The 56,739-nt window shown below is 45.2% G+C and overlaps 2 protein-coding genes and 3 pseudogenes across 2 annotated transcripts; all 5 read left to right on the top strand.

Moving 5' to 3' along the window:
- The first annotated feature begins 2,600 nt into the window (after positions 1-2,600).
- Positions 2,601-3,724, top strand: LOC123120860 (1-aminocyclopropane-1-carboxylate oxidase homolog 1-like; annotated as a pseudogene).
- A 5,793-nt stretch (positions 3,725-9,517) lies between these two features.
- Positions 9,518-13,200, top strand: LOC123125388 (G-type lectin S-receptor-like serine/threonine-protein kinase At1g11300). The gene is made up of 7 exons (XM_044545892.1): positions 9,518-10,838; positions 10,991-11,092; positions 11,745-11,938; positions 12,028-12,235; positions 12,314-12,551; positions 12,634-12,784; positions 12,901-13,200. Exons 1-7 carry the CDS (start codon positions 9,518-9,520, stop codon positions 13,198-13,200), a joined length of 2,514 nt encoding a protein of 837 aa, XP_044401827.1.
- Positions 13,201-18,607: 5,407 nt separating this feature from the next.
- Positions 18,608-21,919, top strand: LOC123125387 (uncharacterized; the record flags this gene model as incomplete). The annotated part of the gene is made up of 3 exons (XM_044545891.1): positions 18,608-20,311; positions 20,420-20,668; positions 20,921-21,919. Coding segments are annotated over exons 1-3 (2,952 nt in total), but the record flags the coding sequence as incomplete, so codon positions are not given.
- Positions 21,920-32,191: 10,272 nt separating this feature from the next.
- LOC123125386 (receptor-like serine/threonine-protein kinase SD1-8) lies at positions 32,192-35,801 on the top strand (annotated as a pseudogene).
- A 207-nt stretch (positions 35,802-36,008) lies between these two features.
- LOC123120858 (1-aminocyclopropane-1-carboxylate oxidase homolog 1-like) lies at positions 36,009-36,871 on the top strand (annotated as a pseudogene).
- Positions 36,872-56,739: the final 19,868 nt, after the last annotated feature.

Below are 56,739 nucleotides of genomic sequence, written 5' to 3'. Positions count from 1 at the left end.
CTTGTAGAGCCAAAACCAAGCAAAGAACTTGACCTTTGGAGGAGCCCAAGCCTTCCATAACATTTTATCCATGGGTGAGAGAACCATCCTTAAAAATTGCGCCTTGTATGCGGATGCCGCCGAGTAGATCCCACTAGCCATATGCTTCCATAGGATGTCGTCCTCGGTGAGCTCATCGAGTTGGACCTCATGCAAAAGCGCCCGAAGTGTGAAGAATTGTGTGATGTGCTCCGCGGAGACGTTGGCGGAAAGTTTGATCTTAAGATTCCATGCATTGTGTTTGAGGGCCTCTTGAACCTTCCAATTCTTTCTCGTGGACGCTTCGTGAATGAGCAGGGCAATGTCTTTCGGTTTGCGCCCAAGGAGCCAAGGTGAGTCCGAGAAGGGGGTTTTTGCACCGTTACCAACGATTATAGTGGTGGATGCATAGAAAAACTCAAGGTCCTCCTCGTCACATTGGTTTCCCATCCCCACCCACATCTTGGTGGGCGCCTTCCATTCATACCACAGACATCGCAACCGTAGGGCACGCGTAAACTTGTTGGTGTTGAGAACCCCGAGTCTCCCATATTGAAGTGGCCAGCAAACAATCTCCCAATTCACCTTACATTTTGCTCCCGTCGTCTTGTCTGAACCAAACCAAAAGAAAGCTCTCTCAGGCTTGTTGACCTTGAGAAGGATGGTTGGCGGTATGACCAACGGTGTGGCGGGGTAGACCACCAGAGAGGTGATCACAGACTTGACAAGAGTCGTTCGACCGATGGTGGTGATGTTTTTGCCCTCATAAGTTGTTAGCTTGCTCGCAACCTTGTCCACTAAAAACTGAAGATCCACCAACTTTAATTGCCAAACTGAGAGAGGGAGCCCCAAGTATCGCAGGGGGAGGAGGTCCTAGTTGCCGGGAACCTTTGGGTTAGGCGACCCAAATCAAGGTGGTTGCAACGGATGGCCACAAAAGAGCTCTTGTGCAGATTGGTGCACAGTCCCGTGACCTCACCGAAGCCCCTCAAGATGCCTGCAAGGTTATCAATGTCTCTTTTGATAGGAGCCAAGAAGACATCCGCATCATCCGCAAATAGAGAGGTCCTCATCGTGGCACCCCTTCCCCTCACTTTATGGAGGAGCCCCTTTCTCGTAGCAACCTCAAGAATTCTTTGTTGCGGATCAATGGCGATGACAAAAAGCAATGGGGATACGGGGTCCCCTTGCCGAAGGCCTTGTCCATGCTTAATTGGGTCGCCGGCAATACCATTACGGATGATCCTCATGTGTAAGTACTAGATATTTAGAGGTCATAATCCACACTTCAGTATTAAATTTGGACAGCGGATTTGATAATAATCAGTTTTTATCTTTTGGGAACATCTTTGTAACTCGGAAACTCATTGCCCCAATTTCAATTGTAACTAGAAAATTATGTTATCCGAAGTGACAACTGCTTCATGTATGTACGGTTGAAGAATCAATCTGGAATAGGAGCCAAAAACTGTAGTTGCTGCATTCTCATATATGCAACACTTATTTGCTTGATCAGTATATATAATATATATGCACTGTTGTTTTTCAGATTTCTACTGCTGCTGCCGGATGTCAATACTTGATTTCTCGGCTTTGAACTGGACATTAGAAGCATGGATGGCATCCATCAATCAAAAGTCAGATGTGCATGACGTATCACATGTACGTATTTTATTTGTTTTTAGCTTCGACATGAAAATCAATAATTATATTCATGTACTAGAACACATAAATCAAGGGCAAAAAGAAAAGGAAAAGCTAGGAAAAAAAAGGAAAATCATGCTGACGACATCATTCAGTTGAATTAGGCTTAACCAAGTCTAAGTCGACTAAACATCTGGCCACACCATTACAACAAAATACTATAAAAGCCCGATCTTCTTATGGCTTGGCTATTATTCTTCTTATTTGGCTAACTCGAACTAGTGACATTACCATTTGATCCTAATCTTTAATAGGGAAATAATTATCTATTTTCTTTAAATGATAGGGAAACAATGATGAATCAACCACATTACATAAAGAACTCAAAGTTAGGTTCTCTCTTGCATAGTAGTTGGGAAGAAATATGTCATGCAGAAAATATATGTGGATCAAGCTCCTTATCTAGATCTACACCGTCTATCTATGAAGTGTACCCTCTTAGTCCAGTTTTGACCCTAATGTATCCTTCCATTCATCTTCCTATGTAGCATCATCTACTATGCAGTTTTCATGCTATTTAATAGAACACCAGGAATAACAAAAAGCAAATGTGTACACCAACAAGTTAAGTTACAATTTGGCTAACAATGGGCTAACACACGGGCGCGGCATGATGCCGTGGCTCCGCCATGCTAGTTCTTCTTATTTGGCTAACTCGGACTAGTGAAATTACCATTAGAGCCAGGTCTTTAATAGGGAAACAATGCTGGATCAACTCCCGCCATGATTACATAAGGAACTACAAGTTAGGTCGTCTCTTGCATATATACCAGTTGGGAATACGGTGACGGAGGCGCTTGAGGGCCGCTCCATTCCTGAAGGCGTTGCTGTTGAAGAACCTCGTCTACCTGTGATGTCATGAGATGGTTGATGCGAATATGGTCATTGTTGCAGTTTGGCAAACGCGGATCTGATCGCTTTGGTTTTTTTTCTCTCTCACCTATGCACAGCTTTGGTCTTATATGACTTTGCAATTTGCTGGCGTGTTTTTTTTGTGTGTGTTAGAGTTGGTTGTGTGCATCCTAGCTATGCAGAGGCCGGGCGTGTGCTCATCGTGTTTTGTATCCTCTTGATGTGTCATTTTGAGCCAATAAAAGCCACCCTTTGTTGAAAAAAGGTAATCCGAAAAATACATGTGAACCGAGCTTTTCTCACATGATTTGCACGGCCAAGAGTTCATTTAAAGGAGCACCAATAATAATATAGTGGAGAAGTACAAATATTGATGCCTCCCACTCCGATTGCTGTGCTACCCTCAAGGCCTTTGATGACACCAAGGTCGGCGTCAAAGGCCTCGTCGCTGCGGGTGTCACCACTATCCCCTTCATCTTCCACCCCAAGGTCGTCATGTCAGAGATTCTCACGGCATTGCCGGGCTTCCACGAGGAGCCGACAAAGGCCAAGGCACCCTACTACAACTGGGGCTCTCACCGGCGCATGCGGTACTAGAGCAACTTTGACCTGTTCTGGTCGACTACGGCCAACTGCCACAACACCCTGTTCATGGCGATGGCGCCGAAGTTGTCGCCGCCTGAGGAGATCCCGCCCGCATGCAGGACCATCGCATCGGAGTATGTGAGGCTGGTGCAGTAGCTGGGCACACCCTACTTGAGCTACTGTCGGAGGCGCTGGGCCTCCGCCGCCGGCACCTGGAGGAGGACACCGCGTGCCTGGAAGGGCTCACTGGCCACTAAGCTATCACCCGTCCTGCCCAGAGCCGCACCTCACGATGGGCACCACCGCCCACTCCAACCCCTCCTTCATCACCGTGGTCCTCGAGGACGCTGTAAGCGGTCTCCGGGTGCTTGTCGAGGGACTCTAGGAAGAAGACAAGAAGAATTCGGTTGCCTTGTGGGTGGATGTGCCGGCAGTGGCGGGCACGCTGGTGGTGAACGTCGGCGACTTCCTGCAGCTCGTCTCCAATGGCAAGTTCAAGAGCATGGAGCACTGCGTGGTGGCCAAGAGCGTCGGTGTTAGTTCTAATCTTGTTACAGGTCATTAGTCGTGTCATACATGCATGTTAGTAGCTTGTTAGTTATCACACTGAGTCGCTGCGTGTACGTGTGGCATAGGTGTGTGCACGTGATTTGAGTCATTACATGTACGTAGAAGTAGTAGCCAGAGACGTGCTTCATCATGTTGCGGCAGTAAGCGCGTGCGTTTTTTTTTTGACGCGAAATTAAGGAGTTTTATTGCATGATTGAGATCCGGTTACATTCAGCTAAGAAGCTGCTAACTAAGAAGGATGGACAAGAGTCCAACCAGACATCTGAAACTGAAAGGGTAGTCGCATGCTTCGCGCAAAGATCAGCCGAAAAATTGGCTTCTCTTGCGACATGCCGTATCGAAAAGGAAACGAAGTTTGCAGCTCTTTCCTTGATTTCATCGAAGATAGGCTTCACAATCAATCTGGGACGTGATGCGAGTTCCAGAGGTTCGCTACCTCCAAGCAATCTACCTCCATTGCCACGTGCGAGAAACCCCTCGGCTGGGCAAATATCACTCCCTCTCGCAATGCTAGGGTTTCGACAATGAAAGGATCGGTAACACCTGGGATTGGCTTGCTCCATGCACCCATGAAGGAGAGATGCGAGCGGGCAACTCCTCCCGCACCTCCTACCTGGAGTTGTGTGTCAAGTGCGCCATCCGTGTTGATTTTGATCCACCCGGGTTGCGGTGGACTCCACTTCTGAATCCCCGTGCTGTGTCGCTGGATCGGAGGCAGATCAAGTATAGCTAGGTCATCTCGGGCCCATTTGATTGCCTGGGCGGGGTCATAGCCTTCCTCATCGTGCGTCCAGCGATTCCTCGAGGACCAGATTGAATGCATGATTGTAATGATCTTGCATCTGTCCGAGTCTGAGAATCTAATGTCAACCACTAAGTCTTGCTCCAAGTATCATGCTGCAGCCAGGGAAGTTTCAGACCAAGGACTTCCTTAGCTGCAGACCAGAAAGCTTGCGCGTGTGTGCAATGAACCAGAGCGTGAAAGAGGTCTTCGTCAATTGCCTTGCACAAATCGCGCAGAGAGTTGGTGCGGATAGTAAGCGCGTGCGTTGTTAGGCAATGATCAGCACGTCGTGGGATGGCACGATATTGATGGATCGTGGAGCTGTAGTCGGCCGAGCCGTCCGGCCGTTAGCTTGTTACGTATGAAAAAGAATAAGAAGAGAAGAAAGCATGAAAAGAGGTAAGCAATTGCGCCTCACAAAACTACTGGTGTCACTTTGTTCGTCTTCCTCTCTCGCTCCTTCTCGACCATGTTTGCCTGTGTAGCCTCGCGTTTGTTTCAACAGTCGGGAGGCGCGTTACAGGAGCACCACCACAGGGGAGCTGGTCCGGCGCTACAGGGCCTAGGGCCTTGACGACAGCTCTCTGGATTCTTGTGCCTATGTATGTGACTCCACCGATTTTTAGTTCCCAGCCGGCTGTGAGTAGTAGTAGTATGTAGCTAGCAGCACGTAATTGAGAGGGGCGATTTGGTGCTCGAGCTCAGCTGCACCTGATATCTCGGGCGTTGGAAAATGCGTTGGGATCTGGAGCAGCGTGTCAGACGGAACGGAGAATCGGAGATAGTTCGATGGAAAAATAAAATACGGATGCAATACGGTGTGGTACAGTGCGGGTCGTAGGGGCGGCCATGGACGGCGGGGTCTTAGTCCGTGACGGCGGAGACCTGAGCGTAGCACAGGTCGTCCCCAGCTGATATGAGCCATGGCACAGTGCGTTCCAGTCTAGGCTGTCTCATTGACGACCAAGTCGTACCAGGCTCTTTAGATCCATGCAGGCGGCGGCGATTGGACCAACCACGGCGAAACCATGGAGGCTGACGGCTTGGAATTCCTGTTGGATCCAGTCGACAGGTGCTCAAAAAAGCTTAGGTTGGTCCTCATTTGTGTTATGTTTTGGTCATGGTAAACTGATTTGAAGATGCTTTGATACTAGATTTCCACTGCGAGTTTGCGGACAATCTGGAGCATCCAGATCCGGTGCCCCTTGCCGTGCTTGCCGTGCGGAGGAGCGATTCCGGGCATGGAAAGTGGCTCGAAGTGTGCATGCGGCTATGCTCGGTAGGTCGGTGACTGCAGCCCGCAAAGAAGTGGGTGCCAGGCCAGGTGACGGAAGAACAGCTCGCCAACACAGTCCGCCCATAACCGGGAAAGTAAACCTGGAGGCTCCGGGGTGGACGAAAAGGTTAGGGCTTGTTGTTAATTATGGCTTCTTGATTTAAAGGGCTAGTTGTCACAGCGAATTAATTTGGGGTGCATGCTTATAAATTTAATTGATGTAATGCTTCAGTATCCCTTGAGTATTCTGAAGTTGATAATTCTCGGATGTGTGGTCGTTGGAAAAATGGTTTTGGATGTCAAATTAGCTTTCCTGGTTGTAATGGGCAGAGGAGAAAAATTATCTGAATTCATTTGTTTGTTTTGAACGTTTGAAATGTAGGTACAGTTTAGCCAGAAATTTGGACGTAGACTTGCATGATTTGACTAACACTGTCAAATTATTTCAGGCTACGGCTGGGCAGTGCTCCACCTGACAGAATCCCCTGCCCATTGCGAATAAGTGCGTTATCGCAATCAATCAGGAAGTTCACAGAACAGCCAAGTAAGAGTGTGATTAAGCCTGAGCTAAGATTAAGCTCTGACTCGTTATCTGAAGCCTATGAATTTTACAACCTATATTGCCGGGATGTAGGATTTGGCACTAGGTATGATAAGAGTAGAATGAACGCTGAACGGACAAAGTCAGACGAAGTCGATGCAGGAGATCGTCTGCGGCTGTTCAGTGAGTATAATTTCCCCCTTATTTAGTGCAGTTCTGAGCTATTCATGCACCCGTCATTATATGAACTGATGCATTGAAACACTTGAATATCATGGTGTAGGGTAACCTGAGGCAGAGAACAGTCGATCGTGCCACTGCGAGTGCCCATCGTTGATTAGACTGCTTCAGGCAGCAGATTATAGTTGGTACATAACAGTGCATCGTGAAAATCATAACCACTCTATGTAGTTAAAAATGGGGAAGGTACACTGGTCATCCCACAAACACATATGTGCACATGGGCATGCTTTGCCGCTACGTTCTCAGGGTATGCTGTTGGTCAAGTGTGTTTTAATTCGTAATGTCTTTAACGGAGGAACTCTGGGGATGGTCTTTGTGTTCTGAATTGGAAAGAAATATGCCTGACCCATGTCCGATGATTTCCTTCAGGTAATGGATGTCCTCGACGTGGAAGAGATACCGGCAGCACATGTTATGACAAGGTGGACTAGAGATGCCAGGGACATACTGCCAGGGCATCCCTCCCATTACCAAAAGGATCAATCAGTCGTTCACTTGCAGGGACTCGACGCGGTACAAGCAGGCAATGGAGGTTTTCAGGATGGGTTACACTAGTGCAGCGGCGTATGAGCACATGTGTAAAGGTCTGAAGGCTCTTATGGTGAGCTGCGCACCATTGGCGGAAACGAGGGATGGTTTCGGGTTCGAAGACAGACGGATGATCGTCTTCAGAGGGCGGGCTGATGGAAATGGTGATGTCGTCGTAGCTGCAGCAGCCGCTGTTGGCCGGGAAGGCAGTGCTGCCATGTCAGTGACGTCCCAACGGAGGACGATGCTGAAGATGAGCCAGTGCCACACCCTCCACGCTGGTGCATGCCGGCAGCATCATCCTCGGCGAGGCCTGTGCCCACTATATGAACATGTTGCGAGAGGGCAAGTTCCAGGATGCGCAGGCCGACCAAACCTACTACCTCCATCTCCTCGACGAGCACCGGCAGGCGGAAGGAGCAACTCGCCGCTGGCATGACCATTGCGCCGGATGTGCACATGGCAGAGTAGGCGGGACTGCTCGACTCCTACCACTCTACTTGTGACATCCGCGTGACCGCTGGCAGCACCGCAAATATCAGACGGAATTATAGGCCGCCTACAAGGAGATTGACGAAGCGTCGGACGAGTTGTTCGGCAAGAGTGACGAGGAGGAGGACATCGCCGGCTCCGCCAAGGCCGCGCCCCGCCGCCACAACCATGAAGCCGACACGTCGAAGGGTGCTGCCGGCACCGAGGAAAGAGTAGTGCATGGTAGGTTGCGGCCGCTCGGGACCTAAGAAGGCCACCGCTCTTCCCCTCCCGTTGAAGCCAAGCTTGGTGGGCTGAAAATCAACGGCCTATTAGCCACCCATGCCGCGGAGTCAGAGCTGGAGAGCACCGAGGCGGAACTGGAGAGGGCAAAGGCAAGAGCCGGAGCTTCAGTTCTCGGGGCTCACGGCCAGACATGAGGAACGGGCGGCGGCGATCATTTAGATTGTGTTTGGAGTAGGGTTTAGTATAAAATTAACCAAAATGTAATGCTTTTTGTCCGGTTTATATGAAAAATGTCCAAACTATAATGAATGTGCTCCGGTTTATATGAAAATTCGTTGTATTTGCATGAAGTTCGTCCGATTAATTTAAACTTGGTTCGAAATGTATGCGGACAACGTTGAATGGCCGCCTCCCGCATTCAAGTCTGTGGACTGGTCCGTCGATCCGCGGACGGATGCTGTAGCAAATTTGCGGACCAGTATTGAAGATGCCTTTAATAACTGCCTAATAGCTGTCACTTGTGAGATCATTGTGCTCTTGGAGAAACATAACGGCATTTATCAGTTGGTTGGAAGTCGTTATATTTCAATATTTTTATTCTCTTTCGTGGTAGGCAGTGATAGGCTGCTAGCCACGTGACTTTGCAAAACAAAGTTTCATTTATGATTATTTTTTATCTATTCATCATTAATCATAATAATATAGTAAACACTAAAAATAATAAAAATTACATCTAGATCTGTAGGGCCATATAACAACAACTATAAACACTGGAACCAAGAATATAACATAACCGTCCGGTGTAGTTTTCACTTTATGTAAACCTTTTGGTACTCAGTGACTTTGACTTATTATGTTAATAAAATGGTTGTGTGCATCGCAATATGTAGAGGCGAGGTTTATTCCCTTTTCAAAAAGTAAAAATAAAACATCACAAAACCATCATTACATTCCAATGAACTGAATCTTCATTCTCGCTCTCAGAATGGGAATTTTTGCTCACTTGAAGAAAAAGCTTTAGGACAGAATGACAGTCAGACAAAATTAGGGTGTGACATTCAACGTTTTGAGTTTCCATAAGCACGTTGACCGATGTGAAGACCGAAGAGCATGCGTTCCTCTGCAAGTTCACACAGCAATCACATGTGTGAACGAGAAATTGTCGTGCCTAGAGCAGAAATCAACTGTAGTTGTTGGCTGAGATGAAAATAAGCAGGTAAAATATAGGGTAGTAATAAAACATCTAATGGTCAAAACTCAATAGCTCAAGGATCAGACTGATTCCGTACAAGAAAAGGCTTTCTGTGAAAGGAACGCTCGGATAACAAAAGATGCATAACTGGCTCGAAATCTAGGTTTGATGCTCACCCATGTCTCACTAATCTAGAGTTTTTTTTTTTTCGGTGGGAGGTGACGTTCTTGCAGTGATGGTGGCATCCCAACTCTGACATGGACAACTGAAATGTTAACTCCAACTGACTCTTGACTCCGACACCAACACTTCTAGAATTTCAAAATCTTGCATTATTCAATTATCCGCTTCCGTGATTGAACATTCGTGGGTGCTTCCCTCGTGGAAACAGTTTCTACTTGTAGACCAAGTTTCAATGCAACTGCTTTCTCGCATTTGACAGCATCTATATATAGCCTATAGCTAGTTACAGCTTAGTAACTACTAAGATTTTGGCCTGATCGATCAATGGATTCGAAGGCTCTCCTCTGCTGCACTGTAGCTCTGATCGTTTTGTTTCTGCCGTTGAGTGCTTCCGACGACCGGCTTGTCCCTGGCAAGCCGCTGTCTCCCGGCAACATCATCGTCTCCGATGGCGGCACCTTCGCGTTGGGCTTCTTCATCCCCTCCAACTCCACTCCATCCAAGGTTTACCTTGGCATATGGTACAACGACATCCCTGAGTTCACGGTTGTGTGGGTTGCTAACCGTGAAACCCCAGGCACCAACAACACTTCCTCTGCACCGATGCTCTCCCTCACCAACACCTCAAATTTCATCATCTCCGAAGGTAATAGTGGTGGCCGTGTCCTTTGGACGACGGCCAACATGACCACTACCATTGGCTCATCTACCCCAACAGCGGTGCTTCTGAACACCGGCAACCTCGTCATCCGGTCGGCAAACGGTACCACGGTGTGGCAGAGCTTCGACCACCCCACGGACACGCTCCTCCCTGGGATGAAAATGCGGATCAAATACAGCTCGCCCGACACTCGCGATCATCTAGTATCCTGGAAGGGCCCCGGCGACCCTTCGCCGGGGCGCTTCTCCTTCGGTGGCGACCCAGACACACCCCTCCAAGTATTCCTGCGAGACGGGGAGAGCTTGGTGACTCGTAGCAACCCATGGACAGGGATCCAAGTGGTTAGCTTTAGCCAACAACAGCTAGTAGGGGCAACGAACGTCAGTGATGTTATCATCTACATGGCCATCGTCGACAACGGTGATGAGATCTATTCCACATATAGCCTCTCTGATGGCGCCCCGCCCACAAGGTCAGTGTTGAGCTATTCTGGTCAGGTTCACATTGAGATCTGGAGTAGCAGGTTGTCGGTGTGGGTTGTCGTTTCGATGTGGTCTGCTGATTGCAACCGCTATGCTTACTGTGGCCCATATGGCTACTGCGACGAGACAGTCGTGCCTATCCCAACTTGCAAGTGCCTAGATGGCTTCGAGCCAGCAAACAAGGAGGAGTGGACTAGAGGCAAGTTCTTGGCGGGGTGCCGGCGGAAGGAGCTGTTGCACGGGTGCACAAGTAGTTACGTGGCCATGTTGGGGATGAAGTCACCAGATAAATTTGCGCTCGTCAGAGGGGGCAAAAGTAAGCCTGAGGAGTGTGTGGCGGAGTGCAACCGCAACTGCTCCTGTGTGGGGTATGTGCATCGCAACGTCAGTAGTGGCAGTTTCGGAGGAGCCACGACAATGTGCTTGCTATGGGCTGGGGATTTGATTGACACTGGAAAATTACGTGAGCCCGGTGGAGAGACGCTCTATCTCCGACTTGCAGGTACAGATGCAGCAGGTGGCAAAAAACTTTCATTTTGTCTCTTTCTACTACTAGTTTTGCCATTTTTACTGCTGTTTTTATCTTTGCTAATATACTCCTAGTTGTATCAATCATTCTCCTTTTCTGTTATGGTATATGTATGTATGGCACAGGTAAAAGGCGAAAAATCAATGCAGTTAGGATTATGCTGCCAGTTCTAAGCAGTAGTGTTCTCATACTCGTATGCATCTCTCTTGCATGTTTAAAATGCAAAGGTATGTTTAGTTGAATCTACTTAAACATGTTTTATTTGACGTCCTTATGAGAATGCCAGTTTAACTTCATAGACATGGAATTCGTTGTCTACTACCACAATATGCCCTCAGTTTCAAGTATCCTCTAAGCCACTTGAATAGTGAACTAGAGCAAATAATATTTGAAGGTGTTTTTTTTTGTGCGGTTTAGCCATAATGGAATCAATGTAACGGTAACTGGCAACCTACTAACAACTACAAGATTTTCCACATGTCGATCATAGTGATTGTTGCTTCCCATGCTCAAGCAAGTTTGCTTTAGAAATACTTTGTGTCGATGGAGGAGTTCGAAAAAACCGAGTGAGGTTAGGTCACGGTGCTATGGAATAAAGGGTTGTGTGTGTGCGCACACACACATGTTTGTTTTCTTGTAGAGGGGATCCTAAGTGTGTTTTTTCAAACATTTGGACCTCATTTTCTAGGTCAAGTGATAGAGATACTTTCTGGTCTATGAATATAACATGGCGGCAACTTACCTCATGGGTAATTTATGCTAGTTCATAAAGGGAATAACAACAATATAAAAAATTCATGGGGTCACATATAACTTTTTGTTTCTTATGCCCGCGGTATGCTTATTGGAAGGGAAATGACTACTACATTGTGGGAGCAGGCAAGAACAAAAATTGGAGAAAGCACAAGAATATAATATTGGATGGTCTAAGTACGTCCGAAGAACATGGCGGAAAAGGCCCTCCTCATGATGAAGATTTTCTGTTCGTAAGATTAGAAGAAATTGTTCTTGCGACCAACAGTTTCTCTGAAGCATGTAAGATTGGACATGGAGGATTTGGCAAAGTTTACAAGGTAGCTTGTTCAATATGTAGTGCATGTTCTTCTTTCTAAATTAGAGACTGGCTTATTCATACGTGAAACTCAACTCTATGTTTCCCTAGGGGCTATTAGGTGGTCAAGAAGTCGCAATCAAGAGGCTAAGTAGAGATTCTCAACAAGGAACAACAGAATTCAGGAACGAAGTAATTCTAATTGCAAAATTGCAACATAGAAACTTGGTTCGACTTCTTGGGTGTTGTGACGAAGGAGATGAAAAGCTCTTGATATATGAGTATCTTCCTAACAAGAGCTTAGATGCTACCCTTTTTGGTACATATTCTAATAACAAGCCATAATTTCCTAAAATAACCCAAAAATTACAGTTTTGTTATATTTGTTTCTTTGTAGATGACTCAAGAAAATTGTTGTTGGATTGGGCAACACGGTTCAGTGTAATCAAAGGGGTTGCAAGGGGGCTTCTATATCTTCATGAAGACTCAAGGTTCACCATAATTCATAGGGACCTAAAAGCTGGAAATATTTTGCTAGATGCATATATGAAACCCAAGATAGCAGATTTTGGTATGGCGAGGATCATTGGTGATAACCAGCAAAACGCAAATACCCAACGTGTAGTTGGAACATAGTGAGTATTCATTGAAAAAACTCATATTAGTAACTTCTATTCATGTTAGATAAATTCAAACAATTTTAGAATGATCAAACAGTGGCTACATGGCTCCTGAGTATGCAATGGAAGGTTTCTTCTCTACCAAGTCTGATGTCTATAGCTTTGGCGTGTTACTACTGGAGGTTGTAACTGGTATAAGGAGAAACTCCAATAGTCAAACCATGGGATTCCCTAGCCTCACTGTATATGTGAGTACGCACAAGATTTCTATCAAGTTTCATTTCTAAAAATAGATCAAAGTCTGAAGTAATTTTTGGTTTAAGAGATAAAATTAGTACTGATATGATGTTCTTTTTTGTTTTAGTCATGGAATATGTGGAACGAAGAGAAGACCGAGGAATTGCCAGACTCATCTATCGAAAATACTTCACCAGAAGAAGTTTTGCTTTGTGTCCATCTTGCACTCTTGTGTGTCCAAGAGAACCCAGACGACAGGCCGCTAATGTCATCAGTTGTGTTTGTCCTAGAGAATGGAAGCACCACACTTGCAACCCCCAATCGCCCTGCCTATTTTTCACGGCGGAATGTTGAAGTGGATGAATTAAGAAATGATATCCACACTTGCGTGAATAGTTTGACTCTTAGCGAGATAGATGGCCGGTGAAATATTTTTTAATTATTTAGCTTTTTATGTACATAACATAACTCTGTGGCACACCAAATAGTGATGTCATTTTGTGACAAAGACACTATAATTATGTATCATGTGTTGTTTAGAAGTCACGATCTGAATGATATTCCGTTTCTGACTATTCGAGTATCGTGGTTGTTTAGGAAATATAGGATAGAGTAGTGTTTATATTTACAATACAATTATCAGTTCCACCAATTCTTCTCTAATACTATTACATGGTATCAGTCTTACCCCGATCCTAGCCGCCACTGCTTCCACAACGGGCCGCCCTCAGGAAGTCTCTCACTCTCTCTCTCTCTCTCTCTCTCTACCACCCGTCGACCATCACTCGCCTTTACTCTGACACCATCGGGACTACCCAGCCTCTTCTTCGACACCGCGACCTCGTGCTCCATGCGGCGGCCCGTAACAGTCGTCGTCCGCTCGGCCTCTTCACCATCTAGGTGACCTCGCGTGACGCGGCGGCCTGAAATGGTCATCGTCCGCGCGTCTGGCCGCCTCACGCCTCCGCCGTGTACATATGACCACCTCACGCGTTGCGTCAGCCACTCGAGCGTCGACACTATCCTGCTGGACACGTGTCATCCACACGTCGTTCCCCACCACCGTCGTCGCCTTGTTCTGCTCGGACTCCTCCACCACCCAGCCTCCACTATCCGTAATTCCGACCATATCACCGAGCAGCATCCATGACGTGAGACTTGGATTCATCACCCGACTGCCAACGATACGCCCCATGCAGTGTGCGCTGCCGCTGTGCCACTTATTCAGGCCGTGGCATCGAAGCAAATGGTCCACGTCGCTGCCGAGGTCAACCCCGCGGTTGCAGTGTGACGCCCCCGATTCGACCGTACACTAATCATACACGCAAATGTGTACGATCAAGATCAGGGACTCACGGGAAGATATCACAACACAACTCTAGACACAAATTAAAATAATACAAGCTCCATATTACAAGCCAGGGGCCTCGAGGGCTCGAATACATAGCTCGATACATAAGCGAGTCAGCGGAAGCAACAATATCTGGGTACAGACATAAGTTAAACAAGTTTTGCCTTAAGAAGGCTAGCATAAACATCAACGATCAAAGAGGCAAGGCCTCCTGCCTGGGACCTCCTAACTACTCCTGGTCGTCGGCGGGAGTAGGCACCCTCGGGGTAGTAGTCGTAGTCGGCAGGGGTGGCATCTGACTCCTGGGGGTCCACCATCTGGTTCCAACAACCAGAAAGAAGAAGGAAGGGGGAAAAGGGGGAGCAAAGCAACCGTGAGTACTCATCCAAAGTACTCGCAAGCATCAGATCTATACTAAGTATGCATTGGTATCAAATGGAAGGGCTGTATCTGTGGACTGAACTGCATAATGCCAGAATAGAGGGGAAGGCCTAGCCTATCGAAGACTAGCATCTTCAAGAAGCTCCAAGCATCTTGCAGCATGTAGAAGAGTAAAGAATAGCAGTTTATATTTAACAAACATGTTGTAACATTAACACCCAGAGATCCTTCCTTGACGCCCTGCGAGAAAAGCCATCCCGGGGCCACATATCCATCACATATCAAGTATCCATTTCTAGTTGTATAGGATCAGGATACAAGTCGGAACGTCCATTACCGTGGACACGGTATTCGAATATATATCTTCCCTGCAGGGGTGCACCACGTTACCCGACACGCTCGATCACTCTGGCCGGACACACCTTTCTGGGGTCAATGCCTGGCCTCGGAAGATCAACACGTCGTAGCCCTACCTAGGCTCAGCAGAGAGGTCCCCGCCGGTCTACATCCTAAGCACTCCGGGTTCTTGGGCCCATCGCCCGTTGCACTCCAGGTCGTTGCGAGCAGGGTGGATACCAGTACCGCCTCGGATGGCCAGCATGATCCGACCGTGCCGCAATGCTGAACTGGACGTCTGACAAAGCTTCGGCTGATACTACGACGTCGAGGCCCATATCTATTCTCGCGTGGTGGTTAGTGCGTAAAGGCAAAAGGCCAACTCAGAACAAATACCCAAACCTATTAGTGCATTATTAAAAGAAGTGACGGCTGTTGGGACAAGTCCGGAGCTATCACCCCCTCCCGGGTGATACCGCTAAACAGCCAGCCGCCACCGTAACAACTCCTCGGGTGCTCTCCGGGCCCGCCCGACTTTCACCAATGTCTCAAGTAAAGTCAAGGTAACTGTGTGTCCAGACATCAAGAGGAAAACCCGAGGAATCACCCCCGGTGGATTCCACTCAATGTAATCATCAAGGTGAACGTAAGAGGGACCACCCTCGAGGTTCACACTTGAGGTGTTGCACGACAGAGCCATATCGGGAATGGTGAAAGAGGAAATCACCCTCGATGACCACGACCGAATAGCTACACTACAGAATTATCATCAGGAGTGCGTTATGAGGGATCACCCTCGGCACTCGGTAGTAGCTTTGCAGAGTCGAGCAACTAAAGGGGCGTGATGTGATGTGAGGTGTCAGGCTCTGGTCGTCGATCACATTGATCGAGGCGTCGATGATGAAGCAGGGGCAACAAGGACAAGTGGGGGTCACTGATGGATCACTAACCAACCTATACTAAGCAGTTTAGGATAAGCAGGTAAGGTACAATGAGCAGGTTACAAAAACAGGCTATGCATCAGAATAGGAGCGAACAATAACAGTAGCAAACTCTTATGCAAGCATGAGAGAATGGAATGGGCGATATCGGGATGATCAAAGGGGTGGCTTGCCTGGAAGCTCCGCTGAAAGGGAAGAAGGGTCGTCGTCGACGTAGTCGATCACAGGGACATCAGCAGCGGTCTCGGGGTCTACTGAAGAAAAGAGGGGGAAGAAATAGTAAATATAATGTAAACAGATGCAACACAGATGCATGACGGAGGTAACACGCGGGACTAGGGGTGTTCTAACACGGTACTACGCGATACCGGCGAAGGGGGATAACATCCGGAAAGTTTTCCCGGAGTTAGCCATTTTCGGACAAATGAACCAGAGGGGAAAAGTTCGATGTTCGCTATGCTAGGGGCATGTGACAGATGAACGGAGAGCGTATTCCGATTCGTCTCGTCGTTCTGAGCAACTTTCATGTAGAAAACTTTTTCATCCGAGTTACGGATTATTTTCAAAGATTTAAACAATATTCTGAATTTGTTATTAATTCGAAATTACTCCCTGTGTTCCTAAATATAAGTCTTTATAGATATTTCACTATGGACTACATACGGAGCAAAATGAGTGAATCTGCACTCTAAAATGCATCTACACACATCCGTATGTGGTCCATAGTGAAATCTTTATAAAGACTTATATTTAGGAATGGAGGGAGTAAATAGCTAAAATGCTATGTCCACCCAGATCTGTGTACATAGAGGTGTACCAGAGGGTGACATGCGGGTCCAGGGGGTCCCAGTTGACCCAGTCATCAGTCAACTGTTGACTAGTCAAAACTACAGATGGGGCCCAGGTGTCATTCACACATATTCAACATTTTCTTTCCTTTAGTGGATAATTAAAATTGGGGTCCACCTGTCATAGACTATTTGATCAACTAACTAGTGTAATTAGTTAAACTAGGTAATTAGCCTAACTAAACCAGATTAAACTAATTAATTAATTAATTTTATTATTATTATTTTTAAACATATATTATTTTTAAATCTTTTTTACAGGGCGGGCCTAGTGGTCATTGGCCCATGGGGCCAGTCGGGTGTGCGGGCATAACGGGCACGGGCGCGTGCCCGAGGAGGCGGACCCGAGCGGGTCATACGGCGGGCAAGGCCGCGGCAAGGGGCGGCACCGGTGCGGCTAGCCAGAGCTGCGGCGAGGGGCGCGGGCGCGGGCGCGGCGGTACAGGGCACGGGGCTACGCGGCGAGCGCGAGCATGAGGATGTGGCGGGGTGTGTGGGCAATGGCCGGTGAGGCGGGAGCTCCGACGGGAGCTGGCGCGCGACGGCAGCCGCGAGTGGCCCAGGGGCGTGGGCGCGCGCGGGAGCGGAGCTACAGGCGCGACGGCAGGGCGGGTGCCGGTGGCTGCGGGGGTCGGGCGTAGGCGGCAGTGGTAGCAGCACTTAAGCAGCGGCCACTAGTAGAAAAAGGGTCAAATGTCAAGCACATTAGTGCTGGTTTGCTTTTGAGCCGGCACTAATGTGTGCATTAGTGCCGGTTCCAACGGCTAGCCAGCCGCTTTCATTAGTACCGGTTCGTGGCCGACCTTTAGCACCGGTTCGTGCCACGGACCGGTACTAAAGTGAGTGGTGGCAGGATGTTGTCAGTCCGGGGCCCCTCCAGCACCTTTAGTACCGGTTCATGGCACGAACCGGTGCTAAAGGTCGTCCTACATAAGCCCTTCGTCCACCCGAGCTCGCTCTGTTCTTCCCCTTTCCCCTCTCCTCTCTGTTCTTCCCCTCTTCCTCTCGAGCTCATCACACATTTTGCCCAAAATTTGTCAAGATTTGAAGGCCCCCATCCATTCAAATGATCACAAAGGTTAGCAACTTTGTCCTTTCATCTCTCATTGCTAGATTAGCTCTTGCAATGCTTTGTATAGTGATTAATTTATGAGTTTAGTAATTTGGTAGAAAATATATGTGCTAGTATTTGATTTATATGCAATTTGTGGTCAAAACTAACACTTAGTTTGCATATGTAGGTGTGGTTTACTTAGTGCCTTCTAAATCTCCGTCGTAACCACAGTCGATCGCCCGCACCGTTCCGTCGCCGGCACCACCTTGTGGTGAGCCTCTTGTTCATGAATGTTTTACATTACCAAATTGATGTTTGTGTGATTTGGATATATAGTTACTCGTATAATTATCTTACCCGTACGTTGTTTGTTATACATAGTGCCATGGTTTTGATATCCGTCCCCGTCGGCCCTCGTCCTTGTTATGATTCGGATGTGGTATATTCTCTTTTAAAACTAGTTGTTGCATTTCGTGTTTATGACAAATTATGCCCATCAAGTTGACATAGATATTTTTGTCTAGGAGGTTTGTGAACCGGAAATTCCAACCGACCCTATTGTCGAGAGGTTAAATTTAGTTGAAAGAGAAAACGAGTATTTGAAAGAAAAATTGAAAAGAATTGAGGGGGAGAAGATGGAATTGGAGTTGCATGTTGCCGATGTCGTCGATGATCACAAGATCAAGATGGAGAAAATGCGCTTGAAGATTAGAAAGATTAGAAAATATGCCATTGATAGTGAGGCTTGGTATCATTATGCTGTTGGATCAATTGTTACCTTAGTTGCGATCTTGATCGCATTTGTTGTTGCATTTAAATTCTTTAGTTAGAGAGTTATTTGTTTGTTGCATTTAAGTCTTGTATGAACTTTATGATTGTATGAACTTGTATTAATTTGGTCTATTCGGTGTTGTGTAATGAAGATGAGCCGACAATGGATGTACGATGACCGATGCTCTCCCGAGTTCATTAATGGCGTGCAAACTTTTCTGCTTGCGGCTGAGGCAAACAAGCGGGCGGATGGTTTTATGCCTTGTCCATGTTTAGTCTGTAAGAATGATCACAATTACTCTACGTCAAGAACCATTCACGTCCACCTGTTTAAGTCCGGTTTCATGCCCCACTATAATGTTTGGACCAAGCACGGAGAAAGAGGGGTTATGATGGAAGACAATGAAGAAGAAGAGGACGACGACAACTATCCTGGCCATGGGTTCCCTGAATACGATGATACAACAATGGGGGAAGAAGCTGAGCCGGCAATGCGGGAAGAAGCTGAAGAAGAGGCATCAGATGAGCCCGCTGATGATCTAGGTCGGGCCATTGCCGATGCAAAGAGAAACTGCGCAAGTGATTTGGAGAAGAAGAAGTTGCAGCGCATGTTAGAGGATCACAAGAAATTGTTGTACCCGAATTGCGAAGCTGACAAGAAAAAGTTGGGCACCACACTGGAATTGCTGCAATGGAAGGCAGAGAATGGTGTATCTGACAAGGGATTTGGAAAGTTGCTGGTAATGATAAAGAATATGCTTCCAAAGGACAACGAATTGCCCGAGAGTACGTACGAAGCAAAGAAGGCTGTCTGCCCTCTAGGGTTAGAGGTGCAGAAGATACATGCATGCCCTAATGACTGCATCCTCTACCGCGGTGAGTACGAGGATTTGAACGCTTGCCCGGTATGCGGTGCATTGCGCTATAAGATCAGGCGCGATGACCCTGGTGATGTCGAGGGCGAGCGCCCCAGGAAGAAGATTCCTGCCAAGGTGATGTGGTATGCTCCTATAATACCACGGTTGAAACGTTTGTTCCAAAACAAAGAGCATGCCAAGGCGATGCGATGGCACAGAGAAGACCGTAAGAAAGACGGAAAGTTGAGAGTACCCGCTGACGGGTCGCAGTGGAGAAAAATTGAGAGAAAGTACGGGAAGGAGTTTGCAGATGACGCAAGGAACGTATGGTTTGGTCTAAGCGCAGATGGCATTAATCCTTTTGGGGAGCAGAGCAGCAACCATAGCACCTGGCCTGTGACTCTATGTTTGTATAACCTTCCTCCTTGGTTGTGCATGAAGCGGAAGTTCATTATGATGCCAGTGCTCATCCAAGGCCCTAAGCAACCCGGCAACGACATTGATGTGTACCTAAGGCCATTAGTTGAAGAACTCTTACAGCTGTGGAATGGAACAGGTGTACGTGCGTGGGATGAGCACATGGGGGAAGAATTTGACCTAAAGGCCTTGCTGTTCGTGACCATCAATGATTGGCCTGCTCTCAGTAACCTTTCAGGACAGACAAACAAGGGATACCGCGCATGCACGCACTGTTTGGATGATACCGACAGTATATATTTGGACAATTGTAGGAAGAATGTGTACCTGGGACATCGTCGATTTCTTCCGAGCAGGCATCCCGTAAGAAAGAAAGGCAAGCATTTCAAAGGTGAGGCGGATCACCGGACGAAGCCTCGCCACCGTACTGGTGCTGATGTACATGATATGGTCAAGGATTTGAAGGTAGTCTTTGGAAAGGGTCCTGGCGGACAACCTGTTCCGAATGACGCTGACGGACGCGCACCCATGTGGAAGAAGAAATCTATATTTTGGGACCTGCCCTATTGGAAAGATCTAGAGGTCCGCTCTGCAATCGACGTGATGCACGTGACGAAGAATCTTTGCGTGACCCTGCTTGGCTTCTTGGGCGTGTATGGGAAGACAAAAGATACACCTGAGGCACGGGAGGACCAGCAACGTATGCATGGAAAAGACGGCATACATCAGGGTCATGCCAGCTACGCTCTTACCAAAGAAGAGAAGGAAATCTTCTTTGAATGCCTGCTCAGTATTAAGGTACCGTCTGGCTTCTCGTCGAATATAAAGGGAATAATAAACATGGCAGAGAAAAAGTTCCAGAACCTAAAGTCTCATGACTGCCACGTGATTATGACGCAACTGCTTCCGGTTGCATTGAGGGGGCTTCTACCGGATAACGTTCGATTAGCCATTGTGAAGCTATGTGCATTCCTCAATGCAATCTCTCAGAAGGTAATCGATCCAGAAATCATACCAAGGTTAGAGAATGATTTGGTGCAATGTCTTGTCAGTTTCGAGTTGGTGTTCCCACCATCCTTCTTCAACATCATGACGCACGTCCTAGTTCACCTATGCGAAGAGATTAGCGTTTTGGGTCCTGTATTTCTACACAATATGTTCCCCTTTGAGAGGTTCATGGGAGTCTTAAAGAAATATGTTCATAACCGTGCTAGGCCAGAAGGAAGCATCTCCAAGGGCCATGAAAATGAGGAGGTCATTGAGTTTTGTATTGACTTTATTCCTGACCTTAAGCCGATTGGTGTTCCTGAATCGCGGCATAAGGGCAGACTGGATGGAAAAGGCACGCTAGGAGGGAATCAAAAAATATGTATGGACGGACATTCTCTCACTGAAGCACACTACACAGTTATACAGAATTCCGCCTTGGTGGCTCCGTATATGGACGAACACAAGAATTTTCTACGCTCCAAACACCCGGAGCGGTCTGATGACTGGATTACACGTGAACAAACCAGGAGTTTCGCCGGCTGGTTGCAGACACGTACCATGCATGACGCCTCTATTGAAGATGACCTGTACTCGCTGTCCCAGTTACCATCTTCGAATATAATGACTTTCAAAGGGTACGAGATAAATGGTAATACATTTTACACGATCGCCCAAGATAAGAAGAGCACCAACCAAAACAGTGGTGTCCGCTTTGATGCAACAACCAAGACGGGAAAGGAAACATATTATGGTTACATAGAGGAGATATGGGAACTTGACTATGGACGTGATTTGAAGGTCCCTTTGTTTCGGTGCAAATGGGTCAATATGACACGATATGGGGTAACGGAAGACCCGCAGTATGGAATGACAACAGTGGATCTCAACAATCTTGCGTATGCAGACGAACCATTCGTCCTAGCTAATGATGTGGCACAGGTTTTCTATGTGAAGGATATGTCTACCAAGCCGAGAAAAAGAAAAGATAAGGAAGCGAATGCATCATACGATGAGCCAAAGCGCCACATAGTTCTTTCTGGGAAGAGAAACATCGTGGGAGTGGATGACAAGACAGACATGTCAGAAGATTATGAAAAGTTTGATGAAATTGCTCCATTCACAGTGAATATTGACCCGAGCATCCAGTTAAATGATGAAGATTTTCCATGGCTACGGCGCAAAGGGACATACGCGAAGAAAAAGTTTCACACCCAAAGATCTGGGATGTGATCGGCTTCACTATCATCACTTTCTTCTGTGTTTCACACCCAGGAGGGAATCTCTGTAATAGTTAGGGTAGTTATGTGTTTTGGCATTTGAAACGCGAAGAAATTTTATGTGCAAACAAATTCTTTCATGCATTTACTGATTTTTTCAGCTAAATGACCCTGAAATTGAAAAGCATTTCAAATGAACTCAGAAAAGGTTGAAAGTTGGCATGGTATCATAATTTCACCCACATAGCATGTGCAAAAAAGTAGAGAGGGTTACCGCAAAAACTGGATGCACTTCGTGTATAAAATGGACAATCTCTTTCGAAGTATCAGGGTTTCGGACGAAAACTCATCCGTTACAAAGGGATTTCATTTTTTAAATAACCTAAGCATTACCAAATTGAATATAATGATAAAACACACTAATATTAAACATAAGAAAAAAGAATCACTGAAAATCTATTTTCAAAGTTAAGTTATTCACAAACTAGTGATTCACACAAATTTCAAATAATTCAAAATGTAAACTATTCAAATTTGTAAACTACCGGCACTAACAGAAAGTTTGTAATTTTTTGTACCTAAAGCAAAAATATTCCCAAAGAAACTCTAAATACAGCAAAAAACAACTCAAAAATAAATAAACCAAAAATAAATAAAGCAAAAAAATAAGAAAATAAAAAGCCCACCTATGGGCCAGAGCGGCCTGCATACGACTAGAAACCCAACCTGTAGTTGGGCCAGGATGCAGGCCCGCAAGCCCAGTAGGCCCACAGGCAGAGTAGGAGAGGTAGGCCGAGAAGGCCTGCTATTGAGAGGAGCTCAATGCAGTGCCCGCGTCGGGGCTTATAAACTGGTCCTGGCGCTCCTCAACTAGCGAGGTGGGACTAAACTTCTGCGCCCCTCGCCTGGCAGCGCACACCCTTTAGTACCGGGTGGTGGCACCAACCGGTACTAAAGGGTGGGCCTTTAGTACCGGTTGGTGCCACCACCAGGTACTAAAGGTGGGTGCTTCCCGCCGCTTGGCCTGGCCAAAATCGACCTTTAGTACCGGTTGGTGGCTCCAACCGGTACTAAAGGACCATCCTATATAAGAAACACTTACGAAAATTTCGTCAGTTTCCTCCCACTTCTCTCTGCTTCATCGCCGCCGCCTCGTCCCGCACCGTCGCCGCCGCCGTCGCGCCGTCCCTGTCGACTCCGCGCCGCCCCCGTCCTCGTCGCGCCGTCCGCGTCGCCGGCCCATCCCCATCCCCGCACCGGCCCTCGTACCCGTCCCCGCACCGGCCCACGTCGCCCGCGCCCGCGCTGTGAGCCTCTGTCCCCCCTCTCCTCTCCCTCCAATCGAAGCCGCCGCTCGCGCCGCCGGCGCCGTCGCCTTGGCTCGCCGTCGCCGTCGCCTGCACACACAACACATACACACACACCATACACACACACATACACAATTTTTGTTCTGTTTTTAGTTTTTAGTTTTTCTGTTTTTAGTTTTTAGTTTTTCTGTTATTAGTTATTAGTTTTTAGTTTTTTCAGTTTTTTCTGTATTAATGTTATAGAAATGTTAGTTATATATAGAAATGTTATTTTTTCTGTATTAATGTTATAGAAATGTTTGTTATATAGAAATGTTAAAAAAAAATTAGTTATACAATTTTAGTTATAGAAATGTTAGAAATGTTAGTTTTAGATATGGTCGATGTTTTTTTAGTTTATTATATTTTTAGTTATAAAATTTAGAATTTGCATATAAGAAATCACAATCCAATCATTTAAAAAATGTTACTTTACTTTTGCGGCATATAGTATTTGTTGTCGACGATGCCCGGCCCGCATCCTCGCTGTCAACCCGTTTGCGGCGACGTCCTGCTTCAGAGGACCCATGTCCGGGATTGGGCTCCGCCGGGCTGGCACTGGGAGGTGCTACCTGGAGGGGCGCGACACTTGGTGAGGAATCCGGCCTCGGGTCCCGTCGTCGACCCTGATCTCCTTTGGTGGCGTTCGCGTGGGCCACATTCGGTGCAGAGGGAGCTGGCCCCGCCGGAGGTGGTGCGTCGTCGTGTCAGGGAGGAGGACGAGCACGTCCATCGCTACATGGCTGCTATGGACGTCAGGTTCTCCAATACCTGGCAGGTTCTTTGGGCAGATGACCGGAGATATGATCCTGTGATGGTTCCTTATCTTTGGGTGTCCACCGCCCGCGCCCCAGGAACCGCGAGTGGCCTAGATTCTTCTATAGTATTCGATCTTTATTAGCTACCTAGCCAGTGATGTATTCGAGATTATATATTATTTGAGACGATGTATTCGAGATTATATATTATTCGAGACGATGTATTCGAGATTATATATTATTCGAGACGATGTATTCGAGATTATATATTATTCGAGACGATGCATATTATGTACTATATGATTCAGTTTTTCCTTATTGATTGCATCCATGCATTGTAATTTGAATACTAAATTGTTTTATATTTCTTCTGTATTAGTTAAATAAAAGCTATGGCGGACAATACCGGCAGAGAGGGAGAAGAGGCCCTGTTCGAGATCATACGCAGCCCTAGCAGGCCAGATGATCTGAATGAAGCAAATGACGGCTCCCAATATCTGAACAATACCGGGGAGGGTGATGATAAGATATTCGATCTCGACGACCGAGCTGATGAAGTCATGAACTATGATTATGATTATGATGACGCAGACAATGATTATGATGACGAATACAATGTTGATCTTGAAATAACAAAGACTACCGGCGAGGTATATTTATATAAGCAGGCATCTAGTGATCATCACATGTTTTTTTATTTGAAGATATATTAACGAATCGATCTTTCTTCTTTCAGCCCTCCGGATCGAGCAAATCTGCTTCTACAGACAGCAGGACAAAGCGCGGCCCGAGCAAAAAGTTGAAGGAGGGTGTAAAGTACAACATCGATTCCATCAAAGCTAGTGGCGAACCCCTCACGCCTAAGAACATTGCGAGCAAGTTCGTTCGTCAGTGCGGAGTTCTTGTGAAGGACCAACTCCCGATCTCCATTCAAGAATGGAAAGAGCCAAAAACTAAACGCCCAGATGTTACTTGGGTCGACGACAGAGCAAAACAAAAGCTTTGGGAATCTCTGATGGAACATTTCACCCTACCAGATTATTTCACTGATGCAGATGTGCAGAAAGTCAAGGACGCTGCTCTTAAGAAGATGGCAATTGCATTCAACACCCACAAGAAAACTGTATGGGCCAACTACCTCGCTGCAGAAAGGAAGACTCCAGAATTCAAGGGAACACTGGAGAAGCAAAGAGAACACTGGCCCGCTTTCGTGAAATTCAAGGAATCAGAATTATCTAAGGAACGGTCGAGAAAAAACAAGGCCAATGCCGCAAAAAAGACGCAGTTCCATAGGCTGGGTCCAGGTGGCTACGCGGTGGCAATGCCTAAGTGGGATAAGTCTGAGCAAGAGATGGAGGATGCAGGGGTCACTCCGGTTACTAGGAGCTGGCCCCCCAGGTGCAGAACTTGGTTCTATGCGCATGGGGGGCGTTGGACCCGAAGACAGGCCTGGTTTCGAAGAAGGCAAGTCTAAAAGGAGCAGAACAAAAGTTACTTGACGCAATAGAAGATGCTCGAAAGGGGGTGTTCACGCCCAACAGAGAGAACGACGAGCTTACGCGCGCCCTGGGAAATCCTAAACACCCGGGAAGAATACGAGGCAAGGGCGTTATTCCCTGGTATGAGGGCTTTTCGGAATGGAACGACGACTACAGGACCCGTGCAAGAAAGAAGATGGAGGAGGAGAAGAAGAGGAAGCTGGAGGAGGAGCAGAGGAAGCAGGACACGGAATGCCTTCAAGGCCTAGAAGCAAGGCACGCGGACTTGGCACTCAAATTCCAGCAGCAGCAGCAGATCGACTCACTTAGCCAGGAAAGGGGGTCTCAGCAGCGGCAGCAACAAGCGGATGATCATCCAACATTGGATAGTACCGTCCCATCCATGCCGAGAAGCAGCGTTGATTCCGCCCCGGGCGACGCACTACTGGATACATACCCTGTGGATGACATCATAGAGAACACTAACTGTGAGCTACACTTCAAAATGAAGAACATATCCATGAAGGTGGCGAACGCCGTTGCTTTTACAATTACCCCTGAAGCAACCTTCCATTGCGCCCCGATTCCAGCGGGCTATGCTCGTGTCTTGGTTGATGAGGTGGTGGGCCCATATTCGGGGCTAGAGCTTGACATTCCTGGAGGTGACGACGAGCAAACACTGGGAGAGGCCATAGATCGTTTCATCCTATGGAAAAAGGATTACATCATCTTTCGAAGTCCACCGACACGCTAGTCTGCCGACTCCTCCTCGAAGTCCGCCACCGTGTCAGCAGACTCCCGCTCCTCCAAGTCCACGAACGCGTGAGCAGACTCCTGCTTCAAGTCCGGCACAACGTCAGGCCACTCCTCCTGTTTCAAGTCTGACACCGTGTCAGGCCACACCTCCTGCTTCAAATCCGGCACAGCGTCGGGCCACACCTCCGGCTTCAAGTCCGACACCGTGTCAGGCCACACCTCCTGCTTCAAGTCCGGCACAGCGTCAGGCCACTCCTCCTGCTCCAACTAAGCCACGTCAGCCGTCTCTGCCGCCTAAGCAATCGCAGAAGAGACACGCCGCAGGTATGGTGCGTAGCGGTACGAGTCGAGGTAGTACAGAAAGTACAGGCGGAGACAAGCGATATAAATATGGTCCAAGCAGCCTCGCTCCTCTTCCTCAGAGGTCTTACGACATGACCGAGGAGCAAAACGATGCAATAGTGCGGGCCGAAGTGGACGCTCATTTTCGACCAAAACCGGCAACGCCGCCGAGGGAGAAAGTGCCTGAGGAAAAGATTGACCACTTCATTCATATGGCTAGACCACCAGCTCCCAAGCCTGTTGACTCAGACTATGAGCGCCAAATCAGGAAGGCACACCGAGGACGACTATAGAAGGAAGCGAGCTCGAGCTCGAGCCAACAAGCAGCTGTCAAAAAATGCGGGAAAACCGTTCCCCGGCTGGGATAACAGGCGGCGCAATCGACCCCCCCGCTTGTTGTGCCAACAACACATGAGAGTACGCGCGCCCAATATTATTGTGGGCAAACCGTTTACGTTCCCGAGCTGGGCGATGTGGTAATAACCGAGGAGCATATAATGCAGACTGAAATGCTCAAGATCACTGTTGGACAACTCCTCGAGATCGAGACCATGTCTCCGCTTAGAGAGGAGGAAATAAAACGGAAATATGTCCGGGCCCAACCTTTGGTCGAGCCCGAGGAGGTCAAGAACCTCCCAACGAGAATGTATGAATTGCATGATTGGTACATAAAAATTACCAAGATTTCCAATCGAGAGTCCCTCATGGTGCAAGTCGAGGAAGATCATTACTTCCATAAGAAAGCTCTGGCCGTTGAGTATTCAGAGCTATTTCAGTTATTCAATCAAGACGCACTCGACAGATCTATCGTCAGTTGCTATTGTCTGTAAGTGATTTCTTTCTGTAATTTAAGTCTCAAGCTAGCTCTAGTGCTCATTGATTGATCATTAATTACCTGTAATTATATATCCTCACTATATATTCTTTTCTGTGGTATTATGTAGGATGAAGATGTATGAAATGAAAAAAGCTGGACGCTATGGCATTGGGTTCATTGACCCAAATACCGTTAATGAATACACATAGAAATTGGAATGGTGTAGACAAGATGTAGAGAAATGCATGCTAGAGTTCTTGAAGCGCCTCAATAGCAATGAAGATATACTACTTCCTTACAACTTCGAGTGAGTCACACTGTCTTTGTACTACAAATTCTGATTTTGCTTACTAACTAGATGTTAATAAGTGTATAGGGTTCAGGGTTATAGTTGATTAGTGTTATGCACATGCCCTCTTAATTTATACATGCGCATGCAGCTTCCACTGGATTTGTTAGACATTAAAGTTGACGAAGGAAAAGTTGAAGTACTGGACTCACTACTTAAAAAAATAGTGACTACAGCATCGTGAAGGGGATAGTCGACAGGTTATTTCAATCATTATTAACTATATCTCGGCCTATTTAGTTCGTCATTTCCTGATATGAACTATTTTTAATAACTCCTTTATTAATTTTCTTTGCCGGCGGGTAGGGCTTGGGCAAAGTACATCAAGGTAACTCCAGGAAAATGGCGACAAAAGCTAAGTTGGTATCGACCCAAGGTAAGTAATTAAGTAGTACTAGCTAGCTAGCTACCATCACTTTAATTCTTGTTTCAATACCATTAATTAATTAACATGCTTGATTAATTATTATCTGATTAAATTCTATTGTCGTAAAGGCCCTGAAGCAGGCGCCGGGGACTGAAGTGTGTGCATACTACGTTTGCGAGAACATTCGCATGATGGCGTCCGAAAGGAGCAGATCTGATAGACAGGACTGGGTACGTTTGCCAGAACACTATTCACAAATCTTACATGATTGTCGATATCTAGTCACACAACTAATACACATGCATATTGATCTCATTCTTAACAGTTCAAAGAGGTGCGGGACAAGCTCCTATCAGAGGAGCGCATACGAGCACTTCAAGAGGAAATAGCGGGATTTTTGCTCGACCAGGTCATAGATCCCAAAGGAGAATACTATTACCCGCTACCGCCCCCATGAACCACTTGTCATCGTGCTCCGAAGGCACCAAGGCAACATGTAGGAGAAATTGTATATATATACATGTGTATGTGTGAATAATTAATGGTGGTTGTGAGACATTCGATTATATATATATGATCGGTTCTACGAGAAAATCTATTTATATATATGCATAACGTGTACAATATGTAATATCGTAAAATACCAGCAAACAAAAAAGATTTAAATGGAAAACACAAAATTAATGAAAAAATAAAAATTAAAACCAAAACCCCCCCAAACATTTAGTACCGGTTGGTGCTACCAACCGGTACTAATGGTCTACCAGCACCCGGCCCTGGCTCGTGCCACGTGGTGGCACTTTAGCGCCGGTACTAAAGGAGGGGGGCTTTACACTAGTAGAAAAGGGGGCTTTTGTCCCGGTTGGTAAGGGCCTTTAGTCCCGGTTTTTGAACCGGGACTAAAGGGTCGTTACTAATGCCTCCCCCCTTTAGTCCCGGTTCTTACACGAACCGGGACTAAAGGCCGTCCACGTGGACGCAGTCTGGAGCTCCACCTTTAGTCCCGGTTGGTGTTACCAACCGGAACTAAAGGAAATTTTATGATAATTTTTTTTGAAAAAAATTTTGCGAATTTTTTTTAAATTTTTTTGATTTTCAAATTTCTGAATTATTTTAACCTCTAATCTCTAATTACCACCCCTCATCACTGCTCAATTTATCCTCTAATCTCTAATCACCCCTCATCATTCCAAATCATCTAACTTCCCGGACGGTCACCCATCCTCTCACTACTCCAGCCTGAGCACGCTTAACTTTCGGGTTCTATTCTCCCTCGTTTCCAAGTCTACACTTGTTGTTTTCCTGACAATAGTAAGATGTCAATTCTATTAACCCTCAGGAATTTAGCTTGAGCATTAAGTGACACATTTCACTGTTTGAGTTTGAAACTATTGTTTTAAAAAACAATAATAATTATTTAGTAACACTAATATTTCTAGAATAATTAGTTTGACCACTGTTTGACCACAGTTTGACCAGATTTGACCAAAATTCAAAAAAACTGAAATAATTATTTAGTAACACTAATATTCTAGAATAATTAGTTTGACCATTGTTTGACCACAGTTTGACCATAGTTTGACCACAATTTGAATTTTTTTGCCTCTCCAGATCTTAAAAGCCCCGTATCTTTTTTTCTGTTAGATTTTTGAGGATTTTGAAAATGTTTAACGGGGTTCCCCCAGTTAAATTCGGATGTAACTTTTCGAGTAGATGATTTTTCATATATAAAACTTTTTCATCCGAGTTCGTATGCAAAAGTTATGCCCATTTTAAGAAATTCCAGAGAGATTTTGCAAATAAAGTCAAAATTCATATTTGTTAATTTTCCCAACAACTAGACCACATATCACGTGGGAAACTTATTTTATTTTATTTTTTGACATTTCCATCATTTTCTTTTGTTTTTTCTAAAACTGAAAAGGCGGTCGGGGGGGGGGGGTAGAGTTTGATGGGCCCTTTAGTACCGGTTCGTGCCATGAACCGGTACTAATGCCTCAAAGCCCATTAGTATCGGTTGGTGGCTCCAACCGGGACTAAAGGACTAACCTTTAGTCCCGGTTGGTGCCACCAACCGGTACTAATGGGCATCGCACCCTTTAGTCCCGTTCGTGGCACCAACCGGGACTAAAGGGCCCAGGTGAACCGGGACTAATGCCTTAGCCGCACGAACCGGGACCAATGCTCACATTAGTCCCGGTTCGTGACTGAACCGGGACTAATGTGAATATTGCCCTGTGACGAAAGCCCTGTTTTGTACTAGTGTTAGTCTCCACTCCATAGTGCCGGTTGCAGAACCGGCACTAAAGGCCCTTACGAACCGGTGATAAAGGCCTGTTCTGCACTAGTGGGCGGGAGCAGCAGTGTACCTGGCAACGAGCGGCGACAGCGACATGAGTACTAGCAGCCGCATCAGTACAGTTAGAAGCAGCAGCAACAAGGAGCAGCCCAGGGCACAACCACGAGTAGGGGTAGGAGGCAGTAGCAGCAGCACATATGCGTACGCGGACGCTCGCGCACGGACGGTCGAGGTCGCGACGCGCGGGGCTCGGGCGTAGGCGGCCACGGCGATGAGAGGCACGGCAGGGGGTGAGGCTAGGTGCGCTGCGTCCCTGGAGAGCCTAGGAACACGTGGTAAAGCCCCGTTGCGAGCTCTGCGGCCTATGGCCATGGCGGTGACTCGAATGGCGACGATGAGCTTCGGCAACGGCGGCGGGATTAGCTACGGGGCGCAGGCGAGCTCGTCTAGAGGAAGAGGAGGAGTGTGAGCTCACCAACATTGCTGAGACGGCCCGGGGAAGACGCGCGGCTGCCGGAGTTGTTGGCGAGGCGGCGGTGATCCGAGGAGGAAAAAGAAGGCCGGCCCAGCGATGGAGGGGCTTCCGGCTCCTGCTCGTGGGCGTGGATGACGGTGCTGGCGGCCGTAGAGCTCTGGGACGCGCCGAAGAGGGATGGGGGCAGCGGTCGCCGCGGTGGACGCCGGTGGGCGGCGACAGGAGGCGCTCGGTGGAGGGGGATCTGGTGGAGGGGGAGAGAGCGACGGGCGAGGGAGGAGAGGGGAGGCGAAATATCTGCAGGGGGAAGGGAGCTGACGAGGCCGACGGCTCGGTCTTATCCCCTCGGGGCATCGCCGGCGAGGTGATCCGGCGGGGTCTTGCCCCTGTAGCGATGGGATCGGAGGCACAGTGAGGGGAGGGGATCGACCGCGGGTGTGGGGGTTGGGCTGGGCCGGCTCTAGTAGGGCAGGGAACAGGGGGGCTCTCTCCTTTACCTTTCATTTCCCTTTTATTTATTTATTTAGCTTTCTGTTATATTTTAAAACCACCAGCATTTGACTTTTAGTTAATATGATACTTGGCCATATCACAATGCAAATTTTAGTCACTGCCATTAATGATTTGGTGAGCCTCTAAAATGGTTTGGATTTTTATAATTAAAAAAACATTTAACACATTACTTTAGCCACTGTCTTATTTATTTTAGGGCATTAAACCAATTTATAAAAATGTTGGTTCACCACCACAATTAGTGAAGGAATATTTTCCACACTTTGAACACTTTAGTTTTCATGTTTGAGAAATTTGAATCTTGGACTTTAATTTGAATTTGAACCGAATTGAATCAAAGGGGGATTTAGCAACAGTGAAAATGATGACATAGCACCATTAACTTGGGATTACTGTAGCTTAATTATCCAGGTGTCACATGCAGTGACACACGTTGTTGCGGCATTAACCCTTTGGGCCATGGCGCCGCGGTACGTTATCCCCACAAGCGTCCCGAGGTCTTCCCTGCTGTCGTCCCAACACGCGCACTATCACTCCGTTGGGTCGTAGTGCCTCATCAACCTTGACTTCTTACCATCTACGCATGCCCGATGTTGTAACACAACCGCGTGCTTTTGTCCACGTCATGTTCCTGGGCTTGGCAAACGTGGTGTGGCGCCACGTCAATAACATCTTCTTTTCGGCGCACCCCTGACTACATGGCGCTTCCTTGCACCCTCGGCTGCATACCTACATTTTGGCCTGATCGATCAATGGATTCGAAGGCCCTCCTCTGCTGCACTGTAGTTCTGATCGTTTTGTTTCTGCCGTTGAGTGCTTCCGACGATCGGCTTGTCCCTAGCAAGCCGCTGTCTCCCGACAACATCAGCATCTCCGATGGCGGCACATTCGCCTTGGGCTTCTTCAACCCCTCCAACTCCACATCAGCCAAGCTGTACCTTGGCATATGGTACAACAACATCCCCAAGCTCACAGTTGTGTGGGTTGTCAACCGTGAAACCCCAATCACCAACAACACTTCCTTTGCACCGGTGCTCTCCCTCACCAACAACTCCAGTCTCGTTATCTCCGAAGGTAATAGTGGTGGTCGTTTCCTTTGGATGACACCGAACGTGACCACTATCGTGGGCTCGTCTACCTCAACGGCGGTGCTTCTGAACGCCGGCAACCTTGTTATCCGGTTGTCAAACGGCACCACGCCGTGGCAGAGTTTTGACCAGCAAACAGACTCGTTCCTCCCCGGGATGAAGCTCCGAATCAAATCCAACACGCCCAACACTGTCGAGCGTCTGGTGTCGTGGAAGGACCCTGGCAACCCCTCGCCGGGGCGCTTCTCCTATGGTATCGACCCAGACTCGGCCTTCCAAGTATTCCTGTGGGATGAGAGAACTTGGTGTCCCGCAGCATCCCATGGACCGGGTTCCAAGTGATGAGTGTAGACCAACAACAGCTAGCGGCAACCATGAACGTCAGTGATCTTATCATGTACATAGCCTTCGTCGACAATGGCGATGAGCTCTACGTCGCATATAGCCTCGCTGATGGTGCCCCGCTCACAAGGATGGTGCTGACTTACTTTGGTGAGTACCGCCTCGAGAGCTGGAGCAGCAGCTCGTCGGCATGGGCTGTCCTCTGGAAGATGCCTTCCACGGAATGCAACCGCTACGGTTATTGTGGCCCGTATGGTTACTGCGACGAGACAGCAGCACCAATCCCAACGTGCAAATGCCTAGACGGGTTTGAGCCAGCAAACAAGGAGGAGTGGACTGCGGGCGGTTCATGGCGGGGTGCCTACGGAAGGAGCAGCTACACGGGTGTGGCGCTAGCTTCTTGGCCTTGCCGGGGATGAAGTCACCGGACAAGCTTGAGCTCATCGGAGGGGGAATGAGTACGTTTGAGGAGTGCGCAGTGAAGTGCAACCGCAATTGCTCCTGTCTGGGGTACGTGTACCGCAATGTGAGTAGCGGCAGGTTCAGAGGAGACATGGCGTGCATGGTATGGACCGGTGAGTTGGTTGACACAGGAAAAGTAGGCGTAGGTGGCGAGACAATCTATCTTCGAGTTGCAACAGGTGGTAACAAATTTCAAAGTTGCACGCCTTTTACTCTAGCTTGTCATTTTTACTGTTAATTTTATCAGTTCTAACATACTTCTAGTTCTATGAGTCATATTCCTGTTACTTATCCTATGTTATGTATGGTGCAGATAAAAGGAGAAAGATTAATGCAGTCAGGATTGTGCTGTCAGTTTTAGGCAGTGCTGTTCTCATATTCATATGCATCTCTTTTGCATGGTTAAAATGCCAAGGTATGTTTACTTAAATCTCCTTGCAAAAAAAAGTTGTATTTGACAACCTTATGTGAATGTCAGTTTCACTATATAAACTTGGAATTCGTTGTGTACTACCACAATATACCCTCTAAGCCCCTTGAATATGTAGAAATTCAGTTTTGTGTGCGGTTTAGCCATCGTACCATTGATTGTAAGGATAATGGGAAATCTACTATCAACTAAGATGTAGTCCATGAGCTAAAAATCTCTACACGTGGATCATAGTGGTTTCATGCTTAGTCGGGTTCGGAAATAAAAAGCAAGGTCAAGTCACCATGCCATGGACTCAAGGAAAGCATGTGTGTGTGTGTGCGCGTGTGTGCGAGTTCTATTAGAGGGGAGGCCAAGTGTATTTTTGAAACATGCGGTATGTGTTTTCTATGTCAACTGATAGCCATATTGTCCGGTCTTGGAATTTTGACGTGGCTTGTGGGTTATTTCCTCTTGCTATGCAAGTTCATAAAGGAATGGAAGTGAACACCTATAATTTAAGGGATTAAATATAACCTTTTCTTTCTAATGCCTATAGTATGCTTATTAGAGGGAACATGACAATAACCGCGTGGGAGCAGGAAAGAATAAAAACTGGAGAAAGCACAAGATTATAAGATTGGTTTTCATGAGTACATCTCATGAACTTGGGGAATAAAATCCTCCTCATGATCAGGAATTTCCATCCGTAAGACTAGAAGAAATTGTCCTCGCAACACACAATTTCTCTGAAGCATGCATGATCGGACAAGGAGGCTTTGGAAAAGTTTACAAGGTAATTTGTTCAACACACAATTCGTCTTATTACTTCTAAATTAGAACAAGTCTTTGCTCATATGTAAATCTCAAATATATCTTTCTCTAGGGACTGTTAGGTGGTTAGCAAGTCGCAGTCAAGAGGCTAAGTGCAGACTGTCAACAAGGAACAAAAGAATTCAGGAATGAAGTAATTCTAATTGCAAAACTGCAACACAGAAACTTGGTTCGACTTCTTGGATGTTGTGATGAGGGAAATGAAAAGCTCTTGATATATGAGTATCTACCAAACAAGAGCTTAGATTCTAGGCTTTTTGGTACACATTCTAATAATAAGCCATGATTTCCTAAAATAGCTCAACTTTTTTTTGCTTACATTTGTCTCTTTTTAGATGACTCAAGAAAATTGTCGTTGGATTGGGCGACACGGTTTAATATCATCAAAGGGGTGGCAAGGGGGCTTCTATATCTTCACGAAGACTCACGGTTCACCATAATTCATAGGGACCTCAAAGTTGGAAATATCTTATTGGATGTCGATATGAAACCCAAGATAGTGGATTTTGGTATGGCGAGGATCTTTGGTGACAACCCGCAAAATGCAAATACCCAACGCGTAGTTGGCACATAGTGAGTATCTGTTGAAAAAAAAACTCATATTAATGGTTTTATAATTTCAGTTCTCATTAGATAATTCAGACAATTTAAATGATCAAGCAGTGGCTATATGGCTCCTGAGTATGCAATGGAAGGCATCTTCTCTACTAAGTCTGATGTCTATAGCTTCGGCGTGTTACTGTTGGAGGTTGTAACTGGTATAAGGAGAAACCCCATTAGTCAAATGATGGGATACCCTAGCCTCACAGTCTATGTGAGTGCACACAAAACTTCTCTCAAGTTTGTTTTCTAAAGATGGATCAAAATTTTGAAGAATTTTTTCTTTGAGTGACTAAATGAATATTGATATAATATTTTTGGTTATTTTAGGCATGGAATATGTGGAAGGAAGAGAAGACCAACGAACTACCAGACCCATCCATCATAGATACTTCACCAGACGAAGTTTTGCTTTGCGTCCATGTAACACTCCTATGCGTCCAGGAGAACCCAGATAACATGCCATGCATGTCTTCCGTTGTGTTCGTCCTGGAGAATGGAAGCACCACACTTACAACCCCCAATCGCACTGCCTACTTTGCACGACGAAGTGCTGAACTGAATCAAATAAGAAATATTCAGCCTTCGGTCAACAGTTTTACTTTTACCGAGATAGAGGGGCGATGAAATAATAATTCTGTATTTTTTATGTACTTAACACTGTTGTAAATTGTCTGGCTCACAAAATAGTGATGTCAGATTTAAAAAAAGATAAAATAGTGATGTATCTTGTGTTGTTCAGTTCTCACGATCTTTGAATGTGTTTTGTATTCTGTTTGTGCCAAAATATAGCTGTCTCAGTTAAAAAAAAATAGCAGTCTCAGTTTAGAAAATATGAATATAGCAGTCTCACGATCTTTGAAGTGGCGTTCTGTGTAAGTACTGGATATTTACTTATTTAGAGGTCATAATCCACACTTCAATACTAAATAGTGAATTAGTGATGTATCATCTCCTGCTCGTACTACTACTACACCATCTGAGTGAGCTGAGCTGGTCACCGCGCTGAAGGCGGCCGTGGAGACGGTGGGCTTCTTCCAGGTGGTGAACCACGGCAAGCCCAAGGCGTTCATGTCAGAGATGCTCGCGGCGTTGCACGGGTTTCATGAGGAGCCGGCGGAGGCCAATGCACCCTACTACAGCCGGGACTCTTGCCGGCGCGTGAGGTACTAGAGCAACTTCGACCTGTTCCGATCGCCGTCCAGGTGACACAAACACCTTGTTCATGGCGACGGCGCCAGAACCGTCGCCGCCGAGGAGATCCAGCCCGTGTGCAGGACCATCGCGTAGGAGTAAATGAGGCTGGTGCACAGCTGGGCTGCAGCCTGCTCGAGCTACTATCGGAGGGGCTGGGCCTCCGCAGTGAGCACCTGGAGGAGGACGCTGCGTGCCTGGAGGGGCTCGCCGGCCACTACAACCCGTCCTGGCTAGAGCCGCACGTAACGATGGGCACCACCGCCCATTCTGACCCCACCGCGTGGTGGCCAAGAGCGTCGAGCCTCATGTCTCCGTGGCCTGCTTCTTCCGACGGCAGGGCGCGGCCACATCCACGAGAGTGCTACGGCCAATTGTCGCCGTCGGTGAGGCGCGGCACCGGACCACCACAATAGCAGAGCTGGTCCGGCACTACAGGGCGGCGAAGGGCCTCGATGTCAGCTCTCTGCTCAAGCACCCGAGGCTCTGAATCCATCCGATCAAAAGTACAAGCTAGTTGCTCGCTTGGCCACCACGCAATCGTATCCATCCAAGCAATGCAAGATGTTTGGATTGTGTTTGTTTTGAATCCAATATATATGCATCCAAGCAATGGAAGATGCAATGAACCTGCAATGAAATCCAATTAACCTGCAATGAACATGCAATCAAGCCAGGAAACCGTTGATTGGAAGGTCTGATGAACAACGAAAATTGAGCAAAAAGTATGACAAAACAGGGAGGTGTCACGATCAAGTTAGCTCATCATTTCGCAACTTGTGCAAAATCAACGGTCATGGAGGCATTCCACCGATGCCCTGTCTGAAAGCTCAAATTCTGCCGGCAAAGCTTTTTCCATCATGAAAGCTTTTTTCTGCACATGACAATAACAGCGAATGGTGGGTGCACTCAAGATGGGTAACACAGGATAGGCAAAGTAAACTACCTAGTGAACAGTAGGAGTACTATGTAGTGAACTACGTGGTGCTCTCGTCCTGCTGGTGTGAGCACGGACACGGATTTTTAGAGCACGGGCTCCTGGACACCTTCTATCCTCATTATCTAATGTTGCTTTGAGATCTGTAGCACACAACTAACTTACTACATGAAAACTTTCTCTTTTTTGTTTCTTCAAAACAAAACAACAAATGAACTTGAAACTTTCCAGGACAACAAAACATTCTTAGAACAATGTGGCATAAAACTTTCAGATTTTTTTTCCAAGAAAATATAGAAAATGAGACTTTTTAATTAAAAATAATCTTATTTTTAGTATTTATGATGCGCGAAAAAATCTGAAAGTTTTTTCCCACATTCTAGTAAGAATGTTTTGTTGTGCTGAAAAGTTTGAAGTTCATATGTTAAACTATATGAGAGAAACAAAAAAGAGAAAAATACTTGCACGAATCGCGATGCAGAAATAGATGGCTAGATAAGGGGGTGTTCATGAGCCTAAGCTCCATAGGATATTTTCCGTGAGCACAGCTCGAAAGGGGAGCAGTATCTTTAAAGATTGCAGGAATAAGTGCCAAAAGGTGCAGAGACGCGGCATATCATGGCAAAAGAAAATGTCAACAATTTTCTATATCCAGTGAATAAAGCATGCTCCGAATCATTCAGTACACACCCGGCAATCGTAGGAAAACAATTGGTAACTACTGTTGTACGGGATCTCAAAATCCCAGGGCCGGCAAGGCAATTCATCGAGCACACCGTACGCATAACTGCTACAAGGGTCAGCCGAACAGAGCAATCCAACCATACATTACCTGCTCGATCTTGATGTTTGTCTGCATGTTGATGTGCGGACAGGGCTGGGAGTTGCTGCTTCTTCCTCTGATCTGCTGCTCGGTCCGTCTTGGACCAAAGAAGAGCGCAGCCGTGGGGTGGCGGACATGGCGAGCTGCTCTTGGGGAGGCGGGACTGGAGGAGGAAGGCCATGGAAGCAGTAAGGGAGAGGAGGAGGATGGAGCCGGAGACGTGCCACCGTGGTAGGAGCTTTTTTTAGGACTCGGTGTTAATGGGGCGGCGGGCGGCGGCAGATGGACTGCCACAGTGCAGAATTGTTGACTGTTCGAATAATTTCTGGTGATGCAGAATTTGTTCCATTAGGAACATTGAGTGATTTTGGGATGGCTCTCCTCTCTCCCTCCCCCTCCAAGGCGGTGGCGGCGCCGGGCCCGTCTCCCCCTTCCCCGCCTCCGGCGTCTCCGTGCAGCCTCCGCGCGGCCGCCCCCTCACCCCGCTCCCCGCCGTCCACTCCTCGTTCCGTTCTCCGCGCCCCTGCCCCCGCCAACAAGTTATGGGCTCTCGGATCAGAGGCCTCGGACTCTGACCCCGACTCCCCTCCTCCCCCTCCCCGTCCTGCGCCTCCGTGCGTGCTGCCCGTCGCCTCTGCTCCGTCGTGGTGCCGTAAGTTCGCTCCCGGCGGGCGCGGTCGCCCTGTTCCCGCTCCGGTGGCCGTGGATGGCTGCACTCGCGTCTCGCGTAGGCGCCGTAGGGTTCCTCCGCCGTCTCCTGCCCGTGGCATCCTTGGTCTTGGGCGGTGTTGTGCGCCGGCGTCGGACCTGCTTTCCCTTCCCCCTTCCTGGCTGTCTCCTCCGTCTATGCTCCGTCCTCTGGTTCGCCGGTGCCCTCGCCGGCGGCGGCCGGGTCGCCTGAAACCCTAGATCTGGTGGTGCCCTCCGTGGTGGTGCCAGACCCTGGGTTTCGGGCCTTCGCGCCTCCTGGTGGGCCTGGGCCCCCTCCCTTTCCAGTGTGTCAGATTTCCCCTACCTCTTGTGGCTCTTGGGCCTCGGGTGGCCCAGGCCCACCCCCCGTTCCCCCTCTAGCCCAACCCATCGACCCCAGCCTGGTGCGGTCGGGTATTTATGGGTGCGGAGGGGCTCGCTCCCCCCATTTCTAGGGTTCCCAGCCTCTTTCTCTGACCTGCGTCGCCACCGCTTCCCCATCTGCGTTTTCTCTAGATCTACTCCTCCTCCACCCCTCTCCCCCTCGTTTGCGTCGGTCGTCTCGATGGACCGCTCGGGTGGCTCCTCCAGCGAGGCCTTGTCCAGCCAAAAGCGGCGGCGGGAGGGCTCTGCTAAGGGGGAGGTGGATCTGGAGTACGAAGCTGCCCTTCGGTCCAAGCTCCAGGCGGATCGAGCTCGGGCGGAGGGGGCTACGGTGGAGCCTGGCGGTCCTCCTTCCCTTGGATCTGGCTCGGTTGCGGCTGGCCCCTCTGCTCCCCTTGGTGGTTCTTCGTCGGGCCCATCGGACCCCTGGGAGGTGGTGGCCGCGGCGAGTAAGGCTGGCTCTGCTGGCCCGATCTCGCGGCCCCCTCCTCCTCGCGGTGCTGCGGCATCGACGCGGGCTCTGGCCCAGGCCCCGGCGGCCCCTGGTGGTGGATCCGGCTGGTATGGACGCCGCCGCTCCTCTGGGGCGTCGGGTCGCCGCCCTTCCTCCGGCGGCCTGGGCCCTGCCTCTGCTTCTGGTCTCGTTGGTGATGCTATTCTTCCTCGGCCTCCCCCCGCTCCGGTGCACGCCCCTTGATAACCCACAAGTATAGGGGATCGCGACAATTTTCGAGGGTAGAGTATTCAACCCAAATTTATTGATTCGACACAAGGGGAGCTAAAGAATATTCTTAAGTATTAGCAGTTGAGTTGTCAATTCAACCACACCTGGATAACTTAGTATGTGCAGCAAAGTATTTAGTAGCAAAATAGTATGGAAGTAACGGTAACGGTAGCAAAAGTAATATTTTTGGGTTTTGTAGTGATTGTAACAATAGCAACGGAAAAGTAAATAAACGGAGAACAATATATGAAAAGCTCGTAGGCATTTGATCGGTGATGGAGAATTATGCCGGATGCGGTTCATCATGTAACAGTCATAACATAGGGTGACATAGAACTAGCTCCAATTCATCAATGTAATGTAGGCATGTATTCCGAATATAGTCATACGTGATTATGGAAAAGAACTTGCATGACATCTTTTGTCCTACCCTCCCGTGGCAGCGGGGTCCTAGCGAAAACTACGGGATATTAAGGCCTCCTTTTAATAGAGTACCGGACCAAAGCATTAATACATAGTGAATACATGAACTCCTCAAACTACGGTCATCACCGGGAGTGGTCCCGATTATTGTCACTTCGGGGTTGTCGGATCATAACACATAGTAGGTGACTATAGACTTGCAAGATAGGATCAAGAACTCACATATATTCATGAAAACATAATAGGTTCAGATCTGAAATCATGGCACTCGGGCCCTAGTGACAAGCATTAAGCATAGCAAAGTCATAGCAACATCAATCTCAGAACATAGTGGATACTAGGAATCAAACCCTAACAAAACTAACTCGATTACATGATAGATCTCATCCAACCCATCACCGTCCAGCAAGCCTACGATGGAATTACTCACGCACGGCGGTGAGCATCATGAAATTGGTGATGGAGGATGGTTGATGATACCGACAGCGATGGATTCCCCTCTCTGGAGCCCCGAACGGACTCTAGATCAGCCCTCCCGAGAGGTTTTAGGGCTTGGCGGCGGCTCTGTATCGTAAAACGCGATGAATCCTTCTCTCTGATTTTTTTCTCCCCGAACACAAATATATGGAGTTGGAGTTGAGGTCGGTGGAGCAACAGGGGGCCCACGAGGCAGGGGGGCAGGCGCGCCCCCACCCTCGTGGACAGGGTGTGGGCCCCCTGGCGTGGATTCTTCTTCCAGTATTTTTAATATTTTCCAAAAAATGTTCCGTGGAGTTTCAGGTCATTCCGAGAACTTTTGTTTCTGCACATAAATAACACCATGGAAAGTCTGCCGAAAACAGCGTCAGTCCGGGTTAGTTCCATTCAAATCATGCAAGTTAGAGTCCAAAACAAGTGCAAAAGTGTTTGGAAAAGTAGATACGACGGAGAGGTATCAACTCCCCCAAGCTTAAACCTTTGCTTGTCCTCAAGCAATTCAGTTGACAAACTGAAAGTGATAAAGAAAAACTTCTACAAACTCTGTTTCCTCTTGTTGTTGTAAATATGTAAAGCCAGCATTCATGTTTTCAGCAAAGATTATGACTAACCACATTCGCAATAACTCTTAGGTCTCATGTTTACTCGTATCAATGTCATAATCAACTAGCGAGCCATAATAATAAATCTCGGATGACAACACTTTGTCAAAACAAACATGATATGATATAATAAGATGGTATCTCGCTAGCCCTTTCCGAGACCGCAAAACATAAATGCAGAGCACCTTTAAAGATCAAGGACTGACTAGACATTGTAATTCATGGTAAAAGAGATCCAGTCATAGTCATACCCAATATAAATTAATAGTAATGGATGCAAATGACAACAGTGCTCTACAGCTAGTGCTTTTTAATAAGAGGGTAATGACTCAACATAAAAGTAAATAGATAGGCCCTTCGCAGAGGGAAGCAGGGATTTGTAGAGGTGCTAGAGCTCGGTTTTGAAATAGAGATAAATAATATTTTGAGCGGCATACTTTCATTGTCAACATAACAACCAAGAGATGGCGACATCTTCCATGCTACACACATTATAGGCGGTTCCCAAACAGAATGGTCAAGTTTATACTCTCCCTCCACCAACAAGCATCAATCTGTGGCTAGCTCGAAACAACGAGTGCCTCCAACTAACAACAGTCCCAGGGGGAGTTTTGTTTGCAATTATTTTGATTTAGTTTGCATAAAGCATGGGACTGGGCATCCCCGGCGACCAGCCATTTTGTCATGAGTGAGGAGCGGAGTCCACTTCTCTTGAGAATAACCCACCTAGCATGGAAGATACGGACAACCCTAGTTGATACATGAGCTATTCGAGCATACAAAACAGAATTTCATTTGAAGGTTTAGAGTTTGGCACATACAAATTTACTTGGAACGGCAGGTAGATACCGCATATAGGAAGGTATGGTGGACTCATATGGAATAACTTTGGGGTTTAAGGGATTGGATGCACAAGCAGTATTCCCGCTTAGTACAAGTGAAGGCTAGCAAAAGACTGGGAAGCGACCAACTAGAGAGCGACAACAGTCATGAACATGCATTAAAATTAATAGACATTGAGTACGAGCATGAGTAGGATATAATCCACCATGAACATAAATATCGTGAAGGCTATGTTGATTCGTTTCAACTACATGTGTGAACATGTGCCAAGTCGAGTCACTTAAATCATTCAAAGGAGGATACCACCACACTATACCACATCACAACCATTTTAATAGCATGTTGGCACGCAAGGTAAACCATTATAAACTCCTAGCTAATTAAGCATGGCATAAGTAACTATAATCTCTAATTGTCATTGCAAACATGTTTATTCATAATAGGCTGAATCAGGAACGATGAACTAATCATATTTACAAAAACAAGAGAGGTCAAGTTCATGCCAGCTTCTCCCATCTCAGTCAGTCCATCATATATCGTCATAATTTCCTTTCACTTGCACGACCGAACGATGTGAATAATAATAATAGTGCATGTGCATTGGACTAAGCTGGAATCTGCGAGCATTCAATAAACAAGAGAAGACAAGGTAATATGGGCTCTTGGTTAAATCAACAATAATGCATATAAGAGCCACTTCAACAATTTAATCATGGTCTTCTCCTCTCGACCCCCAAGGAAAAGAAAATAAATAAAACTATTTACACGGGAAAGCTCCCAACAAGCAAAAGAGGAACGGGAAATATTTTTGGGTTTTCTTTTTAATTATTACAGTACAACAAGAAAAGTAAACTAACTAAAAGCTACACTAATTTTTTTGTTTTTCTTAAGGTTTATTAAACACACAAGAAGAAAGCAAGAAAAAAAAACTAGCATGGATATTACAGTGAAAGAGTATGAGTACCGACATCTAGCAATGAGTGTGTGTGAACATGAATGTAATGTCGGTGAGAAATACGTACTCCCCAAGCTTAGGCTTTTGGCCTAAGTTGGTTTATTGCCATGGATGGCCTGGCGGATATCCATAGTTGTAGCCCTAGTCGTACTGAGATGAAGAAGACCCTGATTGCCACAGGTTGGAAATCATCTCCGGATCCCACTGGTAATTAGACTGTCGTGGAGGTTCAAATTGTGGTTCCGGCTCCGTGGCTGATGTAGGGTTCCGGTAGGCGTGAATGGCCGCCAGCGGAACGAGATACGGACCTGCAGATAAATCAAACAAGGAAGGAGCAGGCAAGGTAATAGTCTCAGGGTGATGTTTATCAAAGAACAATTTGTATTTAAGCGCCCCTTCCCTATTCTTAACAATAAAGTCATGTGCTACCATACTCTTATAATCTAAATAAGCAGTGGGCAACAATTTTTCTTCTTTTTCATAGTGCCTAATAGGTATGTTATAGTGTGCAGCAAGGCGTGAAGCATAAATACCTCCAAAGATGGGGCCCTTTGTATGGTTCAGACTTAACCGTTTGGCAATAATACCGCCCATACTAACAGTGTTATCGCAGAATAAACCATGGAACAAAATAATAATATCAGGAACACTAAGGTTTCCATAGTTTCTACGACCAATTAAGCAACGACTAGAAAAAATGGCAAAGTAGCGTAAAACAGGAAAATGTATGCTAGTGATTCTTGCATCGGAAACCTTCCTGGTTTCCCCCACAGTGATAGTGTCAATAAACCCATCCACATCTTTATGATGTGGTTCATCTAAACTACCCTCAAAAGGTATTTTGCAAATCTTGCAAAATTCATCTAGTGGCATCTTCTTAACCACATCATATAAATGAAACTCTACTGAAGGAGGTGATTCCTTAGGATAATAGTAGAAGTTTCGCACAAAAGTATTGGTGAGTAAGAGATACTGTTTGCGTCGGTCGCGGAGGAAGTCGGTTAGGCCTGCATTCTCAGCCAATTCATAAAAATCATCATAAACCCCGGCTTCTCTCAAGAAATCATCGGAAGGCCATTCACACGGCCGAACCTCCGCGGTGCGAGGCAGATTATATTTGGGCCTCTGTGCTTCTTCACTTTGCTTTTCCTTCGAGATTCGGCTCGATGAGCCCCTAAAAAATCTCTTCATTATTTTCTGAAAAAATTCTAATTTTTTTAGTAACTTCAAATAAAAATAAACCAAACTCAACAAAATTGATAGCAACTACTCCTACAAGTGCCTAGAGCCTTTATCAAGCATTAGAACTACTTGGAACCATAGGACATGCAAGCTCAAGAACATGGTCACCTAGGCAGCACAAATTTGCAATGAATAAAGCACTAGAACAAAAACTAATTGGACCAATGGAGGAGTCACATACCAAGGAACAATCTCCCCAAGCAGTTTTGTGAGAGGTGCTTCGAGCAAAGAGATCGAAAATCGCAGCAAAATGAGCTAGAACTCGTGCTTGAGCTGGATGGTGATTTTTTGGGAGGGAGAAGAAGTGTGTGGGTGCAGGAATAAGTGGAGGGGAGCCACCGTGGGCCCACGAGGCAGGGGGCGCGCCCTGGACCCTCGTGGCCAGGTGTTTGTTCCCCCTGTTGTGTTCTCAGTGCCAGATATTCTCAAATATTCTAGAAAAAATCATATTCCATTTTCAGGGCATTGGAGAAATTTTATTTTCGGGGTATTTTTATATTGCACGGATAAATCAGAAAATAGACAGGAAAATACTATTTTTACTTTATTTCAACTAAATAACAGAAAGTAAAAGGAGGGTACAGAAGGTTGTGCTTCTAGTTTCATCCATCTCATGCTCATCAAAAGGAATCCACTAACAAGGTTGATCAAGTCTTGTTAACAAACTCATTCCGAATAACATGGAACCGGAGAAATTTCGAATGACACTATGTTACCTCAACAGGGATATGCACATCCCCAATAATAAGAATATCATATTTCTTCTGGACAGTAGGAAGAGGAAATTCAAAACCTCCAAAAATAATTGATGGAGTTTTTCCAATAGAGTTGATACTATGAACTTGAGGTTGTTTCCTCGGAAAGTGTACTGTATGCTCATTACCATTAACATGAAAAGTGAGATTGCCTTTGTTGCAATCAATAACAGCCCCTACAGTATTCAAAAAGGGTCTTCCAAGAATAATATACATACTATCGTCCTCGGGAATATCAAGAATAACAAAGTCCGTTAAAATAGTAACGTTTGTAACCACAACAGGCACATCCTCACAAATACCGACAGGTATAGCAGTTGATTTATCAGCCATTTGCAAAGATATTTCAGTAGGTGTCAACTTATTCAAGTCAAGTCTACGATATAAAGAGAGAGGCATAACACTAACACCGGCTCAAAGATCACACAAAGCAGTTTTAACATAGTTTCTTTTAATGGAGCATGGTATAGTTGGTACTCCTGGATCTCCTAGTTTCTTAGGTATTCCACCCTTAAAAGTATAATTAGCAAGCATGGTGGAAATTTCAACTTCTGGTATCTTTCTTTTATTTGTAACAATATCTTTCATATACTTAGCATAAGGATTAATTTTGAGCATATCAGTCAAACGCATACGCAAAAAGATAGGTCTAATCATTTCAGCAATGCGCTCAAAATCCTCATCATCCTTTTTCTTGGATGGTTTCAGAGGAAAAGGCATGGGTTTCTGAACCCATGGTTCTCTTTCTTTACCGTGTTTCCTAGCAACAAAGTCTCTCTTATCATAACGTTGATTCTTTGATTGTTGGTTATCAAGATCAACAGCAGGTTCAATTTCTACATCATTATCATTAATAGGTTGAGCATCATCATGAACATCTTTATTAATATTATCACTAGATTCATGTTCATTACTAGATTGTGTTTCAGCATCAGAGATAGAAATATCATTTGGATTCTCGGGTGTTTTAGCAACAGGTTCACTAGAAGCATGCAAAGTCCTATCATTTTTCTTTTTCTTCTTTTTAGAAGGACTAGGTGCATCAATATTATTTCTCTGAGAATCTTGCTCAATTCTCTTAGAGTGGCCTTCAGGATACAAAGGTTCCTGAGTCATTTTACCAGTTCTAGTAGCTCTAACAGCATAATCATTATTCTTACTATTTAATTCATTAAGCAAATCATTTTGATATTTAAGTACTTGTTCTACTTGAGTGGTAACCATAGAAGCATGTTTAGTAATGAGTTTAAGTTCACCTTTAACTCTAGACATATAATCACCCAAGTGTTCAAGTGTATCGGAATTGTATTTCAATTGTCTACCAAAATAAGCATTGAAGTTTTCTTGTTTGACAATAAAATTATCAAACTCTTCTAAGCATTGTCTAGCAGAATTATAGTGAGGAATATCACCTTCATCAAATCTATAGAGAGAATTTACCTTTACTACCTGTGTCGGGTTATCAAGACCGTGAGTTTCTTCAACAGGTGAAGGATTAAGATCATATGTTTCTTCAACAGGCGGTAAATTAAGACCATGTATTTCTTCAACAGGAGGTAAATTCTTAACATCTTCAGCTTTAATACCTTTTTCCTTCATAGATTTCTTTGCCTCTTGCATATCTTCAGGACTGAGAAATAGAACACCTCTCTTCTTCGGAGTTGGTTTAGGAATAGGCTCAGGAATTGGCTCAGGAAGTGTCCAATTATTTTCATTAGTCAACATATTATTCAATAAAATTTCAGCTTCATCCGGTGTTCTTTCCCTGAAAACAGAACCAGCACAACTATCCAGGTAATCTCTGGAAGCATCGGTTAGTCCATTATAAAACATATAAAGTATTTCATTTTTCTTAAGAGGATGATCAGGCAAAGCATTAAGTAATTGGAGAAGCCTCCCCCAAGCTTGTGGGAGACTCTCTTCTTCAATTTGCACAAAGTTGTATATATATCCCTTAAAGCAGCTTGTTTCTTATGAGCAGGGAAATATTTAGCAGAGAAGTAATAAATCATATCCTGGGGACTACGCACACAACCAGGATCAAGAGAATTAAACCATATCTTAGCATCACCCTTTAATGAGAACGGAAATATTTTAAGGATATAAAGATAGCGAGATTTCTCATCATTAGTGAACGGGGTGGCTATATCATTTAATTTAGTAAGATGTGCCACAACAGTTTCAGATTCATAGCCATAAAAAGGATCAGATTCAACCAAAAGTAATTATATCAAGATCAACAGAGAATTCATAATCCTTATCAGTCACACAGATAGGTGAAGTAGAAAAAGCAGGGTCAGGTTTCTTTCTAGCATTAAGAGACCGCTGCTTCCATTTAGCTAATAGCTTCTTAAGATCACTTCTATCATTGCAAGCAAGAATAGCTCTAGCAGATTCTTCATCCAGAACATAACCCTTAGGCACAACAGGCAATTCATATTTATTAGGGGGAGAGTCTTCATCATCACTATCTTCAATATTATCAGTTTCAATAATTTCATTCTCTCTAGCCCTAGCAAGTTGTTCATCAAGAAATTCACCAAGTGGCACAGTAGTATCAAGCATAGAAGTAGTTTCATCATAAGTATCATGCATAGCAGAAGTGGCATCATCAATAACATGCGACATATCAGAATGAATAGCAGTAGCAGGTTTAGGTGTCACAAGCTTACTCAAAACAGAAGGTGAATCAAGTGCAGAGCTAGATGGCAGTTCCTTACCTCCCCTCGTAGTTGAGGGATAAATTGTTGTTTTTGCGTTTTTCAAGTTCTTCATAGTGACCAGCAGATATAAATCCCAAGTGACTCAAAGAATAGAGCTATGCTCCCCGGCAACGGCGCTAGAAAATAGTCTTGATAACCCACAAGTATAGGGGTTCGCAACAGTTTTCGAGGGTAGAGTATTCAACCCAAATTTATTGATTCGACACAAGGGGAGCCAAAGAATATTCTCAAGTATTAGCAGTTGAGTTGTCAATTCAACCACACCTGGATAACTTAGTATCCGCAGCAAAGTATTTAGTAGCAAAATAGTATGGAAGTAACCATAACGGTAGCAAAAGTAATATTTTTGGGTTTTGTAGTGATTGTAACAATAGCAACGGAAAAGTAAATAAACGGAGAACAATATATGAAAAGCTCATAGGCATTGGATCGGTGATGGAGAATTATGCCGGATGCGGTTCATCATGTAACAGTCATAACATAGGGTGACACAGAACTAGCTCCAATTCATCAATGTAATGTAGGCATGTATTCCGAATATAGTCATACTTGCTTATGGAAAAGAACTTGCATGGCATCTTTTGTCCTACCCTCCCGTGGCAGCGGGGTCCTAGCGGAAACTAAGGGATATTAAGGCCTCCTTCTAATAGAGTACCAGACCAAAGCATTAACACATAGTGAATACATGAACTCCTCAAACTACGGTCATCACCGGGAGTGGTCCCGATTATTGTCACTTCGGGGTTGCCGGATCATAACACATAGTGGGTGACTATAGACTTGCAAGATAGGATCAAGAACTCACATATATTCATGAAAACATAATAGGTTCAAATCTGAAATCATGGCACTCGGGCCCTAGTGACAAGCATTAAGCATAGCAAAGTCATAGCAACATCAATCTCAGAACATAGTGGATACTAGGGATCAAACCCTAACAACACTAACTCGATTGCATGATAGATCTCATCCAACCCATCACCGTCCAGCAAGACTATGATGGAATTACTCACGCACGGCGGTGAGCATCATGAAATTGGTGATGGAGGATGGTTGATGATGACGACAGCGACGGATTCCCCTCTCCGGAGCCCCGAACAGACTCCAGATCAGCCCTCCCGAGAGGTTTCAGGGCTTGGCGGCGGCTCCGTATCGTAAAACGCAATGAATCCTTCTCTTTGATTTTTTTCTCCCCGAACACGAATATATGTAGTTGGAGTTGAGGTCGGTGGAGCAACAGGGGGTCCACGAGGCAGGGGACGCGCCCAGGGGGGCAGGCGCGCCCCCGACCCTCATGGACAGGGTGTGGGTCCCCTGACGTGGATTCTTCTTCCAGTATTTTTAATATTTTCCAAAAATATGTTCCGTGGAGTTTCAGGTCATTCCGAGAACTTTTGTTTCTGCACATAAATAACACCATGGAAAGTCTGCTGAAAACAGCGTCAGACCGGGTTAGTTCCATTCAAATCATGCAATTTAGAGTCGAAAACAAGGGCAAAAGTGTTTGGAAAAGTAGATACGACGGAGACGTATCACCCCTCCTCCTGCCCAAGTGGCCAACCCCACCCTCACCTGCTTCGCCTGCCACCGACCTGGCCACTTTCAGTCGCGCTGTCAAAATGCCCCCTTCTGTCTCATTTGCAAAGAAGACGGCCACCTTACGGTCGACTGTCAAAACCGCATCAAACCCCCCGCTTTCGTGCATTACGGCCTCGGCCTCCCTGGATGTGCTTTCTTTGCTCTCGATCGCGAGGTTCCTCAAGCAGTTCCCATTCCTGCTCTCTCTAACGCCGGCATCATTACTGTCAAGGATAAGAAAATTTCCCCCAGGTTCTCCTCGATGAACTCCAATTATGGGATGATGGTGGATGGGATTGGCAGATCCGCCAATTATCTGAGTCTGAATTCGCTGCCACTTTTCCCTCCAAAGAAAGCTTGTGGATGATATCTTCGTGTTCCAGTTTCACCCTTCCCCTCAACCAACTTGTCGTTTCTGTCAAGATCGCCTCCAATGGATCTAAAGCTATCTCTTCGTTGTCTGATGTTTGGGTCTTAGTTGATGACGTCCCACCTATGCTTCACTCTCCTGCCTTTCTTATGGCTTTCGGTGTTCTCATTGGCAAGCCAGCTGAGGTCGATCCGGAGTCTCTGCGTGTTCTTGGCCCTGCGCGGCTGCGGGTCTGGAGCATTGATCCTCATTGCATTCGCGGCTCCGTTGACGTCTTGCCTTCTGCTGGCGGCTTCCGTCTTAGGGTCCAGGTCGAGGGCGTGATACGTCTCCAATGTATTTATAATTTTTGATTGTTCCATGCTATTATATTATCTGTTTTGGATGTTTATGGGTTTACTAAGCACTTTTATATGATTTTTGGGACTAACCTATTAACCTAGAGCCCAGTGCCAGTTCCTGTTTTTCCCTTGTTTTAGTGTTTCGCAGAAAAGGAATATCAAACGGAGTCCAAACGGAATGAAACCTTCGGAAAAGTTATTTTTGGAAAGAAAGCAATACAGGAGACTTGGAGTGCACGTCAGGGGATAAACAAGGAGAGCACGAGGCAAGGGGCGCGCCCTCCACCCTCGTGGGCCCCACGTGGCTCCCCTTACCGACTTCTTTCGCCTATATATCTCCATATACCCTTAAACCATCGTAGAACAGAATAGATCGGTAGTTCCGCCGCTGCAAGCCTCTGTAGCCACCAAAAACCAATCGGGACCCTGTTCCGGCACCCTGCCATAGGGGGGAACCCTCACCGGTGGCCATCTTCATCATCCCGACGCTCTCCATGACAAGGAGGGAGTAGTTCACCCTTGGGGCTGAGGGTATGTACCAGTAGCTATGTGTTTGATCTCTCTCTCGTGTTCTTGATTTGGCATGATCTTGATGTATCGCGAGCTTTGCTATTATAGCTGGATCTTATGATGTTTCTCCCCCTCTACTCTCTTGTAATGGATTGAGTTTTCCCTTTGAAGTTATCTTATCGGATTGGGTCTTTAATGATTTGAGAACACTTGATGTATGTCTTGTGTGGGATAACCGTGGTGACAATGGGTTATTCTATTGATTCACTTGATGTATGTTTTGGTGATCAACTTGCGGGTTCCGCCCATGAACCTATGCATAGGGGTTGGCACACGTTTTCGTCTTGACTCTCCGGTAGAAACTTTGGGGCACTCTTTGAGGTTCTATGTGTTGGTTCAACAGATGAATCTGAGATTGTGTGATGCATATCGTATAATCATACCCACGGATACTTGAGGTGACATTGGAGTATATAGGTGACATTAGGGTTTTGGTTGATGTGTGTCTTAAGGTGTTATTTTACTACGAACTCTAGGGCTGTTTGTGACACTTATAGGAATAGCCCAATGGATTAATCGGAAAGAATAACTTTGAGGTGGTTTCGTACCCTACCATAATCTCTTCGTTTGTTCTCCGTTATTAGTGACTTTGGAGTGACTCTTTGTTGCATGTTGAGGGATAGTTATATGGTCCAATTATGTTATTATTGTTGAGAGAACTTGCACTAGTGAAAGTATGAACCCTAGGCCTTTGTTTCCTAGCATTGCAATACCGTTTACGCTCACTTTTATCATTAGTTACCTTGCTGTTTTTATATTTTCAGATTACAAAAACCTATATCTACCATCCATATTGCACTTGTATCATCATCTCTTCGCCGAACTAGTGCACCTATACAATTTATCATTGTATTAGGTGTGTTGGGGACACAAGAGACTCTTTGTTATTTGGTTGCAGGGTTGCTTGAGAGAGACCATCTTCATCCTACGCCTCCCACGGATTGATAAACCTTAGGTCATCCACTTGCGGGAAATTTGCTACTGTCCTACAAACCTCTGCACTTGGAGGCCCAACAACGTCTACAAGAAGAAGGTTGTGTAGTAGACATCAAGCAGTTTCTGGCGCCGTTGCCGGGGAGGTGAGTGCTTGAAGGTATATCTTTAGATCTTGCAATCGAATCTTTTTGATTCTTGTTTTATCACTAGTTTAGTTTATAAAACAGAACTACAAAAAATGGAATTGAGTTTGTCTCATACGCTTCATATTTTTAATATCTTTCGTAAGTATGATGAAAAGGAAAATTGTGCTCAAGTGCTAGAAGAAGAAGTCTATAAAATGTTTTCCACTAAATCTTTGAATGATGAGCATGATTGCAATGTTGTTAGTATGAACTCTTTGAATATCCATAGTACTAATGATGATTGCACTAGTTATGATGAAAATGTCTCCTATAAACATGTCAATTTTTGTGGAGTGCATTGGGTTTGCAAGTACACACCAAATAGGGAAAATCGATATTGCAAGAGGCATAAGCATTTAGAAACTAAATTGTTGCAAGAAAGGCTAGATGTTTGTGCTGAAAATTTAAATTTTCTTAGCCGTACTTGTGAACTTTGCAATGAACGGGGTCATTTAACTATCCGATGCAAATTGTTTCATGATCTAATCGTGTCCAAAAATTGTGATGACTTGATTTCCCTTGCTCATTATAATGAACTTAGTTTGCTTATGGATTACGAAGAAATGAAACGTATAACTAAGCATCTTCCAGAATTTGCCCATTATAAACTTCTTGATTTTGATATAGAAGAAATTTATATGTATTGTGCGGTGAATTGCATTGAAAATCCTTATATTGCCAATTACATAAAGAAAAGAAAACAAATAGAAGATGAAGAGAACACTAATGAAAGGGAAGAGACTTCCCAATATCCTCATATTATTTCTTATGATGAATCAGGTAACGAGGAGGAGCCTTCTATTCAACCAATCTCATTAATAAGGAGCTCCAAAAAGAGGATTGAACCCACACATGATGTGGTGAAGAAGAAGAAAAGAAAAAGGAAGATAGGTAAAAAGATATCTCTCCCAAATAATGTTGCTCCTATTATTGTTGTGCCTCATGAAAATGAATCAAAAATAATTGTGGAAGATGATGCACTTGATGATGATCTCGTTATGCCTATTGCTTGTTGTGATGATTATGATTGGGAAGATAATGATACTTCTTATGATCTTGAAAATCTTTTTGGCACTTGCTTGGAAGAATATTATAATTGCTATACTATTGGTGCTATCCATACTATTAATGATGAGAGTGATTATGCTTGTGAGATGAAAAGGCCCAAGCTTGGGGAAGCTATGTTTGATGAGGATGCCATATTTGAGAATATATTTGCTGAAATTAATGTTTGTCCCAAGCTTGGGGATGCTATGTTTAATAATGATGATATTTTTAGCCTCCCAAGTTTTGATATGCAAAGTTGTTATGATGATAGCATGCCTTCTACCTATGATGATTATATTGATGAAAGTGGGTTTGGAAGAGTGTCAACTTTAGGAAGTAATGATCCCACTATTTTGGAGGATGTTGAATCTTATAATATTTATGAAAGTGGATTTGGAGAGGTCATGACTTTATTTAATGATGTATCCACTATTTCGGAAGAGGTTTCAATCGATTATGATGAGAACAAAGTTGCTACTTATGATGATTATTGTGATGAAACTTATGCTGAAGAGTAGTGATGATTATATTTATAAAACTTGTCATGATTATGATTACCCTTTTTCTGAACATTACTCATTTAATGTGGAAAAAATTTATAGTATTCGAGTCTCTTATGATACTCTCACTATTCCGAATGACAAGAATTTTGCTTTTGTGGAGAGTAGTAAATTTTCTATGTAAGTAGATCATGAAAAGAATGCTTTAGGTGCTGGTTATATTGTTGAATTAATTCATGATGCTACTGAAAATTATTATGAGGGAGGAATATATGCTTGTAGGAATTGCAATAATATCAAGTTTCCTCTCTATGTGCTTAAAGTTTTAAAGTTATGCTTGTTTTCCCTTCCTATGCAAGTTGATTCTTGTTCCCATAAGTTATTTGCTCACAAAATCCCTATGCATAGGAAGTGGGTTAGACTTAAATGTGCTAGTCATATTCTTCATGATGCTCTTTATATGTTTCAATTCTTATTTCTTATGTGAGCATCATTGAAATCGTCATGCCTAGCTAGGGGCGTTAAACGTTAGCGCTTGTTGGGAGGCAACCCAATTTTATTTTAGTTTCTTGCTTTTTGGTTCTGTTTAGGAATAAATAATCCATATAGATTCTGTTTAGATGTGGTTTTGTGTTTTAGTTAGTGTTTGTGCCAAGTAAGACCTATAGGATCTCCTTGGATGATAATTATTTGATCTTGCTGAAAAAGACAGAAACTTTCTGCTCACGAAAACAATTGTTAAAAATTACCAGAACGTGATAAAATACTGATTCCAATTGCAGAAGATCAATAATGAAATTATCTAGGTCTTCCTATTTTGGTAGAATTTGTTGAGTTCAAGAAGTTTGCGTTAGTTACAGATTACTACAGACTGTTCTGTTTTTGACAGATTCTGTTTTTCGTGTGTTGTTTGCTTATTTTGATGAATCTATGGTTAGTAAAAGAGTTTATAAACCATAGAGAAGTTGGAATACAGTAGGTTTAACACCAATAAAAATAAATAATGAGTTAAATACAGTACCTTGAAGTGGTGTTTTGTTTTCTTTCGCTAACGGAGCTCATGAGATTTTCTGTTAAATTTTGTGTTGTGAAGTTTTCAAGTTTTGGCTAAAGATTCGATGGACTATGGAATAAGGTGTGGCAAGAGCCTAAGCTTGGGGATGCCCAAGTCACCCCAAGGTAATATTCAAGGATAACCAAGAGCCTAAGCTTGGGGATGCCCCGGAAGGCATCCCCTCTTTCGTCTTCATTCATCGTTAACTTTACTTGGAGCTATATTTTTATTCACCACATGATATGTGTTTTGCTTGGAGCGTCATTTTATTTTCTTTAGCTTTGCTTGCTGTTTGAATAAAGTACCAAGATCTGAAATCCTTAAATGTTAGAGAGTCTTCACATAGTTGCATAATTATTCGACTACTCATTGATCTTCACTTATATCTTTCGGAGTAGTTTGTCATTTGCTCTAGTGCTTCACTTATATCTTTTAGAGCACGACGGTGGTTTTATTTTGAAGAAATAGATGAACTCTCATGCTTCACTTATATTATTTTGAGAGTCTTAAACAGCATGGTAATTTGCTTTAATTGTGAAATTAATCTCCCATATTGAGTTCATTAGATATCATGAGAAGTTAGATACTTGATAAGTGTTTTGAGATATAAAGGTGGTAATATTAGAGTGTGCTAGTTGAGTAATTGTGAAATTGAGAAATACTCGTGTTAAAGTTGGCAAGTCCCGTAGCATGCACATATGGTAAAAGTTGTGTGACAATTTTGACACATAGGTGTTCTTTTATTGCTTTCCTTATGAGTGGCGGCCAGGGACGAGCGATGGTCTTTTCCTACCAATCTATCCCTCTAGGGGCATGCGTAGTAGTACTTTGCTTCGAGGGCTAATAAACTTATGCAATAAGTATATGAGTTCTTTATGACTAATGTGAGTCCATGGATTATACACACTCTCAACCTTCCACAATTTTCTAGCCTCTACGGTACCGCGCATTGCCCTTTCTCACCTTGAGAGTTGGTGCAAACTTCGCCGGTGCATCCAAACCCCGTGATATGATACGCTCTATCACACATAAGCCTCCTTATATCTTCCTCAAAACAGCCACCATACCTACCTATTATGACATTTCCATAGCCATTCCGAGATATATTGCCATGCAACTTTCCACCGTTCCGTTTTTTATGACACGCTACATCATTGTCATATTGCTTTGCATGATCATGTAGTTGACATCGTATTTGTGGCAAAGCCACCATTCATAATTTTTCATACATGTACTTGATTCATCGCATATCTCGGTACACCACCGGAGGCATTCATATAGAGTCATATTTTGTTCTAAGTATCGAGTTGTAATTCTTGAGTTGTAAGTAAATAAAAGTGTGATGATCATCATTATTAGAGCATTGTCCTAGTGAGGAAAGGATGATGGAGACTATGTTTCCCCCACAAGTCGGGATGAGACTCCGGACTAAATAAAAAAATAAAAAAAAGAGGCCATAAAAAAAGAGAAAGGCCCAAATAAAAAATATAAAAAAAATAAAAAAATAAAAGAGAGAAAAAGAGAGAAGGGGCAATGCTACTATCCTTTTACCACACTTGTGCTTCAAAGTAGCACCATGATCTTCATGATAGAGAGTCTCCTATGTTGTCACTTTCATATACTAGTGGGAATTTTACATTATAGAACTTGGCTTGTATATTCCAATGATGGGCTTCCTCAAAATGCCCTAGGTCTTCGTGAGCAAGCAAGTTGGATGCACACCCACTTAGTTTCCTTTGTTGAGCTTTCATACATTTATAGCTCTAGTGCATCCGTTGCATGGCAATCCCTACTCCTCTCATTGACATCAATTGATAGGCATCTCCATAGCCTATTGATTAGTCGCGTCGATGTGAGACTTTCTACCTTTTTGTCTTCTCTCATAACCCCCATCATTATACTTTACTCCACCCATAGTGCTATATCCATGGCTTGCGCTCATGTATTGCGTAAGAGTTGAAAAGGTTGAAGCGCGTTAAAAGTATGAACCATTTGCTCGGCTTGTCATCGGGGTTATGCATGATGAGAACGTTTGTGTGACAATATTGAAACATGGCCTGACTATATGATTTTGTAGGGATAAGCTTTCTTTGGCTATGTTATTTTGATAAGACATAATTGCTTGGTTAGCATGTTTGAAGTATTATTGTTTTTATGTCAACATTAAACTTTTATCATGAATCTTTCGGATCTACATATTCATGCCACAATA

The sequence above is a fragment of the Triticum aestivum genome, chromosome 5D (genome assembly GCF_018294505.1).
Source record: "Triticum aestivum cultivar Chinese Spring chromosome 5D, IWGSC CS RefSeq v2.1, whole genome shotgun sequence".
Classification (NCBI taxonomy): Eukaryota; Viridiplantae; Streptophyta; class Magnoliopsida; order Poales; family Poaceae; genus Triticum; species Triticum aestivum.
Note: the sequence above shows the minus strand (reverse complement) of the source record. Positions and strands in the feature narration are given on the sequence as shown.

Coding starts and splice junctions, on each gene's coding strand:
- LOC123125388 (XM_044545892.1), top strand. CDS start 9,518: ATGGATTCGAAGGCTCTCCTCTGCTGCACTGTAGCTCTGATCGTTTTG. Junction 10,839..10,990: donor GCTCTATCTCCGACTTGCAG/GTACAGATGCAG, acceptor TGTATGGCACAG/GTAAAAGGCGAAAAATCAAT. Junction 12,236..12,313: donor CTTAGATGCTACCCTTTTTG/GTACATATTCTA, acceptor GTTTCTTTGTAG/ATGACTCAAGAAAATTGTTG.